Source organism: Lathyrus oleraceus, chromosome 3 (genome assembly GCF_024323335.1).
Source record: "Lathyrus oleraceus cultivar Zhongwan6 chromosome 3, CAAS_Psat_ZW6_1.0, whole genome shotgun sequence".
NCBI classification, from domain to species: Eukaryota; Viridiplantae; Streptophyta; class Magnoliopsida; order Fabales; family Fabaceae; genus Lathyrus; species Lathyrus oleraceus.
In genome coordinates this window covers 356,184,721-356,256,809 of record NC_066581.1, presented here as the reverse complement: position 1 = coordinate 356,256,809, position 72,089 = coordinate 356,184,721, and the positions used below count along the sequence as shown (strand labels likewise).

Genomic DNA, 72,089 nt, shown 5'->3' with positions numbered 1-72,089 from the left:
AGACTGACTGAAACTGAACTCGGCAGGACGTCGCATCCTGGGCCTACTTAGTCTATCAGGCATAGACATCAGAGTCGAAGTAGTTCGGACTGGGGAAACGAAACATGCTCGCTAGGATGTCGCATCCTATGCATACGTATCTTCTCGGACGAGAGAAGAATCAGAGCATTCGTAGCTCGGCTGACACGCAAACAAACAAACAAGACACACACAGGCAAACGTGGAGCCCGACTGCCAATCGCTGGACTTATGTCAGCATCCGAACCTAAACACACGCAAAGAGGCAGACGTGGAGCCCAAATGCCAATCACTGGACTTACATTGACATCCGAACCAAAACAACACAACAGATAGATAGGGAGTCAGGGACTCAGCCTATAACTGTCAAGCACACACAAACAGACAGACAGCAAATGCTAAGGAGTACGGGGACTCGAGCCTAGCAAAGGTCAGACGACACACACAAAAAGAAAAAAGGGCGCCCGGAGAGATCAGCTCAATCTCCTGCCTACATACTTCATCTGGTATGAAGATCAGGGCGATGTAGTTCCCCTACGCAGGGACAAGGATCTAGCCTAACCAGATAACAGAGGGAGACACAACACTAGGGAGACTACGACTCGAGCCTAGATGTTGTCATGCAAAAGTCAACCCTAAGTTAAGGTTTCTAGCTAAATGGCACAAGGGCCAACCTATCCTGAACAGACACAGGAAAAAGCAAAGGGTCTCGATTGCAACTAGGGCAAGAGAAAGGGGATATCTCAATCACAACAGGGGTGAGAGAAAAGAAATTAGATGTTAGTGGTTAGTCAAACTCGGCAAGACATCGCGTCTCGTGCCTACGTATCTCATCTGAACATGAGAATCAGAGTTGCCGTAGTTCGGCCGAACAGCTCTAAGTATGGCTCACACAAGGGTTAAGCCACACAGACTTGACTTGCACAGGAAGCAAGTCAAGCACAAACCTATTGCACAAGGGCAAACCTAAACTAAACCTAGAGAGGCAAAGCAAGCAGGCAAACACAAACACATATAGCATGAAAATAAACACACCAACAAGGGGGCTCAAACATCAAAGGTTAGGCACTAGGGCCAACTGGAATAGGGTAAGTGTGCTCTTAACCTTGCCATTGAGAGGCTAAGGTGAAGCAGATGAATAGGAGATGAGGGGTGTGCCTCATTGCTTCTATCCCTAATCAGGGAGAGCATCACATAATAGAAAGTGGGGGAGTTCAGAAAGATGGAACTCTTTCCCCATTATTGACTCGATAGATCTTGGGTTTTTATCTCGATGCTTCAACCATGTAATGGGAGCAGAGAGAGGACACACTGAATAGTGGGGGATAGATTGCTTATCCCTACCTTCCACCAATTGCCTCAAATGAGGACTTTTCCTGCTTGGGACAATTTTAAACAAACACAGGCATTGCCTCTTAAGGAGGACTTCAGACAGTTTGCCCGGTCAAATAACAGACCGGGTCTCCAGACTACATGAAGAAAGAAAGGTTTATACCTCGAAAGCAAATGCTAAAATAGCAAAGCAAGCAAGTTCAGAGAACTTAAGCAACTAAAGTACCTGAAAAAGTCAAACTTATTAGTAAACAAGTCAAAAGTTTAAATCAAAAGAAATGGCAAACAGTCAACACAGGGGATCAACTGAGCAAAGCATAAGACTCAAGTTATGAGTCAAACCATCTGCAAAACAAAGGTTAGCATGGGATAAACAAATCAAATTCAAACAAGTTTGAGTGATCTTTGAAGCATTGTGCTCAACCTGAAACAGATGAACTCAACATAAGTCCACAGGACCACTAGGACTAGCCTAGGGTCAAACATGAAAGAAAAGGTCAAGGCAGCAATGAAAAGTCAACTCAAAGTCAAAGTCAACCAATTAGAAAGCAATCACAATTGGGCCCACAATCATATCATGCATCATCATCATTTCATGAACATTTGAAGTCAAAATATGGCAAAGGGAAGCATACAAAAGTCAACAGAATGACTTGCATCAAAAGTCAACTCAAACATTTTCAAAAATCATGAAATAAATCACACTCAATCCTAGCATCTAACATGGTATACATGTAAAATTTCATGGCATTTGGATGAGAGGAAGGCAGTCAAATAAAATCATGAAGTCAAACTAATTTCAAGTAAGCACAATGAAAGTCAACAAGCATGGGTCAACTTCAAAAAATCATATCAATTTGAAAACAGAAGAGAAATGAATGAGATTAACACCAATGCAAAGCTCAAAGAGTCTAGTTATCACATATGAAATTTCATGGACATACAATATGATTTGAGAATTTCACAAAAGATTTGGCAATGCATAGCACAAAGAGTCAACAAATGACCAAGCATGGAAGAAAATTCTCAATCAAATGGAAAACAGCAAGATAAATTCCAAGAAAATTCATACATGAAATAGACATACAAAGGATCATTCATGCAAAAATTGGGGGCATTTGGATGCAAGGAGGCATGTGAACAAAATTATGGAAAATGCATGATCATGGTATAGCAACAATTGTAACACATGACTTCAAAAATTCATAACCCTCAATCCACAAATGATAAATGCACAAAGTCTATATGGAAACAAAGGTCAGAGTGTCTAGTTTCATCACAAAAAATCTCAAAGTCATTGGGCACAACATCATTATTTCACAATTGAAATGGCCAAGGGTATCATTTTTTGTCACATAACACAAACCCTAGAGCCATTTAATATCCAGCCAACCAAAAAATTAATAAAAATCAAAATTAAAAACTAGACATCAAGATGAAAACCAAGCAGAAATTCTCGTGAATTTAGGATCAAAAATGATTGAATTAAGAATTTTAGAAGATGGGTAAACAAAATGAAATAAAACATTGCCAAATAAAAATGAATCAAATGATTATTAAATTATTAAAAAGAAAAAAGAAAATGCAATGCGCTTGCTGAACACAAGGTTCCAGCGCTCCACTTGGTGGCCTGTGTACTGGTCATTAAGTAGGACCCACGGTACACGGCAAGACAGCAATAAATGCATGGCAGTGTTTGGCAGTATAACAGACAAGAAAAAAGCGGTTCATGCTGTTGTTTGCTAGTCACCTGGCTACTGTAATAGTTGAGAATGAATTAGGAAAAGTAACCAATGGTTGTTACAGGGCACACCACTTATGACCAATTAAAAAAAAATGCTCTAAACGCCAGCAAGCAACGATGAGGGAACCACCTGATTAAATATTAAAACTTTAAGAAACAAAAAAACAACATGCGCGCAGTGGATTGGTAGTATTCCTACTACATGGGATTTGAGTATCCCAACCAGTGGGCCCACGACCACTTATGATATTCCTTTCAGACAGTGTCAAATAAGTGGGCAAAGGCATAATAAATTAAAACGAGGAATTAAAACCAAAAGTAGCACTAAACAGCAATTGTTCCCTAAAACAAAACCTACAGTACCGCGGTATACTACCCTTCAAACCTGCAACGGCATGGCTACAGTGTGAAATAAATGGTAATTGATGGCCAACTTAAATGAAACAGTGTGCTTTGTGAACAGGTGTGTCGTGTGATGAATGGAGCATGGCGAATGAAATAAGAAGACATGCAAATTGCAGAACAGAACATGGGCAATGCAGCAGCTAGGGTCTGGGATGTTCAACATTTTACTGGGAATTTCTACAGTACCTCCATGCGAACTCAAGAACAAATTTCATGGAAACAAAACAAACAACACATATTCTTAAAGATCTCGCAGCATTTGTTCATAATGCACATGTGTTTTAAACTAATTCTTCACAAACAAAGCAAACCGAAGCAAAAAGAATCACTCGTCAATCTTAAAGACAACATAACTCAGCCAAATCAACATGGAAATTAATGACTTAAAGCTCATTTTCATCACCTTTACAAGACCTACAGCTATCATATAATTAATTTAAGAAAGTAGGAACTCGAGTTTTAACCTCTTGTATCACACAGAGCTGGAATCGCGGGTTTTGATCCTTGCAAAGCATAAGCAAGTATTCTCCCGTGCTTGTATGTGGGAAAGAATGAAGAGATGAAGCTCCAGTGTACACAAAACCGCTCCAATCCGCAGCTGTTATGGAAGTTTGCTGAGCTTGACAGTCACGATTTTGGCTGCAACAGCAGTGAACTCTTGCTTCAAATCACTCTTAGTACGCTCCTAAATGGCGAATCAAAGAAGAAGTCGTTTGGTCTTGGAGAAAAATCCCGAGAAAAAACCAGTTGGAGAATTGAGAGGTTTTTTGAGAGAAGGAAATTTCTGTTTGTATTGATGGCTGCAGCTTCTCTCTAGGGTTGCAAAGTGTCAGAAAAATGACTTATATTATCTGTTTATGCTCACTTAAACATATGCTAATCCCAATTTAACTAAATGAACAAAAATGCCAAAAATGCTAAGCTGCACTCAAGTGGATAGAGAGGTGTGAATGGCATGATTTTGGGCCTTAAACCAGCTGCTTATGACCAACAAATTTGCTGTTTTTGACTTGCTTCAGAATTGCTCACTTTGTTTTTGCTTTATGACTCCATTTACCAAAATATGCCAATTTTGCCTTTGGTCCTAAATGATGATACAATAGTGGCATGAACATGATTTGATGCTTGGAACATGTCACACATATGGTATAAAGTGGATCCCAATTGGCCAAATGGAGAAAAGGTCAAAAAATCAAAAAGTCAAAGTTTGGTCAAACTTTGATTTTAATGGAATAGGTCCAAAAATGCCATTTTGATTGGCAAGGTTTTAGAACATGAAATTTATATTTTTGGAAAGAGGATGAAAAATGTGGTTTGTAGGAAAAAACCCCACCCAATTTGGCCTTATGGTTTGGGAGATATGCTCAGTTGAAGTTCAAAAATTTGTGAAAATGATTGGATCATATCTTGACAACCATACATGGGATTTGAGAGTTCTTGGACTTTTTGAAAATGGGAGAACAAGACCTTCAACTTTCATGTTGGGCAAAAATTCATTTGGAGCTTGTATCATGATGCAAGTTGAGGATCAAGAAGTTTCCATTTTTGGCAGTTGAAATTACAAGTCCAGTTTCTATTTTGGGAAATTTTCTGATTTGCTTCAAATTCTTCCATGATGTTGATTGCCATGACATATAAGGCCCATTAGGACATGAATGAGCTCCTTCAAACCATTTCCATCCATCAGAACCAAAGAATCAAACACAGTTGACCAACTTTGACTTTCTAGGGTTTTGGACTTGACTGTGCACTTCTGATGAATTCCAAACCCTAGTTCCTTGAGACTTTGACTTCAAATGATGTCCCAAGACATATGAACTCTTGATGATTGATCATGGTGCCCAAATTCCACAAGAATGGCCACCATCCACTGCTTAGATTGACTGTTGACTGTTTAGGGTTTTTGCCTGGCTGTGCATTGACTGCTGACCTCTGAGGCTTCAACCCTTGACTTGAACACTTCAAATGGTCCCCCAAGTCATGTGAACTTGTTGGACAAACCCTAGGGCTTTTGCTCCTTGAGAAACAACTTTGCTTGATTGGTTGACTGATCTCCTGATCAGTCTGACCTAGTTCTTTGCTTGCTTGCTCTTGAGGCAACTGGGGACAATGCAAATGCTATGCAATGGATTATGATATGCTATGACCTAATATGAGATGGTATGCACAATGATAGGTGCAAATTTGAGGTGCTACAGTTATTCTCATGGTGATAATGGTGTATACCACCCTTCGACCTGAAACCACTATGGATGCTAGATGTAGAGTCGAGTGCCTTATTGTTGATCAAACGTTGTCCGTAACTGGATGACCATAAAGACAGTTGATGGGTACTCCACAAAGCATGCTAAGGGACATGAGTGACCTAGATGGAATTTGCCCATCTTGCGTAACAGGATAAATGTCTATGGGCCAAATATTGAACTGGACAAGAATGACACGGTCTATGCCTTACATTCAATATAGACATAAGGGAAAAAGGGTAATTGTACACATAAGTATTATCACAAAAGGATTTGTCAGATCACATGACATTTTCGTGTCATGGGTAGCAGTGATGTGTTGCTAGATACCGCTCACTGTTTATTATGTTAAATACGTGATTTAATATAATTGCCAATGTCGCGGAAAACCTACAGGGTCACACACAAAAGGACGGATTGATGAGAGATAGAGTAACTAAGGAATACCGTAATGTACGGTGCACTTAAGTGAATTGTAGAACATCGTAAGGTACGGTGTACTTAAGTAGAATACGAAATATGGTAAGGTACCACGCGCTTAAGTGATTTTGGCATATTATAAGATATGGGCCACATACACTTGAGTTGGCTTTTTTTTTTAGCTTGCAACCCACACAAGTGGTTCTATAAATAGAAAGCTTGTGTAGAAGCATTTGTGCAGTTGCAATTTCGTTTCTCTCTCTCTCTCTCTCCCTCTCTCTCTCTCTCTCTCTCTCTCTCTCTCTCTCACTCAAAGCCTTCATTCGTAGCAACTAGCACTGAGATTGAAGGAATCCGTTCGTGTGGACTGAGTAGAGGCGTTGTCATCATTCAACATTCGTGATCGCTCCGTAGATCTGCATCAAAGGTTACAATCGCCACAAGAGGTAACAATTCTATCACTGATCATGCCCATTCGTAAGGATCACTAAAGGAGAAATTTTAAATTCCGCTGCATTATGGATCGCTCTTCTCCTTCAGTGGTATCAGAGCCACTTACGAAACCATGCATATGATAGCTGTTTATTTTCTGTATTTTCTGTATTAATATGATTAAAAGACAGAATGAATCAAAGAATAAACGAGTAATTAAATTTGGCATCATGTGTGTACGATTTGAATGATTGATGTTGACTATGCTTCGGAATCCAACGTTAGTATGGTGAAGCAGCGATACATCGATCGTCCATAGGTTATGCAATTGAGATCGATCAAGTTATATATATGATATAAGTAATCCTGATGCAAAATACGATATATATGATATATTGTTTCTGTTTCATTCATTCAAACACTTAATGGTTATTTTCCTTTGAGCGATCAATGGTCGTTTGCTTCTTGATCCGACATTAGTATGGTGAAGCAATGACATGTTGATCAATCATACTGAATCAACAATCGAGGTGTGTTTGACGGTCTGAAATTGGTGCATTTAATGACGGCACAAGGGTTGTGTTGTCAAAGAGTTATGCGATAAGGGTTGTGACTGCGCAAGAGTTGTGCTTTAAAGTATCAAGTGCTGATGCGAAAAACGACGTCGATTTCAAATGAATTGTTCATTAAAAATTTCGGCCAGGGGCGCTTCCCCCTTTACCCCCATCCGTTGATCGGTCAGCAGAACCACCATTTGCTGATCGGTCAGCGGAAACCCCGTCCCGCTGATCGGGCAACGGACCCCCGGCTAACTCTGTGTAGTGTGATCGGTCGCCGAAATTTAATTTGGTTTTAATTAATTAAAAGAATTAAAATTAATAATAATAATGTGTTTATTATTATTGTCTTGTGGTGATCGGTTGTGGCCTTAGTTTTCCTTTATTTTGTTTTGGGTTTTTAAAATACGACCTGCGTGTCATGCCTCTCTTTTAATCTCATAATGTAACTTCTTTTCTCATCTCACTCCCTCGTATGTAAAACGAGTTTCTTTTATGTAATGTAATGTTATGAAGAAAGAGAATAATTCAATATCAAAGGAGGACAACCTTGAAGATCTTGCTTGGAGAAGCTTAGATCGTTATTAGGTTAGCTTAAGTTCTCTCATTGGCTTGGGAGAACAATTGCGCCAGGGGCCATAAATGTTTCATTATGTATGTTGATGCATGTGAATCTATGTTGATGCATGTGAGAGACGATTTATATGATAAATAAGCCGGTGAGATCAGAATAATTGCAAATTCCCTCAAATTAAATATTAAGTTTATGCTTTCCAAGTTTTAGTACTCATCAAGACTAGTATCGGATAATGTAGGTTTCGCCTACGCGAGGTGCATGTTCTATATTAGTAAGGTGTGATGGGATAATTGTAATGTCCAATTGCTAAAACAATGGGTCAAACTTAACTAAACAAATTATAATAAGATTATATATGTTTAGAAGCAAGAGTTGGAAATGATCCATGTGATGGATTGGAATAACGAGTTATTCACCCAACTAAAATATTCGAGAGTTGTATTAGATACAATTGGAAGGGGTTCCTACCTAAATAACCTAGTTTTGTGTAATCCGCCTACGCGGACTTAAAACAAAGTGAAATGTGGATCTCTACCCACTAGAAAATCTTCCAACGGGATTTTCCGAATCAAATGGTGAGGGTCATTTGTTTTGAGTAAAATAGTGGGAGCATATTTAATTAAAGGCCTAATTAAATATGTTATTGATACTTATATTTTTCATTATTTTCATGTAGATTACCATGACAACAAACACCTCTAACAATATTTTGCGATCAATCCTTGACAAGGAAAAATTGTCTGGGACAATTTTTCTGGATTGGCACCGAAATCTGAGGATTATCCTCAAACATGATAGAAAGCTGTATGTCTTGGAGAAACCTGTTCCTGAAGAGGAACCTCCTAGTTCTGCACCTAAGGCAGAAAGAGATGCTTATAAGAAGCATGTCGATGATGCCAATGAAACTGCTTGTCTCATGCTAGCTACCATGAACTCAGAGTTGCAAAAGCAACATGAGAACATGGCAGCGTTCGATATGATCGAACACCTGAAGATGCTCTATCAAGAGCAAGCAAGGCATGAAAGGTTTGAAATTTCAAAAGTCCTTTTTCAAGGAAAGTTAGCTGAGGGAGCCCCTGTAGGTCCCCATGTGCTCAAGATGATTGGGTATGTGGAAAACCTTGAGAGGTTGGGTTTTCCCCTCGGAAAGGAACTTGCGACTGATTTGATCTTGCAATCGTTTCTAGATAGATTCAGTCAATTTGTCCTAAATTTCAATATGAATGATATGGACAAATCTCTTCCTGAACTACTAGCCATGTTAAGAACTGCTGAGCAGAATCTGAAGTCAAAAGGGAAGTCCATTCTGATGATCGCAAATGGAAAGAGACAGAACAAAAGAACCACCAAGCAGGGTGATAAAGGGAAAGGAAAGGAAGTTGCCAAACCCAAACCCACTGTTGCTGCTTTGAAGCCTAATGGAGGCATAGCAAAGGAAGACACCTGCTTCCATTGCGGTAAGACCGGACACTGGAATAGAAACTGCCCAAAGTACCTAAAAGATAAGAAGAATGTAGTAGAGACTTCAACTTCAGGTATTTTTGTTATTGAAATTAATTTATCTACTTCTGCATCATGGGTATTAGATACTGGATGCGGTTCTCACATTTGTACCAATGCGCAGGGGCTAAAAAGGAGTAGAGATTTGGCAAAAGGTGAAGTTGACCTACGAGTTGGCAATGGAGCAAAGGTTGCTGCTTTAGCCGTAGGAACTTATGTATTGACTTTACCTAGTGGTTTAATAATTCAGCTAGAGAACCGTTATTATGTACCTGCAATTAGCAGGAATATTATTTCCGTTTCTTGTTTGGACAAGTTTAGTTTTTCATTTATAATAAAGAACAATTGTTGCTCAATTTATTTGAATGATATATTCTATGCTACTGCACAAATGAATAATGGATTATATGTCCTTGATCTTGAAATGCCTATTTATAACATTAATACTAAAAGGATGAAACCTAATGAGTTAAATCCAACATACCTTTGGCATTGTCGATTAGGCCACATAAATGAGAAACGCATTTCCAAACTCCATAAAGATGGACTCTTGGACTTTTTTGATTATGAATCATATGAGACATGCAGGTCTTGTTTAACTGGAAAGATGACAAAGTCTCCATTCACAGGAAAAGGTGAAAGAGCTAATGATCTTTTGGCCCTCATACATACTGATGTATGTAGACCACTGAACATACCAACCAAAGGAGGTTTTCAGTACTTCATCATATTTACTGATGATTTCAATAGATATGGTTATGTTTATTTAATGAAACACAAATCAGAGTCCTTTGAAAAGTTCAAGGAATTCAAGAATGAAGTACAAAACCAACTAGGTAAGAATATTAGAACTCTTCGATCAGATCGAGGTGGTGAGTATTTAAGCCTAGAGTTTGATGACCATCTGAAAGAGTGTGAGATCCTATCCCAACTTACTCCTCCTGGAACACCCCAATGGAATGGTGTATCTAAGAAAAGAAATCGAATCCTGTTAGACATGGTCCGATCCATGATGAGTCACGCCGATCTTCCAAACTCCTTTTGGGGACATGCACTATTGACAGCAGCTTACACACTTAACCGTGTTCCATCCAAAAAGGTTGAGAAGACACCATATGAGATATGGAGTGGTAAGAAACCACATATGTCTTACATGAAGATTTGGGGTTGCGAAGTTTGTGTGAAACGAAAAATTTCAACTAAGCTTGAGCCCAAATCTGACAAATGCTTATTTGTGGGGTATCCTATAGAAACAAGAGGGTATTACTTCTACAATCCTTCTGAGGGCAAAGTGTTTGTCGCTCAAACTGGAGTTTTCCTAGAAAAGGATTTTATTTCCAAAGAAATCAGTGGGAGGAAAGTAGATCTTGAAGAAATTCAAGAATCACAAAGCATTGATACACCTATGGAGGAATTAGAGCAGGAAACACAAGTAGTTGTGGAAGAGCAACCTGCTCAAGTAGAACAAGACAAGTGTAGGTCAAGCAGGATACGTCACCTACCTAAGAGATATGAATATCTCATAACTGATCAAGGTGATGTATTACTCATGGATCAAGATGAGCCTGTGACCTACCAAGAGGCCATAACTGGTCCCGAGTTTGAGAAGTGGCTAGAAGCCATGAAATATGAAATGGATTCCATGTACACAAACCAAGTTTGGACCTTGGTAGAGCCTCATGTAAGAGTTAGCCCTATAGGATGCAAGTGGGTCTTCAAAAAGAAGACTGACATGGATGGTAAGGTACATACCTATAAGGAAATACTGGTTGCAAAAGGATATAAACAAATTCATGGGGTTGACTATGATGAAACCTTTTCACCAGTTACAATGCTTAAATCTGTTCGGATTTTACTTGTTATCGCTGTATATCACGATTATGAAATATGGCAGATGGATGTCAAAACTGCTTCCCTTAATGGAAATCTTCTTAAGGATGTGTACATGACACAGCCTGAAGGATTTGACATACCAGAAAAAGCCTCAAAGATATGTAAGTTACAAAGATCAATCTATGGATTGAAGCAAGCTTCCAGAAGCTGGAATCTTCGTTTTGATGAAACAGTAAGACAATATGGATTCATCAAGAACGAAGATGAGCCTTGTGTCTACAAGAAGGTTAGTGGGAGCATGATCGTTTTCCTGGTATTATATGTAGATGACATATTACTTATTGAAAATGATGTCCCTACCCTGCAATAAGTAAAGTCTTGGTTGGGGAAATGCTTTTCTATGAAGGACCTAGGTGAAGCAGCCTATATATTAGGAATCAGAATCTAAAGAGATAGATCATAAAAACTGTTTGGCCTAAGTCAGAGTACGTACATAGACAAAGTGCTTAGACGCTTTAATATGCATGATTCCAAGAAAGGATTCATACCTATGCAACATGGCATGTGTCTATCAAAAACACAATCCCCTTCAACTAAGGAAGAAAGGGATCACATGAATAAGATTCCATATGCATTTGCAATAGGATCTATCATGTATGCCATGTTATGTACTCGACCAGATGTCTCGTATGCTTTAAGTGCAACAAGTAGGTACCAATTTGATCCTAGTGATGCTCATTGGGTAGTTGTCAATAATATCCTTAAGTATTTGAGAAGGACTAAGGACTCATTCTTGATATATGGAGGTCAGGAAGAGCTGGCTGTAATTGGATACACTAATGCTAGCTTCCAGACAGATAAGGATGACTTTAGATCACAATCTGGTTATGTGTTTTTGCTTAAACGGTGGTGCTGTGAGCTGGAAAAGTTCAAAGCAAGATACAGTTGCTGATTCTACAACCGAGGTCGAGTATATTGCTGCCTCAAGTGCAGCAAAGGAAGTTGTTTGGATCAAAAAGTTCATTAGTGAACTTGGCATAGTTCCTAGCATTGTGGATCCCATTGGTCTCTATTGTGATAACAATGGTGCTATCGCACAAGCTAAGGAACCTAAATCTCACCAACGATCCAAACACATACTTAGGCGTTATCACCTCATTCGAGAGATAATAGATAGAGGAGATGTGAAAATATGCAGAGTACATACACTTGACAATATTGCTGACCCACTAACAAAGCCTCTTGCGCAGCAGAAGCATGATGGCCATACTATATCTATGGGTATTAGGGGTCTGCCTGATTGGCTCTAGTGCTAGTGAGAGATTGTTGGTGTAAGCTCTAGAGGCCAATACTTTTGGTACTTGTATCGAATTATTTATTAATAATAAAAGGCTTTTTCTTTATTATGTTTGTCTAATAAAGTCCCTAGAATAGCTAGTCCGTTTAATGTATCAAGTGTGACTTAATCATGAGATCACATTAAACATAAGGACACTATTCTTAAAGTATCTGTACTCGAGCTTTATTGTGAAGTGGGATAACATTAAAGCATTAAGACTATTATGTATATAGACTGATGATCACATCTCATGGATCATGGATAAGGAGTTATCAAGTCTTAAACATAGGTATGAATATTAAGAGTAATATTTATACTGGATTGACCTACTATGAGAATACTATATAGAATGTTATGCAAAGTGTCACAAGTTATTCTCATGGTGATAATGGTGTATACCACCCTTCGACCTGAAACCACTATGGACCCTAGATGTAGAGTCGAGTGCCTTATTGCTGATCAAACATTGTCCATAACTGGGTGACCATAAAGACAGTTGATGGGTACTCCACGAAGCATGCTAAGGGACATGAGTGACCTAGATAGAATTTGCCCATCTTGCGTAACAGGATAAATGTCTATGGGCCCAATATTGAACTGGACAAGGATGACACGGTCTATGCCTTGTGTTCAATATAGACATAAGGGCAAAAGGGTAATTATACACAAAAGTATTATCACAAAAGGATTTGTCAGATCACATGACATTTTCGTGTCTTGGGTAGCGTAGCGGGAAATTCATGATCATCAAGCTATTGACAAGCTAGAGATCAATTAACAAGAGTCGCCACCGCGCTTTTATTGTTTCCAAGGGAAAAGGGAAAAAGTACGAACAAAACCCAATTAGTAAGAAGTTTTCAAATTAAAACTAATAAAAGTCCTTTATTGAAAAGGCTCTATGGAGATGGTTACTTATTGGGGAAGCCCAATAAGCATTCCTGCTTGGGAATTGTACCTGTATAGCTGGGGAATGAGAATACAATCGTCCTCAGTATAAGAACCAATACTAAATAAATTATCATTGGTGTAAAAGCCAGAGAGTAGTGATAGTGGTATAAGAACTGAAAGAAGTAACAGCAGTAGAAGAACTGTAAACTGCAATGACAAATGGTATAATAAACCGTACAAATAATTGATAAATAGTGTAAAAACCAAAATGACTGGATGAAAGCGACGTAAAACGCAAAGTGAGTAAATGACAACGGTGTAAGAGCCGAAGTGACTGAGTGGCAATAGTGTAAGAACCAAAGTGAACAATGGTGTAAGAACCAAAGTGACAATGGTAATAGAACTTTTATTGAGGAGTTCTCTAAGAAGACGTGAATAAAAGGAGCTTGACAAAAGAACTCGATGTCCCTAATGGGGAAGATTGGTGTCACGTAAGATGACTGTCTACTAGGGAATACACTTCCAAGCGAGGTTCCCTAAGGAGCGAGGGTGTTGGAGAAAGCCCTAAGAAATCCCTGCAAGGATCTGGTGAAGGAATTGTATACCATTAGGGCATACTAGGGACAATGCTGCTAAGTATTTTCTGCTTGGAGAATGAGTTCCAAGGATACTTGCGGGGGAATCGTCCTTAAGACTAACCCACTGAGTGTACAATGAAAAAAGAGCTCGGGAGAAGCTTGGACTGAGATCTATCACCGATTAGCTGGGGATTGATCCAGACTCTCACGATGAGTCTTGAGTCTCAGCCTATGGTATGTTATGCATGTCATGTATGCATGTTTAGAGTTTGTATGGCGTAATGCTCCACATTCATGGATATGCTACGTGTGATATGATGTATTAATGCGATGATTGATGCATGCAATGTATTATTCTTGGTCTGCGCCACTGAAGATTAGGCCATTTGTAGGTACCGAGGGCCAATTAAGGTTGGGCTTTTGTGAGATGCCAATCAAAGTTGGGCTTTTAGGGTGAATGTCAAATAAGGTTGGGCCTTTTGGATATAGGTGCCAAGTAGTATTCTTCATTTGTGTGGTGCCAACTAAAATTGGTCTTGCGTAGATGCTAGATTCATGATATGAGAATGTGTTATACGAATGAGATGATATGCATGGTTTGACGCTAGAGCGTAGCGACCTTATTAATGCATGACAATGATTTGAATGTTTCCACAAGTTCCCCTGTGATGGGTCATGGATTGTTAGGGATTAGAGAGGTTGTTTGTGTAACCAGGTTATTTTTCCAAAAGGTGGTAGGGTGTTACGCTAGCATGGCTTCCCGATACTCGTTTCAAACATGACGATTGTTGATGTATGACAAAGCTTGTACATGCATCTTGAAAGTATTGAGAGGGATTGTCCCTGCAGTATCCTATAATTTGCCCAGCCTGTTGGGTCTTCGAAAAAAAATTCTCCTTAATATGAATTTGAAACGGCTTAGCCATACCATGCACTTGAGACGACATGCCATAGTATTAGCCTTGGAGAGATTCGTCCTTGACTAATCGACCCTTAGAATGATATTGCCCCAGATGAATTGTTCTTTTGAAGTGGTCTCTTTTGATCAATAAGAATAATAATTGATAATAATAATAGCAATGTATTTATAATAACAAAAAAGATTTTGATGTTTTTTTTAGATTTCTTTTTTAGTTTTTGGATTAAAAATATGTTAAAATAATCATATGATAACAATTAAATTAAATAAAAGTTTGAAGAAAAAACAATACAAATTCTGATTTTTAGATAAAAATTTCAAAAATTAAAAAATACAAATTTTATTTATTTTTGATTAACAATAATTAAAAATCGAAATTAAACTAAAATATAATAAAATACAAAAATAGATTTTTAGATTAAAAATAACATAATTAATATAAAAGATAAATTTTGTAATTAAAAAACAGTTCCGCAAAGTGGTGAGTGAGATTTAAAGCGGATGAATAAATAGTGTAATCTGTTTTGGAAAGAATTGGTCTAAGAACCGTGTGATGACTCATAGTTTTTTTTGGATGGGATATTATAACATGTAGTAATAATGGTAATAACATAAGAAGGAATTCTATAATAATTAATAACGATTCATAAATTTTTTATTTTTATAAACTAATTACTAAATAATTAACAAAATTCATTTTTGGATACTAAAAAGGTTTCATGATTGTTATTCACATTAATAATAATACTATTATAACGATAATAATAAACTAATGAAACTTAATATGTTATTACTAGTAAAAAAAAACAAATAAAAAATTAATTATTATTTAAAATATCTGTTAATAAATGATGCCAAAAATATGGAAAAAAAAGTTGGAATCGAACCCGTATCCTTGTGGTTACAAGCCTTACACATGCTCTTTACCAATTGTGCCATTTCATTTATTCAAAATAAAATGGCACTAGAAAGCATATGAAGTGTGGGCAAAATTTGGGGTACGACAACTGCCCCTATTTAATCAGCTTCAAACTGAGAGGATGATGACGTTGAGCCTTCATCTTCTCATGGTGGAAGATGATTAAATATAGAGAGAGACCCTAATTTTGACCACGTAGTCAGTAGATTCTGGGAATACGCAATGATTGAACAATATTTGATGCTCTAATGGGATCAAGACCAACCTTTGATGGAAGCCCAATAATACCCTGACGATTAATTTCAGTCCAATTGAGTGAAATTTGCATACAATTCCTATGATCACCCGATCATGTTATTGAAATTGGGTAGGACTCTGACGATCCTCCGGTCATTATTTGATAAAACCTTGGTAGAACCCCTAATAAAACTCATAATAAAATCCTTTTCAAAACTCTAGATGAAACCACTGATACAATTTCTAATGGAACCTCTGATGATAAAACCCTAATGAAATCCTTTGACAAATCCCTGATGGAACCCCTTGATTAATCCCTGATGATCAGTTTCAACTTCTCCGAGTAATATTTGCCTATAATCATCTGATTATGTCCCTGGAGTCGAGTAGGACTTTAGTGATATCACAATCACTTTGGATGAGACCTCTCTCGTGATAATTTGGTGAAACCCCTTGATAAAGTTCTGGTAGACCCCCTTGATGGAAACTTTTGATGACATTCTAGATAAACCCTTTTTGATAAAATCCCTTGGCAAAACCCTTTTGATAAAACCCTTTGATAAAATTCTGGCGGAACCCTCTGGTAGAAAATTCTGGTAAAACCCTTTTGATAAATCCATGATGAAACCCCTTGATATTAACACTTTGTTGAAACTTCTTGGTAAAACCCTAGTGAACTCTCGGTGGATAATGCTCTGATGAAAACCCCTTGATTAAACCCCTTTGATAAAATTCCTTTGATAAAATTCCTTGGTAAAATCCCTTGATAGAACCCCTTGATGAAAATCCTTTATACTTCTGATGAAACCCCTAATGGAACTCCTGGTAAAAACTCTCTGACGAAACCCTTGGTGGAGCCCCTTAAAAAACCCCGGTGTAACCCTTTGATAAAACCCTGGTGTATTTGATGGAATGCATCCCTTGTGTGGGATGGGTTAATAAGCTTGAGAGGTGAGAGGTGAAGACCCGCTAAATAGTTGATAACAATCATTCAGGATGACCGACTACTGGATAGATTCCTCTGATGATTCACAGTGAGTGAGTTTTCTGGGGAAGTCCTTTATTGAAAAGGCTCTATGGAGATGGTTACTTATTGGGGAAGCCCAATAAGCATTCCTGCTTGGGAATTGTACCTGTATAGCTGGGGACTGAGAATACAATCGTCCTCAGTATAAGAACCAACACTAAATAAATTATCATTGGTGTAAAAGCCAGAGAGTAGTGATAGTGGTATAAGAACTGAAAGAAGTAACAACAGTAGAAGAACTGTAAACTGCAATGACAAATGGTATAATAAACCGTACAAATTAATTGATAAATAGTGTAAAAACCAAAATGACTGGATGAAAACGACGTAAAACCCAAAGTGAGTAAATGACAACGGTGTAAGAGCCGAAGTGACTGAGTGGCAATAGTGTAAGAACCAAAGTGAACAATGGTGTAAGAACCAAAGTGATAATGGTAATAGAACTTTTATTGAGGAGTTCTCTAAGAAGACGTGAATAAAAGGAGCTTGACAAAAGAACTCGATGTCCCTAATGGGGAAGATTGGTGTCACGTAAGATGACTGTCTACTAGGGAATACACTTCCAAGCGAGGTTCCCTAAGGAGCGAGGGTGTTGGAGAAAGCCCTAAGAAATCCTTGCAAGGATCTGGTGAAGGAATTGTATACCATTAGGGCATACTAGGGACAATGCTGCTAAGTATTTTCTGCTTGGAGAATGAGTTCCAAGGATACTTGCGGGGGAGTCGTCCTTAAGACTAACCCACTGAGTGTACAATGAAAAAAGAGCTCGGGAGAAGCTTGGACTAAGATCTATCACCGATTAGCTGGGGATTGATCCAGACTCTCACGATGAGTCTTGAGTCTCAGCCTATGGTATGTTATGCATGTCATGTATGCATGTTTAGAGTTTGTATGGCATAATGCTCCACATTCATGGATATGCTACGTGTGATATGATGTATTAATGCGATGATTGATGCATGCAATGTATTATTCTTGGTCTGCGCCACTGAAGATTAGGCCATTTGTAGGTACCGAGGGCCAATTAAGGTTGGGCTTTTGTGAGATGCCAATCAAAGTTGGGCTTTTAGGGTGAATGTCAAATGAGGTTGGGCCTTTTGGATATAGGTGCCAAGTAATATTCTTCATTTGTGTGGTGCCAACTAAAATTGATCTTGCGTAGATGCTAGATTCATGTTATGAGAATGTGTTTTACGAATGAGATGATATGCATGGTTTGACGCTAGAGCGTAGCGACCTTATTAATGCATGACAATGATTTGAATGTTTCCACAAGTTCCCCTGTGATGGGTCATGGATTGTTAGGGATTAGAGAGGTTGTTTGTGTAACCAGGTTATTTTTCCAAAAGGTGGTAGGGTGTTACGCTAGCATGGCTTCCCGATACTCGTTTCAAACATGATGATTGGTGATGTATGACAAAGCTTGTACATGCATCTTGAAAGTATTGAGAGGGATTGTCCCTGCAGTATCCTATAATTTCCCCAGCATGTTGGGTCTTCGAAAAAAAATTCTCCTTAATATGAATTTGAAGCGGCTTTGCCATACCATGCACTTGAGACGGCATGCCATAGTATTAGCCTTGGAGAGATTCGTCCTTAGAATGATATTGCCCCAGATGAATTGTTCTTTTGAAGTGGTCTCTTTTGATCAATAAGAATAATAATAGATAATAATAATAGCAATGTATTTATAATAACAAAAAAGATTTTGATGTTTTTTTTAGATTTCTTTTTTAGTTTTTGGATTAAAAATATGTTAAAATAAATCATATGATAACAATTAAATTAAATAAAAGTTTGAAGAAAAAAAATACAAATTCTGATTTTTAGATAAAAAATTCAAAAATTAAAAAATACAAATTTTATTTATTTTTTATTAACAATAATTAAAAATCGAAAATTAAAATAAAATATAATAAAATACAAAAATAGATTTTTAGATTAAAAATAACATAATTAATATAAAAGATAAATTTTGTAATTAAAAAACAGTTCCGCAAAGTGGTGAGTGAGATTTAAAGCGGATGAATAAATAGTGTAATCTGTTTTGGAAAGAATTGGTCTAAGAACCGTGTGATGACTCATAGTTTTTTTTGGATGGGATATTATAACATGTAGTAATAATGGTAATAACATAAGAAGGAATTCTATAATAATTAATAATGATTCATAAATTTTTTATTTTTATAAACTAATTACTAAATAATTAACAAAATTCATTTTATCAATTCATTTTTGGATACTAAAAAGGTTTCATGATTGTTATTCACACTAATAATAATACTATTATAACGATAATAATAAACTAATGAAACTTAATATGTTATTACTAGTAAAAATAAACAAATAAAAAATTAATTATTATTTAAAATATCTGTTAATAAATGATGCCAAAAATATGGAAAAAAAAGTTGGAATCGAACCCATGTCCTTGTGCTTACAAGCCTTACACATGCTCTTTACCAATTGTGCCATTTCATTTATTCAAAATAAAATGGCACTAGAAAGCATATGAAGTGTGGGCAAAATTTGGGGTACGACAACTACCCCTATTTAATCAGCTTCAAACTGAGAGGATGATGACGTTGAGCCTTCATCTTCTCATGGTGGAAGATGATTAAATATAGAGAGAGACCCTAATTTTGACCACGTAGTCAGTAGATTCTGGGAATACGCAATGATTGAACAATATTTGATGCTCTAATGGGATCAAGACCAACCTTTGATGGAACCCCAATAATACCCTGACGATTAATTTCAGTCCAATTGAGTGAAATTTGCATACAATTCCTATGATCACCCGATCATGTTATTGAAATTGGGTAGGACTCTTACGATCCTCCGGTCATTATTTGATAAAACCTTGGTAGAACCCCTAATAAAACTCATAATAAAATCCTTTTCAAAACTCTAGATGAAACCACTGATACAACTTCTAATGGAACCTCTGATGATAAAACCCTAATGAAATCCTTTGACAAATCCCTGATGGAACCCCTTGATTAATCCCTGATGATCAGTTTCAACTTCTCCGAGTAATATTTGCCTATAATCATCTGATTATGTCCATGGAGTTGAGTAGGACTTTAGTGATATCACAATCACTTTGGATGAGACCTCTCTAGTGATAATTTGGTGAAACCCCTTGATAAAGTTCTGGTAGACCCCCTTGATGGAAACTTTTGATGACATTCTAGATAAACCCTTTTTGATAAAATCCCTTGGCAAAACCCTTTTGATAAAACCCTTTGATAAAATTCTGGCGGAACCCTCTGGTAGAAAATTCTGGTAAAACCCTTTTGATAAATCCATGATGAAACCCCTTGATATTAACACTTTGTTGAAACTTCTTGGTAAAACCCTAGTGAACTCTCGGTGGATAATGCTCTGATGAAAACCCCTTGATTAAACCCCTTTGATAAAATTCCTTTGATAAAATTCCTTGGTAAAATCCCTTGATAGAACCCCTTGATAAAAATCCTTTATACTTCTGATGAAACCCCTAATGGAACTCCTGGTAAAAACTCTCTGACGAAACCCTTGGTGGAGCCCCTTGAAAAACCCCGGTGTAACCCTTTTATAAAACCCTGGTGTATTTGATGGAATGCATCCCTTGTGTGGGATGGGTTAATAAGCTTGAGAGGTGAGAGGTGAAGACCCGCTAAATAGTTGATAACAATCATTCAGGATGACCGACTACTGGATAGATTCCTCTGATGATTCACAGTGAGTGAGTTTTCTGGGGAAGTCCTTTATTGAAAAGGCTCTATGGAGATGGTTACTTATTGGGGAAGCCCAATAAGCATTCCTGCTTAGGAATTGTACCTGTATAGCTGGGGACTGAGAATACAATCGTCCTCAGTATAAGAACCAATACTAAATAAATTATCATTGGTGTAAAAGCCAGAGAGTAGTGATAGTGGTATAAGAACTGAAAGAAGTAACAGCAGTAGAAGAACTGTAAACTGCAATGACAAATGGTATAATAAACCGTACAAATAATTGATAAATAGTGTAAAAACCAAAATGACTGGATGAAAGCGACGTAAAACGCAAAGTGAGTAAATGACAACGGTGTAAGAGTCGAAGTGACTGAGTGGCAATAGTGTAAGAACCAAAGTGAACAATGGTGTAAGAACCAAAGTGACAATGGTAATAGAACTTTTATTGAGGAGTTCTCTAAGAAGACGTGAATAAAATGAGCTTGACAAAAGAACTCGATGTCCCTAATGGGGAAGATTGGTGTCACGTAAGATGACTGTCTACTAGGGAATACACTTCCAAGCGAGGTTCCCTAAGGAGCGAGGGTGTTGGAGAAAGCCCTAAGAAATCCCTGCAAGGATCTGGTGAAGGAATTGTATACCATTAGGGCATACTAGGGACAATGCTGCTAAGTATTTTCTGCTTGGAGAATGAGTTCCAAGGATACTTGCGGGGGAATCGTCCTTAAGACTAACCCACTGAGTGTACAATGAAAAAAGAGCTCGGGAGAAGCTTGGACTGAGATCTATCACCGATTAGCTGGGGATTGATCCAGACTCTCACGATGAGTCTTGAGTCTCAGCCTATGGTATGTTATGCATGTCATGTATGCATGTTTAGAGTTTGTATGGCATAATGCTCCACATTCATGGATATGCTACGTGTGATATGATGTATTAATGCGATGATTGATGCATGCAATGTATTATTCTTGGTCTGCGCCACTGAAGATTAGGCCATTTGTAGGTACCGAGGGCCAATTAAGGTTGGGCTTTTGTGAGATGCCAATCAAAGTTGGGCTTTTAGGGTGAATGTCAAATGAGGTTGGGCCTTTTGGATATAGGTGCCAAGTAATATTCTTCATTTGTGTGGTGCCAACTAAAATTGGTCTTGCGTAGATGCTAGATTCATGATATGAGAATGTGTTTTACGAATGAGATGATATGCATGGTTTGACGCTAGAGCGTAGCGACCTTATTAATGCATGACAATGATTTGAATGTTTCCACAAGTTCCCCTGTGATGGGTCATGGATTGTTAGGGATTAGAGAGGTTGTTTGTGTAACCAGGTTATTTTTCCAAAAGGTGGTAGGGTGTTACGCTAGCATGGCTTCCCGATACTCGTTTCAAACATGACGATTGTTGATGTATGACAAAGCTTGTACATGCATCTTGAAAGTATTGAGAGGGATTGTCCCTGCAGTATCCTATAATTTCCCCAGCCTGTTGGGTCTTCGAAAAAAAATTCTCCTTAATATGAATTTGAAGCGGCTTAGCCATACCATGCACTTGAGACGGCATGCCATAGTATTAGCCTTGGAGAGATTCGTCCTTGACTAATCGACCCTTAGAATGATATTGCCCCAGATGAATTGTTCTTTTGAAGTGGTCTCTTTTGATCAATAAGAATAATAATTGATAATAATAATAATAGCAATGTATTTATAATAACAAAAAAGATTTTGATGTTTTTTTTAGATTTCTTTTTTAGTTTTTGGATTAAAAATATGTTAAAATAAATCATATGATAATAATTAAATTAAATAAAAGTTTGAAGAAAAAACAATACAAATTCTGAATTTTAGATAAAAAATTCAAAAATTAAAAAATACAAATTTTATTTATTTTTGATTAACAATAATTAAAAATCGAAAATTAAAATAAAATATAATAAAATACAAAAATAGATTTTTAGATTAAAAATAACATAATTAATATAAAAGATAAATTTTGTAATTAAAAAACAGTTCCGCAAAGTGGTGAGTGAGATTTAAAGCGGATGATCTTATTTGATTCTTGCTATTTTAATTTTGGAAAATAACTTAGATATTGATTTTGATGGTGTTGATTATGAGTGAATAAATAGTGTAATCTGTTTTGGAAAGAATTGGTCTAAGAACCGTTTTTTTTTTTGATGGGATATTATAACATGTAGTAATAATAGTAATAACATAAGAAAGAATTCTATAATAATTAATAATGATTCATAAATTTTTTCTTTTTATAAACTAATTACTAAATAATTAACAAAATTCATTTTATCAATTCATTTTTGGATACTAAAAAGGTTTCATGATTGCTATTCACATTAATAATAATACTATTATAACGATAATAATAAACTAATGAAACTTAATATGTTATTACTAGTAAGCCATTAACTAATACTAATAATTCTAAATAATAAATATATTAATTTCAATTAATAATAACAATAACTATTCACATTAATAATAGTAATAATAGGAATTAGAATATTTTGATTGATTTCTTTTATTTATTTATTACTATTTTATTTTTTTAATTTTCTTTTAATCATTTTTCTATTTTTGATAAAAATAAACAAATAAAAAATTAATTATTATTTAAAATATCTGTTAATAAATGATGCCAAAAATATGAAAAAAAAAGTTGGAATTGAACCCGTGTCCTTGTGCTTACAAGCCTTACACATGCTCTCGTACCAATTGTGCCATTTCATTTATTCAAAATAAAGTGGAACTAGAAAGCATATGAAGTGTGGGCAAAATTTGGGGTACGACAACAGGTAAGGGGGTTGGTTACACAGAGGGAAGGTGTTAGCACCCAAAGTGTCCTAGATACTCCTAGGGAGTCCTTTTTGTGTGCATATTTATTTTGTATAAAGTGATGTTTACAAACAAATAGAATGGGGGGATGAGAAAAGAATTCATTAATTATATTTTTGTGTTTGACAAGACCTTCGGTCTTGTGCCTACGTACCAACATATAAATGAGGGATCAAAACCTCGTAGTTCGTGCTATAAATTTCAAAATGAGTGTGTTGATTTTAACAAAATTTAAGTTTGAAAGGCACCAAGGCCTAAAAATGGTTTGAATGAGTTAGTTCTTTTTGGTTTTTTTGAAAGTTTAAGTCAAGTATAGTTAAGTTTATTCACAAGTTTGATTTAAGAAAAATAAGTTTGAAAATGCAATTGCATAAGGCCAAAGTTTCTATCTTTTTGCAAAATGGTCCAAGTTTAGAACAAAAGTAGTTCACACAAAGAAGGTTTTGAAAATGGAGGGAGAGATTTTGAAATTAAAGAAATGGGGAGAAGATGAAGAGACAACCCTATGCACAAAAATTAAAAGTTTAAAGTTGAAAAAATCTGACCAAATGGGAGCAATCCAATAGACAAGTATGTCAATAGAAACCCAGCATTCCCTTGGACTTTTAGAATCAAGCAACACACAAATGCACAATTATATCAATCTTGAAGAGCAAAGGCATCAAATAAAGATGACCTCATCCAAGCTTATCCATTTCATGATCTTCTTCAAAATAGCCTATGTAGCAGATGAATTCCACAAGTCACAGGTTCAACATAACAGCTTAACAATGATCAATGTTACAGATGAACTGGATAGATCTTGAATGATGTATCAGATGAATTTCAAATTGCAAGCACTTGGTTTTCAACAAATTGACATTGGCCAAGTCCATTAGCAAAGGGATGTTGCCTAAGTTCTAAGTCCAATTGGGCAAGATCAAACCAACAGTCCACTCAAAAGTCTTTTAGGGTTTTTGTTATTATTATGTGCATTAATGGTCAAAGACCACACAAACAAGCAAAGCAACAAAGTATATAACACAATATGGTCCAAGTGGACAAAGTGAAAATTACATTAACATAAACAATTAGAATGATATGTATAATGGCAAATGATAATAAAGTACTAAAATTAAATTGCATAAATGTAAAGACTTGAAATTAAAAGTTAATGGTTAGTAAGTTAGTAGTTAGTTTTGTTTTGCTTTTGATTTTAAGACATTCTTTGGAGAACACTCAACCCACTTGCCACAAGCATGGATCCTTGAACCAAAACATCTTCCAAAGGAAGGAAAGAAGGCCAAACATCCACACAATACCATGTAAGAGGGGAGACTTACAATCTCACTAACTAGAATGCTTATGCCTTTTATGTCACAAATTTAGCGCTATGTTAAGCAATCGTAATTGGACTTATATAGAAGTCACAACTATTTGAGGCCGGGAAATAGACTTTTGGTGTTAATGCATGTTGGAGATATAGTATTATGAACTACGCTCATTTAAACATACCACACACAAAAAATATGCAAAGGTGTGGCCTAATCTCATCCATACTCATGTTAATCTTTCAATCAACTAGAATTAGGACTTTGAGATGTCATTGGCCAATTGAAAATGAATGGATGAAGAAAGGGAATTATATGAAGAGGGAAAGGGATGAATGAGATCACAAATTGGTCAAAGGAGGACTTTTTTTACCAAATTAATATTATTCATTCATTTTGGGAGATGGAATGTACATTCCATCAATCCCCTAAATCCAATAATATTAACTTGACAAAGTCAAATCAACCTTGACCAAGGCCCAACAACAAATAAGAAACTCAATTAAGTCAATCCAAATGGTCAACACAATTAAAGTGGCATTTATTCAATTAAAAATAGTAAAATAATGCATTAAATTTAAATATGTTTTGTCCAAATCCTAAAATCTCATCAAAACACCAAATAAATGGCGATGAGATTTATCATAGGTCAAACAAGGTCAAAGGACATTGGAGAAAAAATTTCATAATGTTTGGACACTTAAAAATATTTTTAACCAATTAAAAACAAATGAAAAAATCAATTAATTCGGGAAAAATATTAATAATGATCCAAAAAATAATTTTAATTCAGAATATGAAAGAGAAAAATATTTGAAATTTTTTGGTGAAAGTCTCATATTTTTTTGGATCAATATTAAATTTATTATGAATTATTGAAGAAAATGGAATTAAAATGGAATTAATTGAGGTGGCAGATCTGATGATCCAAAACACACGTTTCATGTGTTCCTTAGTCAAACGCGCTGCAAACGTGGTATTCTCAAGGGACGGCTAAGATTAAAAAGTGGAAGTTGGATCCCATGGCTCAGACTCAAGACACATCATCACCGGAGCCAGAGCTCCGGTTGTCTTCTCCGGTGAGCTTCATCGGACTGGTCAACATGAACCATCACCAAAATTCCAAACAGGGACATGATTTTAAAGAGAAAACATTATTGAGCACGAATATCACCTTCAATTCATCCAATTCCAACTATATTGAGAGATATGTGGAATTGAAAAATGAGGTTCATGATCTGAGTTGCTTCGATTTGGCCTCAAAGCAACTCAATCTTCTTCTTGCCTACATTGGTAGGACTTCAGACAACTCAAGAATCAATGGAATTGAGCAAGAATCAAGGAGAATCGAAGAGTTTAAATTTTCTGCAAATTACCTTCAATGGAGGTCTGAGCTTGCTAGATCTTGATCTGAATCGTGCTTGGTTTCACTTCAATTGCTTGCAGGAGAGGAATAGAAAGGCTTAGAAGCAATGGATTCCTGGAGAATTGAATTCCAAAACAGTGGAGATTCAAGCTCAAATTCAAGTGAATTTATCAGGGTTATCCTCTTAGTGTGAAGGGTTTTCAATGGAGATTTAAAGCTGGCGCCATGTGTCCGTTAATTCTGAGCATAAGGGCCTCAATTTATAGGGAAATCAAATGATATTTGCACACTCTTTCCACTTTCCAAATTTGGTAAAATGATGATGCCATGCTTCATGGGCGCGCATAGGCCCATGGAATGATGGTTTGAAAGTCCAAATGAATGATTAGATGCTTTGAAGATGGATTGGATTGCAAGGTACATGTGCATTGGCATTTGAAGATTGATCCATGCCAAATGATATCAACCTGTTTAAGCCATGCGCAGCCTATGCATTTCACATCCAAAATGCATAAATTTTAGCTCTTTAGAAAGGTGAGATCAAGAGAAACAAATTTGATGTTGAACACTTTTTCATTTGGATCTTGGAACTTGGAGATATTTGAGGTAGAAGTTTGGAAAATTTTGACATATAAAAAAATTTCTAAGTGTCAAGCCATATGTCTCAATATTCCACCTTGCTTAACTTTTTATGGGAGCTTAAAATGAGAACAGTGTCTTCATAAAAGTTGTATCTCTCTCAAATACCTCACAAATGGTCACCAATTTCATGTCATTTGGATTTGAAATGATAGAGTTATGCATTTTTGAAGTTTGGAAAAATCATTTGATCAATGGTATAGGTCAAAAGTGACCTATAATGTAGCCTCATATCACATGTTCAAAGAAGTTGAATTTGCTCCTAATCCAAACATAAAAGTTAAAGTAGACACATTGAATTTGATTGTGCAACTTGGAAATATTTCATCTCATAATAAATGAGCAAGTTATGGCCTTGGGAAGTGGACTTCCAAATTAGGGTTTAGACAAAATGACCTATAACGTTTCAACATAGAAAATGATTTTCCAAGAAAAAATAGCTCTAGGTATCAACATGAAAGTTGTTTATAATGTCATTCAGAGTAAGTTTTCTATTGGAATCATTTTCAAATGGTGAAAATTATAGGAGATAGGGTCTAGGAAGACCCAGTTTTGATCAGATGAATTCATCTGGCCAACCACCATCAACCAACTTGCTAATTTCCAAATCTCTTGACTTTCTTGGCTCATGGTAGATCATATATGCATAAGATGATGAAATTTGAAGTGCCCCTTGATAAATTTGATCAATTGGTGAGATAGCTTGTTGGAGAAATTACTCAAGATACCCAGTCAAACTAGTGTTTCCAAGGCAAATCACCCTCAAACTCTTGAAGCAAACTTGATCAATATAACATATAGAAATCATTGGGACTCATATATGATGTTCATAACTGTCGCACCTCGAAAAAATGGGGATACGACTTCAAAGCGAAGCGCGATCGCACGCTCGCAATGATGGACTGAACAGAGTCGCCACCGAACTTTATTTATTCCTAAAAAGGAAAGGGGAAATATCGATAAAACCCAAGACAAATAAAAGGATAAGATATGGTCATCGCAACCAATATCAGGGTTCGGGAGTCGATTACGCAAGGGGAAGGTATTAGCACCCCTCACGTCCGTTGTACTCAACGGGAACCATTAGGTCAATTGTGTGCGTTAGTGTTAGTTTGAAATGTTAGGCTTTTCAAATTATTAGGTAGGAAAGAAAGAATAGAAGAGAGAAGAAATGTTTTTGGATTTTGACGAAGGACTAAACCTAAGCTTTTTATTAGTGGGCCTGACAAGATTTACGAATCCTGCTCCTACGTATCTCAAAAGAGAAATCAAGGCTTACGTAGTTCTGGGTAGAAAAATGTTTGTTTGTTGGTCGATTTTAGCAAAAGCTATACTGTATTAATCGACGAAAACATTGTTTTACCCAAAACAGAAGAGGAGTGGACGCATACCACACATCGAACGGATTTATAAATCTACATTCGGAAAAGCGTCATTTATCTCTACTCAACAATCGTGGCTGAAACATTGTTTGCATCTCTTAGGACAATATATCTTTCGTTTATGAAAAAGACTTTTGATTAATCGCACGGCGGCGAGAAAAGAGTTTGATTGGTTGGATGTATTTTGAGTGATGGCGAGAACTTGGATGAGCGAGATATACATCTCGAATCCTAGCCTCAGGAGTGCATGGTATACACCATGTTCCATTTCCATCTTATTTGCAAAGATGTTTAATAAAGATTAGGTATTTTAGAATTTGATTGAGAAAGGGTTTGACGAAACCGCATTAACGATTTTAGATGATGGCGAGAGTTAAGATTGGCGAGGCATACGTCTCGAATCTTAACCTCAGGAGTGCATGGTATACACCATGTTCCATTTCCACCTTTGAAAAAGTGTTTAAGTAAGAATTAGTTATTTTGGTTTTTATTGAGAAAGGGTTTGACGAAACCATATTGGCAATTTTAGACGATGGCGAGAGTTAAGATTGGCGAGGCATACGTCTCGAATCTTAACCTCAGGAGTGCGCGGTATACACCACGTTCCATTTCCATCTTTATTGAAAAGGTCTTGAATATGAATTAATGCTTTTGAGTTTTTATTATGAAAAAGGCTTGACGTTGGATCAAGCATTTGATGAAGTTTTGAAGTGGGATGGAAATAGGAGGGAGAAATGAATTGGTTCGTTTATTGAGAAAGTACTCGACGTTGAATCGAGTCATATTTTTGTATTTTTGAAATTTGTTGGTTTTAATCTTGTGTTAGTATCTAATTAAACAACCAAACAATAAAAGAAATAAAAATCACAAAATTATTACACATTGGGGGAGTGGGGTACATTTGTCAAATGGGGGTTACACAATCATGAAATAAATAAAATCGGACCCAAATAAATAATGCATGAGTGTAAGTGCAAGAGAACCGGCTCATTGTAAGAAAGCTCAAGAGTAAGCTATGTGAGGTTGGCGGCGATGCTTAAAAAAGCAATCGACTTACAAGGGTTTGAAAAAGGGGCTCGATATTAAATCGAGAAAATATGATTTTTTTTGTTTTTTAAAAATGGTTTTGCATGTATGATGCAATTAAAAGAAAAAAAACAAATCATATTATTAAACAATAAATAAAAAAAGAAATATAAATAATAAAGCATAAAAAAAAAATTAAAAGAATGAAAAACTACACCTAGGAGTATCGAACCCACTACACTAAAGACCTAAACACCACTCCTCCCCACCAGGCCATTTAACAACTAATTGATATTTTAGTACTAATTTAAATATATAAACTAAGGTAAAGAATAAAAATAGAAAAAACTAATAATAAAAAAGCTAGTGGACTACCCTAATTAAACCTAACAAAATAAAAAAACTAATTAATTAGTATTTTACTCTAAGCCTAAATCTAATTTAAAAATTCTAACTATATCCTACAAGATCTAAACTAATATTATTTTAAAAATCTAAACTAAAATTATTTTAAAAAATCTAAACTAAAATGATTTTAAAAAAATCTAAACTAACATTATTTTAAAAAATCTAAACTAAAATTATTTTTTAAAAAAGGTCTAAACTAAAATGATTTTAAAAAAATCTAAACTAACATTATTTAAAAAAAAAAGTCTAAACTAAAATGATTTTTAAATTTCTAATCTAAATAAATATCCTATCTAAAATAAATTAGGGAAAGAAAATTAAAAAAGAAAAGAAAAAAAACAGACTTCGTCTTCTAGCTCTCGAATCCTCTCCTCCCAATCTCACTCCCTCTGCATCGCTAACCTCACTCTCTCTGTATCGCTCTCCATCTTCTCAATCTCGTTGAAACTCTCTCAACCAAAAGCTCAACTAGCCTAACCCTTCTCCTCTCCGTCTCACTTCGTTCACTCTCTGCGTCTCAATGTCTCTCTCGCTCGCATGCATATTTTTCGTCTCACTCTCTCACGAAGTTTCTCGCGCTCACATCGCTTGCCATCGAACGGATTCAAACTCAATCAGTCATAGATGAAATAAAAAGAGGGAGCTCACCTTTGGCGATATCTCAACGGTTCAGGTAACGGTTCCTCTTCTCTCTTCGCCTCTGATTGATTAGGGTTTCTTTTCAATTTTCGCCGTTAGCTTTTTTTCAATTTTTTTGTTGTCCCTTCTACTGATCTCTGCTTTTCTATTTATTCTTGCACATTAGGGTTTCGAAAGATGCTCAAAGGTCCAATGGAGAATGGTTCAGGATTGCTTTTGCTGCTCAGAAACAAGTGGTCTTTTTAATGCTTATAATCCGGAAAGGTAATCTGAGTTCTTGCTTTTTCTGATCGCTTTTTGTCCCAATTCCAATTTGGGGAATTTCTGGAACTTACTGGCTTGGTAATTATTGTTACTGCAGGTTAATGGCTTGGAACGGGAAAATGGCATTAGCTCCTTCATTTGACAAATCCCTCTTAGCATCTGGAGTCTCGGGACTTATCTCATCATCATCAGCTGTTTCCTCTTGACACTTGCTCGTTTCACAGAAAGTATTATCTTGTAGAGTTAGATCAACAAAGTCTTTTGTTTGAATTTCCAAATGACAGGAATCCACCTCCACACAATTTTTCAGAATCTATATTTCTTCCCATTGTATCCCTAGAGCACGATTCATTGTTATTTTTAGCTTCCTCGAGCTCAGTACTGACAAGTGGCTTACTATTTCCTCAACACCTTCCTTCCTGCAGGGTAGAATTTTTGCTATCTCCTGGACATGCTGTCAGTCCTTGCAAACGTTGCATCATGTCTATAAGCATCAATGTTCCACAGGAATGCTTTACTTTATGAACTCTAGAAGGGAATGTCTGAAAGTGAGGGAAGGCGATAAGAGACAATCTACATCTATTTTCTCCAGTAGAGTGAAAATATTTTTCGAGCAAATCAGTTTCAGCAAGAGTGAGTTTGTCTTTCGATGCAGAAATTTGAAGATGTCTTGTCTCACATTATTTTGACGAGGAATGAATTTCTCAATAGACAGTTCAACATATTGAACTTCAGGTTTAAAAATGTGGGGAATCATCCTTGGACTGGGATGAAAGACAAAGCTATTTATGCCCCATTTCGCATGTGTTTACTTATAGTCTTGCCCTTTGCTTTTTTTTCAAGTAGCCTTATTTACTTCACTCATCTCTGTAATTTACACTGATTTTTGCTGCAGTTCCAACAACAAGTTTTACTAACTCAGTTTCTATCAATCTTCCAGAAAAAAACTTGGCTCGAGGCTCGGTGTATTCTACTTGATACCGTTTGACATTTGTGATGGTGAGTCGAATATGAATCCCTGAAAGATATCATCATAAAGCACAACGGATACCTTTTCAACAGTTTGTACCTTGGTAGCCGAGAAACTCCGTGGTCCACACCAGTCCCTCTTGAAGCACCAGCCCTTCTCCTTGCGGTTATCCCCCAAGGTTGGTGTTTCAAATTTTTTTGCATTTTGAGTCAAAGAAGCAGCTTCTTGTGGTTGACAGGTGCATTGGCCTTTTTACAGGTTTCTTCTGGTTATCTTTCAAAGAGCTGGACCGACCAATGGGTTCCCTCGTTGTTCCGCTATGAATCCGACAATACGACTTCACTGCTGGGATGTGCTTCAGACAAGACCATTTCATCATTGCCATGTGTTTCTGATATCACTACCTCAGTCATGTGTCGTGCTTCAGTAACAAATAATCTCATCAATATGCTGCGTTTCAGATACAGCTCTGTTCTGATTGTTCGTGCTGCTAGCGAAATTCTTCATTGGCTGGGAAATGTTGAGGGATTTATATGGTATTAACATGAGGTAGGTTACAGTGGAATGTTGTAGGCTGATTGGCTTCTTGGTGATTGTTTCATTATCCATTTTCTTTTTAAATTATCATGCATGCAGGATTTAGAAATTGAATGTGATTCTGTTAAGGATTGTTGCAGGTGAACAAACGGCGATTGCTTTGGATTATTACAAAGTTGTGTTAAATCATTATGCACTATGCCTTGTGAAGCAGCTCATGCTTTCATGACATCGGGATCCACCGAGACAACAGCTACCAAAGAAGAATTAAAGCTGCTGCCGTATATAAAGCACTGCGCCACAAAATTGCATTTGACATATACATTTTCTATCTTCTCTGGAGCAATGTACTCGCCTTGTGCCAACTTAAAGATAATCCTCTTCCTATCAATGATTTTGAGACGACCGCCAGCTATCCATGTTCCAATATCTCCGGTATGCAGCCATCCCTCTTCGTCAGTGACTTCTCTCGTCTGAACTTCATCTTTGTAATATCCTTGAAAAAAAAAATGGGACCCCTGATGCAAATTTCACCACAGGGGTTCGGCTGATCATCAGATGTATAGTTCACTTCCGGAACATCTATAAGTTTTATCTCACAGCATGGACTTGGGGAGCCAAACGATTATCCGCGGTTACGGTGAGTTTTTCGATGCTGTCATGTTCTTTCCAATTTTCTGTTGTGGCCTTTGTAACCAAAATATGGATTGCTGTGATATTGCAGGGTCACAGTTGTGCTCGCTATAATGACAATGCCGACATTCACTTACGGTAATTCAAGTGATTCCATTTGGCTTGCTGCTGTTATGCTAACGTTTTTGTTTACGCTTGTTGCAATTTGCCGTTTGGATGCAGGGTGCAGCTGGTGTTGTCGTTTTGGTATTTGAGTTCACATCATTGCCGTTTGGCTTGCTGCTACCTGCGTTTTGCCACAACTTTTGCATTTTGGACTGGTTTTGGAAGCCCGTTTCCACTTTTTGTCCTATCTGTAATAGATAGGTGTAATGTATTACATGGATTAATTGGTTTTGAAATGCTCCAGTAATACTTCTAGCATTTTGGACAATTTGGGGCTTGGTGCATTAGTTGCCTTGCTTTCAAAATATCTTCATTTTTACTCATATATTTTGCAAAAAACCCTTGCTTCAATTTTCTTTCAAGCATCTCATACGCTGGTCTTATTCCATGACTTGAAAGAAGTTTGTGGATGTAATAAAGAGTAATGAGAACTCCAAAATACCATTCAACATCTATGTAGTTGTTATGTGAAGGATCTTGCATTTGTACAGCAGTAGCACCGCCATCTTTATAAATTTTGCTTACATTCTCAATAAAACAACATGCATCAAACTGATAGGAGATTCTATCATACAAGACAAAAGCGAGAGTTGTCTTTCCGATTCCAGCCATCCCCCAAATACCTACAACTCGGAAATCATCATCCTTTGAGCTTAATTTCAAAAGACTTTCTAATGCTTCTACTCGAGGTTGTATCCCAATAAGGTCATCAGTATATGCTGTTACTCTGAATTCTGAGATGAAGAACTACTTATGACATCACTATAATTAATTGTTGAATATTTTAATGTTGAGAAATGCAATTTGGAACATGATTTTGTAATTTATGAAATGTACTTATGGATATAAAATGGATTTTTTAGAAATAACCCAAGACTAATTTAAATATCAATTTAAATAATAATAAAAAATCAGTATAAAACCCAATTAAAATCAAATTAACCCAATAATTTGTTAAGATTACTTTTGACATCAATTCTAACATCTATTTGAAAATTAAAATCAATTAGAGTTTTGAATCATTAGTAAAGGTAACAATTAAAATTAAATTGAAATTTGGCTTTAAACTTGATTTGAAATATTACAAAAGTCAAGTGATTAAAATCCATTTTATACCGATGAATGTATGCAAAAATTGAAAAAATTCAGGATCAAAATCGGGGTATGACAGTTGCCCCTATTTAAGTATCTTCTACTAGAGAATATGAAGGAGGACGTTCTTCATATGATCAAAGTGGGAGATGGTTAAATACTAAAAAAAAACCCGGATTTTGATCCTGAATCCCTATGACATGGGGTGATATGATATGATATGACATGGCATGATATGCATGGATGCAGGATTTTTTTGTAATTTTCATCTGCTAGGGATATGATGGACCCTTGACAGGAGATGCTACTGGGCAGACCAAACTGTGGGGAATACTGATGGTCCACAGGGAGACAAACAAATGGTAAGAAACAACTTGCTGGGGAAAACTGTCCTGCTGGAGAATCAGACACACACTGGGGAGTATTCAAAGTGAGATTTGATAAACGACACTTAGAATACAACCGAATGAAGAAAAAGATGCTATGACAGGTTCAGACACCACAAAACAGGTTCAAATATGACCTGACAATGCTGGGGAATAATCAAGGAGAAAACTCTTCAGAACAGGTTCATGTATGACCTGACACCGGAATAAGGGTTCAACAACAGGTTCATACATGACCTGAATGGTATTGAACAAATAGAGAAAAAACTTCAGTATAGGTTCAAGTATGACCTGACACCGGAATAAAAAGGTTCAATGACAGGTTCATACATGACCTGAATAGGATTGAACAAAGAATCTTCAGAGTAGGTTCAAGTATGACCGGACCCCGGAACAAAAAGGTTCAATGACAGGTTCATACATGACCTGAATAGGATTGAACAAAGAATCTTCAGAGTAGGTTCAAGCATGACCGGACCCCGGAATAAAAAGGTTCAATGACAGGTTCATACATGACCTGAATAGGATTGAACAAAGAATCTTCAGAGTAGGTTCAAGCATGACCGGACCCCGGAATAAAAAGGTTCAATGACAGGTTCGTACATGACCTGAATAGGATTGAACAAAGAATCTTCAGAGTAGGTTCAAGCATGACCGGACCCCGGAATAAAAAGGTTCAATGACAGGTTCGTACATGACCTGAATAGGATTGAACAAAGAATCTTCAGAGTAGGTTCAAGCATGACCGGACCCCGGAATAAAAAGGTTCAATGACAGGTTCATACATGACCTGAATAGGATTGAACAAAGAATCTTCAGAGTAGGTTCAAGCATGACCGGACCCCGGAATAAAAAGGTTCAATGACAGGTTCATACATGACCTGAATAGGATTGAACAAAGAATCTTCAGAGTAGGTTCAAGCATGACCGGACCCCGGAATAAAAAGGTTCAATGACAGGTTCGTACATGACCTGAATAGGATTGAACAAAGAATCTTCAGAGTAGGTTCAAGCATGACCGGACCCCGGAATAAAAAGGTTCAATGACAGGTTCGTACATGACCTGAATAGGATTGAACAAAGAATCTTCAGAGTAGGTTCAAGGATGACCTGACCCCGGAATAACAACAATTGGACTCTGACCGTAAGCAATGGACTACAACCAGCTTTTAACGGATTTTGCCAACAACAATTGGACTTGAAAATGACTGCGAAAACCGGATGTTGGTTTAAGGGCAACAAATACAAACTGGAATTAGAGGTCAAAGGATCTAGGATCGACAACAAGACCTGGGTCAATGGAAAATGAGCACGAAGTACATTTCGGCTATGCATGATTTGAATTTCCTTTTATGCATGATATATGAATGATCATGATTTTGAGGATGCTGACACTTGGCAGACTGGGTGTTTGTAGGGACAGAGATTCTGATTCCTCAACACCAATAACTCATACTCGTACAATCAACAGGCGCATCCATAGGAGCAACTATCATGAGTGACAGTTATAAATAACCAAAGGTCCATCCTCCTAGAGGATTCACAAGTTGTATTCCATGGGGACTTTTGTTGGTGATCCTGGAGCATTTATGCAAACTTTGAGCCTTTCGGGGAAACAAATGATTTTCCCTCGATTTTCACATGTATCAAAGTAAATTTGTTCTAAGTTTCAAATTCTTTTTCAAGTTTCAAAATTTCATTATTAACAAATAAATGACATTTTGCATAACAAAGAAAGTATAGATGAACACAAATTAACAATGATTGGGAAAACTGGTATTTTATTCAAGAATGGTAGCACACCAATGGCGTAGCTCCATAGAGTGTTACAAAATTTTTTTTTTGAAAATGGCAATAAGGAAAGGTTTACATTGAATTCAGTGACCACTAACATCCTTAATAGGTATGATTCCCCCAAAAACCTTGCTTCTAAGGGGAGTGACTGGATTAATCTTCCACCTCAAATTCTTCGGTGTAAATTAGTAACAACTGATGCAGTTTATGCCTTGTGCCCCTAACTTTTGCCTGGATCGCCCTTTCGGGTTTTCAATCCACCGGGACGCTCTTTTTTGCCTAAGTCGCCTTTTCAGGTTTTCAACTTAGCGAGCTACCAATTTTTATTCATCCCTAACTTTTGCCTGGACCGCCCTTTCGGGTTTTCAGTCCACCGGGATACCCTTTTTTGCCTAAATCGCCCTTTCAGGTTTTCGATTTAGCGGGTTTTTGTTAGGCATAGTATTTTTTAACTGCATCAGAGTTCACGGGGTGTGAGAGTTCTTCACCATCCATAGTTGTGAGAATCAAGGCTCCTCCGGAGAAAACTTTCTTTACAACATATGGGCCTTCATAATTGGGAGTCCACTTCCCACGTGAGTCTTTGTGTATTGGCAGGATCTTCTTAAGCACGAGGTCTCCTTCTCTGAATTCCCGAACACGTACTTTCTTGTCAAAAGCCCTTTTAAGCCGTTTCTGGTATAATTGTCCATGGCACAAAGAAGTCAATCGCTTCTCATCTATGAGGTTCAACTGATCAAATCTATTTTGAATCCACTCAGCCTCTTCTAGCTTGGTCTCCATCAAGATTCTCATTGAAGGTATCTCTACTTCAATTGGGAGAACTGCTTCCATCCCATATACCAAAGAGAATGGGGTTGCCCCTGTTGAAGTGCGGACGGAAGTCCGGTATCCATGCAGTGCGAAAGGTAGCATTTCGTGCCAATCCTTATAGGTTTTCACCATTTTCTGCAGGATCTTCTTGATGTTTTTGTTAGCGGCTTCAACAGCGCCATTCATCTTTGGACGATATGGTGAAGAGTTATGGTGCTCAATCTTGAAACTCTCGCATAATTCTTTCATGGTCTTATTGTTCAGATTCGTCCCATTATCTGTGATGATCCGGCTTGGAATTCCATAACGGCAAATGATCTCTTTCTTGAGAAACCGTGCAACCACTTGTTTTGTCACATTAGCATAAGAGGCGGCTTCTACCCATTTGGTAAAGTAATCAATGGCGACCAGGATGAAGCGGTGACCATTGGAAGCTTTAGGCTCGATGGCGCCAATCATGTCGATGCCCCACATTGAGAAGGGCCAAGGCGACGTCAAAACATTGAGTAGGGTTGGAGGCACGTGTACCTTGTCGGCATAGATTTGGCATTTATGACATTTTCTAGCATAATTGAAGCAGTCGGATTCCATGGTCAACCAGTAATAACCAGCTCTCAAAATCTTCTTGGCCATGGCATGCCCATTGGCATGAGTTCCAAAGGATCCTTCATGAATCTCCTTGATCAACATGTCCGCTTCACGTTCATCCACGCATCTGAGCAGAATCATGTCGTGATTTCTCTTGTACAACACACCATTGCTTAAGAAGAATTTGGATGCTAACTTCCTCAATGTTTTCTTGTCAAGGGTTGTGGCATCTGTTGGATATTCTTGATTTTGCAAAAAGCATTTGATGTCGTGAAACCAGGGTTTACCATCGGCTTCCTCTTCAACTGACTGGCAGTAGGCAGGCTCAACTTTCCGCTCGATTTGAATGAGAGGTGCTTCATTATGGAATCTGACTTGGTACATTGAAGCCAACATAGCCAAAGCATCGGCAATTTGATTCTCAGTTCTCGGGATATGACGGAAAGTGATCTCGTCAAAGTATTTTATCAATTCCATGACATGGGCATGATATGGGATCAACTTGGTATCACGGGTTTCCCATTCGCCCTTGACTTGGTATATCACCAAGGCTGAATCTCCACATACTTCAAGGATTTTGATTCGGAGATCAATTGCTGCTTCAATGCCTAGGATGCACGCCTCATATTCTGCTATATTGTTCGTGCAATCAAAACACAACCTTGCCGTGAAAGGAGTATATCCACCATTTGGATTTAACAGGACAGCTCCTACGCCATGCCCCATGTAGTTGGAGGAACCATCAAACATGAGCTTCCACCGAGACCCGGGTTCAGGTCCTTCATCAGGTCCTGGGATTTCACAGTCTTTCACTACCATGATGTCTTCATCCGGGAAGTCAAACTTCAACGACTGGTAATCTTCAACGGGCTGGTTTGCCAAGTAATCAGACAACACACTTCCTTTGATGGCTTTCTGAGACACATATTGGATGTCATACTCAGATAGTAACATCTGCCAACGGGCGAGTCTTCCAGTCAAAGCAGGCTTTTCAAAGATGTACTTTATTGGATCCATTTTGGAGATCAACAAAGTAGTGTGGCAAATCATGTATTGTCTTAGACGACGAGCGGCCCATGCTAAAGCACAACAAGTTTTCTCCAAGAGTGAATATCGGGTTTCACAATCGGTAAATCTCTTACTTAGATAGTAGATAGCATGTTCCTTTCGACCAGTTTCGTCATGTTGTCCCACACACATCCCATTGACTTTTCAAGAACAGTTAAGTACATAAAGAGTGGTCTCCCCTGAACAGGTGGAATTAGAATAGGGGGCTCTTGCAGGTATTGTCCGACCCTCTCAAAAGCCATTTGGCAATCAGAATTCCATTCAACTGCTTGATCTTTTCGAAGCAATTTGAAGATAGGCTCACATGTGGCCGTCATATGTGAGATAAACCTTGAGATATAATTCAAACGTCCCAGGAAGCCTCTAACCTCTCGCTCGGTGCATGGAGCAGGCATCTCTTGTATAGCTCGGACTTTGTCAGGGTCCACCTCGATTCCTCGTTGGCTAACAATGAAACCAAGCAACTTTCCGGATCGGACACCGAAGGTGCATTTAGCAGGATTCAGTCGTAGTCGAAATTTCCGAAGACGCTCAAACAGCTTCTGCAAGTGGTCTATATGATCCTCTTCACTTTGAGATTTTGCAATCATATCATCCACATAGACCTCAATTTCCTTATGCATCATATCATGGAAAAGAGTGACCATTGCTCTTTGGTAAGTTGCCCCAGCATTTTTGAGACCGAATGGCATTACCTTGTAGCAAAATGTTCCCCAAGGGTGATGAATGTGGTCTTTTCCATGTCCTCTGGATCCATCTTGATTTGATTATAACCCGAGAATCCGTCCATAAAGGAGAAGACTGCGAACCTAGCAGTGTTGTCTACCAGCGTGTCAATATGTGGCAGGGGGAAATCGTCCTTTGGACTAGCTTTGTTTAAATCCCTATAATCAACGCACATCCTGACCTTGCCATCCTTTTGGGTACTGGCACAATGTTGGCTACCCATTGAGGGTACTTTGCAACTGCTAGAAAACCGGCATCAAATTGACGTTTCACCTCGTCACAAATCTTTAGAGCCATGTCGGGTCTTGCTCTTCGGAGCTTCTGCTTCACTGGCGGACAATCTGGCTGTAGTGGTATCTTGTGGACAACAATGTCAGTATCTAAACCTGGCATATCCTGATATGACCAAGCAAATACATCTACATATTCATGTAGCAACTTGATCAATCTTTCCTTGATGCTTGCCTCAAGCGTAGTCCCGACTTTGACCTCTTTCTTGTCTTCCTCGGTGCCAAGGTTGATTGTTTCCACTGGTTCTTGATGTGGCTGAAGGGCCTTTGACTCGTGCTCGAGCATCCTTTCCAGTTCTTCAGGGAAATCACAATCTTCCTCACTCTCCTCTTCCGCTTGGTAAATGGGGAGTTCAAAATTATAGGAAGTAGCGGGGTCATCGAATTCAACCGGTTTATTGATTATTCTGCATGTTTTTTAATGATGTTTTTTAGATAAATGGAAATAACATGCAAAAGAAAGTAAAAAAATATTTTTGTAGTTTTTGAAAGGATTGCCATTTTAAGAAAAACAACAGATAAATGAACGACAAGAATTTGAACAAAATGCACTTTATTTGTCATAATGATTTTTTTTGAAATTCAAAAGGGGCCCTACAAATGATCCATTAGCCTTGGGCAGAGCTAAGGATTTTCAAAAACACACAAAGGAAAACAACAATTACTTTGACACAGGAAAAACTTCCGGAATCTCAACCGCTTCCCAGTTTGTTAGGGCTGCTTCACACCGGTATATCAGATTCGATGCTTCCTCATCTTCAGTGTCATCTTCCACTGCACCAACTTGTTCTCCATGGATAAATCCTTTGCTCAGGAAAACTTCTTGAATGCTCCGCACACGGTCCTTTGCAGGGACCAGGGCTCCTCCATTAGCAGAAGGCTTGTACCCCAAACCAAAACGGTCATTCTTCTCGTTGACGTTGATAACCTGCCCCCAACCTGCAGGGCCTCCACTTTCAACTGCTGATTTTGCACTCTTCAAAGAAGCGAATGACAAACTAGCTTTCTCAACAGGATCCTTAACCTCTTCAAGTGTAGCATTGGATATTTCAAGGGCTTGAAAAGAAGTTTCTAAGGCATCCTCATCAGCCTCAATATAACGGAAAGAGGAGAGTTGACTGATGATGAAGTCCTCTTCACCTGAGACAATAACGAGTTTGTTATCGACAACGAACTTCATCTTTTGATGCAGAGTAGAAGTTACTGCCCCAGCAGCATGTATCCATGGACGTCCCAACAGGCAGTTATAAGCTGGATTTATGTCCATGACTTGGAAATTAATGGGGAATACATGCGGTCCAATCTGTATCGGTAATTCTACCTCCCCCACTACTGTCCTCCGTGAACCATCAAATGCTTTCACCACAAGCGCACTAGGTTTCAACTCCGAACCTTGGTAAGACAGTTTAGAAAGTTCCCTCTTTGGTAGAACATTGAGGGATGATCCAGTGTCAACTAAAACTCTGGCCAGAGCATCTTCTTGGCACTTTATGGATACATGCAAGGCGCGGTTGTGATTCTTCCCCTCTTTGGGCAGCTCTTCATTACTGAAGCTTAGAGTGTTGCAGGCTGTGATATTGGCGACCACTCCATCGAATTGGCCGACCGTTATATCCTGGGTAACATGAGCCTGAGCAAGCACTTTTATTAGAGCCTCCAGAAAGTATTATCTTGTAGAGTTAGATCAACAAAGTCTTTTGTTTGAATTTCCAAATGACAGGAATCCACCTCCACACAATTTTTCAGAATCTATATTTCTTCCCATTGTATCCCTAGAGCACGATTCATTGTTATTTTTAGCTTCCTCGAGCTCAGTACTGACAAGTGGCTTACTATTTCCTCAACACCTTCCTTCCTGCAGGGTAGAATTTTTGCTATCTCCTGGACATGCTGTCAGTCCTTGCAAACGTTGCATCATGTCTATAAGCATCAATGTTCCACAGGAATGCTTTACTTTATGAACTCTAGAAGGGAATGTCTGAAAGTGAGGGAAGGCGATAAGAGACAATCTACATCTATTTTCTCCAGTAGAGTGAAAATATTTTTCGAGCAAATCAGTTTCAGCAAGAGTGAGTTTGTCTTTCGATGCAGAAATTTGAAGATGTCTTGTCTCACATTATTTTGACGAGGAATGAATTTCTCAATAGACAGTTCAACATATTGAACTTCAGGTTTAAAAATGTGGGGAATCATCCTTGGACTGGGATGAAAGACAAAGCTATTTATGCCCCATTTCGCATGTGTTTACTTATAGTCTTGCCCTTTGCTTTTTTTTCAAGTAGCCTTATTTACTTCACTCATCTCTGTAATTTACACTGATTTTTGCTGCAGTTCCAACAACAAGTTTTACTAACTCAGTTTCTATCAATCTTCCAGAAAAAAACTTGGCTCGAGGCTCGGTGTATTCTACTTGATACCGTTTGACATTTGTGATGGTGAGTCGAATATGAATCCCTGAAAGATATCATCATAAAGCACAACGGATACCTTTTCAACAGTTTGTACCTTGGTAGCCGAGAAACTCCGTGGTCCACACCAGTCCCTCTTGAAGCACCAGCCCTTCTCCTTGCGGTTATCCCCAAGGTTGGTGTTTCAAATTTTTTTGCATTTTGAGTCAAAGAAGCAGCTTCTTGTGGTTGACAGGTGCATTGGCCTTTTTACAGGTTTCTTCTGGTTATCTTTCAAAGAGCTGGACCGACCAATGGGTTCCCTCGTTGTTCCGCTATGAATCCGACAATACGACTTCACTGCTGGGATGTGCTTCAGACAAGACCATTTCATCATTGCCATGTGTTTCTGATATCACTACCTCAGTCATGTGTCGTGCTTCAGTAACAAATAATCTCATCAATATGCTGCGTTTCAGATACAGCTCTGTTCTGATTGTTCGTGCTGCTAGCGAAATTCTTCATTGGCTGGGAAATGTTGAGGGATTTATATGGTATTAACATGAGGTAGGTTACAGTGGAATGTTGTAGGCTGATTGGCTTCTTGGTGATTGTTTCATTATCCATTTTCTTTTTAAATTATCATGCATGCAGGATTTAGAAATTGAATGTGATTCTGTTAAGGATTGTTGCAGGTGAACAAACGGCGATTGCTTTGGATTATTACAAAGTTGTGTTAAATCATTATGCACTATGCCTTGTGAAGCAGCTCATGCTTTCATGACATCGGGATCCACCGAGACAACAGCTACCAAAGAAGAATTAAAGCTGCTGCCGTATATAAAGCACTGCGCCACAAAATTGCATTTGACATATACATTTTCTATCTTCTCTGGAGCAATGTACTCGCCTTGTGCCAACTTAAAGATAATCCTCTTCCTATCAATGATTTTGAGACGACCGCCAGCTATCCATGTTCCAATATCTCCGGTATGCAGCCATCCCTCTTCGTCAGTGACTTCTCTCGTCTGAACTTCATCTTTGTAATATCCTTGAAAAAAAAATGGGACCCCTGATGCAAATTTCACCACAGGGGTTCGGCTGATCATCAGATGTATAGTTCACTTCCGGAACATCTATAAGTTTTATCTCACAGCATGGACTTGGGGAGCCAAACGATTATCCGCGGTTACGGTGAGTTTTTCGATGCTGTCATGTTCTTTCCAATTTTCTGTTGTGGCCTTTGTAACCAAAATATGGATTGCTGTGATATTGCAGGGTCACAGTTGTGCTCGCTATAATGACAATGCCGACATTCACTTACGGTAATTCAAGTGATTCCATTTGGCTTGCTGCTGTTATGCTAACGTTTTTGTTTACGCTTGTTGCAATTTGCCGTTTGGATGCAGGGTGCAGCTGGTGTTGTCGTTTTGGTATTTGAGTTCACATCATTGCCGTTTGGCTTGCTGCTACCTGCGTTTTGCCACAACTTTTGCATTTTGGACTGGTTTTGGAAGCCCGTTTCCACTTTTTGTCCTATCTGTAATAGATAGGTGTAATGTATTACATGGATTAATTGGTTTTGAAATGCTCCAGTAATACTTCTAGCATTTTGGACAATTTGGGGCTTGGTGCATTAGTTGCCTTGCTTTCAAAATATCTTCATTTTTACTCATATATTTTGCAAAAAACCCTTGCTTCAATTTTCTTTCAAGCATCTCATACGCTGGTCTTATTCCATGACTTGAAAGAAGTTTGTGGATGTAATAAAGAGTAATGAGAACTCCAAAATACCATTCAACATCTATGTAGTTGTTATGTGAAGGATCTTGCATTTGTACAGCAGTAGCACCGCCATCTTTATAAATTTTGCTTACATTCTCAATAAAACAACATGCATCAAACTGATAGGAGATTCTATCATACAAGACAAAAGCGAGAGTTGTCTTTCCGATTCCAGCCATCCCCCAAATACCTACAACTCGGAAATCATCATCCTTTGAGCTTAATTTCAAAAGACTTTCTAATGCTTCTACTCGAGGTTGTATCCCAATAAGGTCATCAGTATATGCTGTTACTCTGAATTCTGAGATGAAGAACTACTTATGACATCACTATAATTAATTGTTGAATATTTTAATGTTGAGAAATGCAATTTGGAACATGATTTTGTAATTTATGAAATGTACTTATGGATATAAAATGGATTTTTTAGAAATAACCCAAGACTAATTTAAATATCAATTTAAATAATAATAAAAAATCAGTATAAAACCCAATTAAAATCAAATTAACCCAATAATTTGTTAAGATTACTTTTGACATCAATTCTAACATCTATTTGAAAATTAAAATCAATTAGAGTTTTGAATCATTAGTAAAGGTAACAATTAAAATTAAATTGAAATTTGGCTTTAAACTTGATTTGAAATATTACAAAAGTCAAGTGATTAAAATCCATTTTATACCGATGAATGTATGCAAAAATTGAAAAAATTCAGGATCAAAATCGGGGTATGACAGTTGCCCCTATTTAAGTATCTTCTACTAGAGAATATGAAGGAGGACGTTCTTCATATGATCAAAGTGGGAGATGGTTAAATACTAAAAAAAAACCCGGATTTTGATCCTGAATCCCTATGACATGGGGTGATATGATATGATATGACATGGCATGATATGCATGGATGCAGGATTTTTTTGTAATTTTCATCTGCTAGGGATATGATGGACCCTTGACAGGAGATGCTACTGGGCAGACCAAACTGTGGGGAATACTGATGGTCCACAGGGAGACAAACAAATGGTAAGAAACAACTTGCTGGGGAAAACTGTCCTGCTGGAGAATCAGACACACACTGGGGAGTATTCAAAGTGAGATTTGATAAACGACACTTAGAATACAACCGAATGAAGAAAAAGATGCTATGACAGGTTCAGACACCACAAAACAGGTTCAAATATGACCTGACAATGCTGGGGAATAATCAAGGAGAAAACTCTTCAGAACAGGTTCATGTATGACCTGACACCGGAATAAGGGTTCAACAACAGGTTCATACATGACCTGAATGGTATTGAACAAATAGAGAAAAAACTTCAGTATAGGTTCAAGTATGACCTGACACCGGAATAAAAAGGTTCAATGACAGGTTCATACATGACCTGAATAGGATTGAACAAAGAATCTTCAGAGTAGGTTCAAGTATGACCGGACCCCGGAACAAAAAGGTTCAATGACAGGTTCATACATGACCTGAATAGGATTGAACAAAGAATCTTCAGAGTAGGTTCAAGCATGACCGGACCCCGGAATAAAAAGGTTCAATGACAGGTTCATACATGACCTGAATAGGATTGAACAAAGAATCTTCAGAGTAGGTTCAAGCATGACCGGACCCCGGAATAAAAAGGTTCAATGACAGGTTCGTACATGACCTGAATAGGATTGAACAAAGAATCTTCAGAGTAGGTTCAAGCATGACCGGACCCCGGAATAAAAAGGTTCAATGACAGGTTCGTACATGACCTGAATAGGATTGAACAAAGAATCTTCAGAGTAGGTTCAAGCATGACCGGACCCCGGAATAAAAAGGTTCAATGACAGGTTCATACATGACCTGAATAGGATTGAACAAAGAATCTTCAGAGTAGGTTCAAGCATGACCGGACCCCGGAATAAAAAGGTTCAATGACAGGTTCATACATGACCTGAATAGGATTGAACAAAGAATCTTCAGAGTAGGTTCAAGCATGACCGGACCCCGGAATAAAAAGGTTCAATGACAGGTTCGTACATGACCTGAATAGGATTGAACAAAGAATCTTCAGAGTAGGTTCAAGCATGACCGGACCCCGGAATAAAAAGGTTCAATGACAGGTTCGTACATGACCTGAATAGGATTGAACAAAGAATCTTCAGAGTAGGTTCAAGGATGACCTGACCCCGGAATAACAACAATTGGACTCTGACCGTAAGCAATGGACTACAACCAGCTTTTAACGGATTTTGCCAACAACAATTGGACTTGAAAATGACTGCGAAAACCGGATGTTGGTTTAAGGGCAACAAATACAAACTGGAATTAGAGGTCAAAGGATCTAGGATCGACAACAAGACCTGGGTCAATGGAAAATGAGCACGAAGTACATTTCGGCTATGCATGATTTGAATTTCCTTTTATGCATGATATATGAATGATCATGATTTTGAGGATGCTGACACTTGGCAGACTGGGTGTTTGTAGGGACAGAGATTCTGATTCCTCAACACCAATAACTCATACTCGTACAATCAACAGGCGCATCCATAGGAGCAACTATCATGAGTGACAGTTATAAATAACCAAAGGTCCATCCTCCTAGAGGATTCACAAGTTGTATTCCATGGGGACTTTTGTTGGTGATCCTGGAGCATTTATGCAAACTTTGAGCCTTTCGGGGAAACAAATGATTTTCCCTCGATTTTCACATGTATCAAAGTAAATTTGTTCTAAGTTTCAAATTCTTTTTCAAGTTTCAAAATTTCATTATTAACAAATAAATGACATTTTGCATAACAAAGAAAGTATAGATGAACACAAATTAACAATGATTGGGAAAACTGGTATTTTATTCAAGAATGGTAGCACACCAATGGCGTAGCTCCATAGAGTGTTACAAAATTTTTTTTTGAAAATGGCAATAAGGAAAGGTTTACATTGAATTCAGTGACCACTAACATCCTTAATAGGTATGATTCCCCCAAAAACCTTGCTTCTAAGGGGAGTGACTGGATTAATCTTCCACCTCAAATTCTTCGGTGTAAATTAGTAACAACTGATGCAGTTTATGCCTTGTGCCCCTAACTTTTGCCTGGATCGCCCTTTCGGGTTTTCAATCCACCGGGACGCTCTTTTTTGCCTAAGTCGCCTTTTCAGGTTTTCAACTTAGCGAGCTACCAATTTTTATTCATCCCTAACTTTTGCCTGGACCGCCCTTTCGGGTTTTCAGTCCACCGGGATACCCTTTTTTGCCTAAATCGCCCTTTCAGGTTTTCGATTTAGCGGGTTTTTGTTAGGCATAGTATTTTTTAACTGCATCAGAGTTCACGGGGTGTGAGAGTTCTTCACCATCCATAGTTGTGAGAATCAAGGCTCCTCCGGAGAAAACTTTCTTTACAACATATGGGCCTTCATAATTGGGAGTCCACTTCCCACGTGAGTCTTTGTGTATTGGCAGGATCTTCTTAAGCACGAGGTCTCCTTCTCTGAATTCCCGAACACGTACTTTCTTGTCAAAAGCCCTTTTAAGCCGTTTCTGGTATAATTGTCCATGGCACAAAGAAGTCAATCGCTTCTCATCTATGAGGTTCAACTGATCAAATCTATTTTGAATCCACTCAGCCTCTTCTAGCTTGGTCTCCATCAAGATTCTCATTGAAGGTATCTCTACTTCAATTGGGAGAACTGCTTCCATCCCATATACCAAAGAGAATGGGGTTGCCCCTGTTGAAGTGCGGACGGAAGTCCGGTATCCATGCAGTGCGAAAGGTAGCATTTCGTGCCAATCCTTATAGGTTTTCACCATTTTCTGCAGGATCTTCTTGATGTTTTTGTTAGCGGCTTCAACAGCGCCATTCATCTTTGGACGATATGGTGAAGAGTTATGGTGCTCAATCTTGAAACTCTCGCATAATTCTTTCATGGTCTTATTGTTCAGATTCGTCCCATTATCTGTGATGATCCGGCTTGGAATTCCATAACGGCAAATGATCTCTTTCTTGAGAAACCGTGCAACCACTTGTTTTGTCACATTAGCATAAGAGGCGGCTTCTACCCATTTGGTAAAGTAATCAATGGCGACCAGGATGAAGCGGTGACCATTGGAAGCTTTAGGCTCGATGGCGCCAATCATGTCGATGCCCCACATTGAGAAGGGCCAAGGCGACGTCAAAACATTGAGTAGGGTTGGAGGCACGTGTACCTTGTCGGCATAGATTTGGCATTTATGACATTTTCTAGCATAATTGAAGCAGTCGGATTCCATGGTCAACCAGTAATAACCAGCTCTCAAAATCTTCTTGGCCATGGCATGCCCATTGGCATGAGTTCCAAAGGATCCTTCATGAATCTCCTTGATCAACATGTCCGCTTCACGTTCATCCACGCATCTGAGCAGAATCATGTCGTGATTTCTCTTGTACAACACACCATTGCTTAAGAAGAATTTGGATGCTAACTTCCTCAATGTTTTCTTGTCAAGGGTTGTGGCATCTGTTGGATATTCTTGATTTTGCAAAAAGCATTTGATGTCGTGAAACCAGGGTTTACCATCGGCTTCCTCTTCAACTGACTGGCAGTAGGCAGGCTCAACTTTCCGCTCGATTTGAATGAGAGGTGCTTCATTATGGAATCTGACTTGGTACATTGAAGCCAACATAGCCAAAGCATCGGCAATTTGATTCTCAGTTCTCGGGATATGACGGAAAGTGATCTCGTCAAAGTATTTTATCAATTCCATGACATGGGCACGATATGGGATCAACTTGGTATCACGGGTTTCCCATTCGCCCTTGACTTGGTATATCACCAAGGCTGAATCTCCACATACTTCAAGGATTTTGATTCGGAGATCAATTGCTGCTTCAATGCCTAGGATGCACGCCTCATATTCTGCTATATTGTTCGTGCAATCAAAACACAACCTTGCCGTGAAAGGAGTATATCCACCATTTGGATTTAACAGGACAGCTCCTACGCCATGCCCCATGTAGTTGGAGGAACCATCAAACATGAGCTTCCACCGAGACCCGGGTTCAGGTCCTTCATCAGGTCCTGGGATTTCACAGTCTTTCACTACCATGATGTCTTCATCCGGGAAGTCAAACTTCAACGACTGGTAATCTTCAACGGGCTGGTTTGCCAAGTAATCAGACAACACACTTCCTTTGATGGCTTTCTGAGACACATATTGGATGTCATACTCAGATAGTAACATCTGCCAACGGGCGAGTCTTCCAGTCAAAGCAGGCTTTTCAAAGATGTACTTTATTGGATCCATTTTGGAGATCAACAAAGTAGTGTGGCAAATCATGTATTGTCTTAGACGACGAGCGGCCCATGCTAAAGCACAACAAGTTTTCTCCAAGAGTGAATATCGGGTTTCACAATCGGTAAATCTCTTACTTAGATAGTAGATAGCATGTTCCTTTCGACCAGTTTCGTCATGTTGTCCCAACACACATCCCATTGACTTTTCAAGAACAGTTAAGTACATAAAGAGTGGTCTCCCCTGAACAGGTGGAATTAGAATAGGGGGCTCTTGCAGGTATTGTCCGACCCTCTCAAAAGCCATTTGGCAATCAGAATTCCATTCAACTGCTTGATCTTTTCGAAGCAATTTGAAGATAGGCTCACATGTGGCCGTCATATGTGAGATAAACCTTGAGATATAATTCAAACGTCCCAGGAAGCCTCTAACCTCTCGCTCGGTGCATGGAGCAGGCATCTCTTGTATAGCTCGGACTTTGTCAGGGTCCACCTCGATTCCTCGTTGGCTAACAATGAAACCAAGCAACTTTCCGGATCGGACACCGAAGGTGCATTTAGCAGGATTCAGTCGTAGTCGAAATTTCCGAAGACGCTCAAACAGCTTCTGCAAGTGGTCTATATGATCCTCTTCACTTTGAGATTTTGCAATCATATCATCCACATAGACCTCAATTTCCTTATGCATCATATCATGGAAAAGAGTGACCATTGCTCTTTGGTAAGTTGCCCCAGCATTTTTGAGACCGAATGGCATTACCTTGTAGCAAAATGTTCCCCAAGGGGTGATGAATGTGGTCTTTTCCATGTCCTCTGGATCCATCTTGATTTGATTATAACCCGAGAATCCGTCCATAAAGGAGAAGACTGCGAACCTAGCAGTGTTGTCTACCAGCGTGTCAATATGTGGCAGGGGGAAATCGTCCTTTGGACTAGCTTTGTTTAAATCCCTATAATCAACGCACATCCTGACCTTGCCATCCTTTTTGGGTACTGGCACAATGTTGGCTACCCATTGAGGGTACTTTGCAACTGCTAGAAAACCGGCATCAAATTGACGTTTCACCTCGTCACAAATCTTTAGAGCCATGTCGGGTCTTGCTCTTCGGAGCTTCTGCTTCACTGGCGGACAATCTGGCTGTAGTGGTATCTTGTGGACAACAATGTCAGTATCTAAACCTGGCATATCCTGATATGACCAAGCAAATACATCTACATATTCATGTAGCAACTTGATCAATCTTTCCTTGATGCTTGCCTCAAGCGTAGTCCCGACTTTGACCTCTTTCTTGTCTTCCTCGGTGCCAAGGTTGATTGTTTCCACTGGTTCTTGATGTGGCTGAAGGGCCTTTGACTCGTGCTCGAGCATCCTTTCCAGTTCTTCAGGGAAATCACAATCTTCCTCACTCTCCTCTTCCGCTTGGTAAATGGGGAGTTCAAAATTATAGGAAGTAGCGGGGTCATCGAATTCAACCGGTTTATTGATTATTCTGCATGTTTTTTAATGATGTTTTTTAGATAAATGGAAATAACATGCAAAAGAAAGTAAAAAAATATTTTTGTAGTTTTTGAAAGGATTGCCATTTTAAGAAAAACAACAGATAAATGAACGACAAGAATTTGAACAAAATGCACTTTATTTGTCATAATGATTTTTTTTGAAATTCAAAAGGGGCCCTACAAATGATCCATTAGCCTTGGGCAGAGCTAAGGATTTTCAAAAACACACAAAGGAAAACAACAATTACTTTGACACAGGAAAAACTTCCGGAATCTCAACCGCTTCCCAGTTTGTTAGGGCTGCTTCACACCGGTATATCAGATTCGATGCTTCCTCATCTTCAGTGTCATCTTCCACTGCACCAACTTGTTCTCCATGGATAAATCCTTTGCTCAGGAAAACTTCTTGAATGCTCCGCACACGGTCCTTTGCAGGGACCAGGGCTCCTCCATTAGCAGAAGGCTTGTACCCCAAACCAAAACGGTCATTCTTCTCGTTGACGTTGATAACCTGCCCCCAACCTGCAGGGCCTCCACTTTCAACTGCTGATTTTGCACTCTTCAAAGAAGCGAATGACAAACTAGCTTTCTCAACAGGATCCTTAACCTCTTCAAGTGTAGCATTGGATATTTCAAGGGCTTGAAAAGAAGTTTCTAAGGCATCCTCATCAGCCTCAATATAACGGAAAGAGGAGAGTTGACTGATGATGAAGTCCTCTTCACCTGAGACAATAACGAGTTTGTTATCGACAACGAACTTCATCTTTTGATGCAGAGTAGAAGTTACTGCCCCAGCAGCATGTATCCATGGACGTCCCAACAGGCAGTTATAAGCTGGATTTATGTCCATGACTTGGAAATTAATGGGGAATACATGCGGTCCAATCTGTATCGGTAATTCTACCTCCCCCACTACTGTCCTCCGTGAACCATCAAATGCTTTCACCACAAGCGCACTAGGTTTCAACTCCGAACCTTGGTAAGACAGTTTAGAAAGTGCCCTCTTTGGTAGAACATTGAGGGATGATCCAGTGTCAACTAAAACTCTGGCCAGAGCATCTTCTTGGCACTTTATGGATACATGCAAGGCGCGGTTGTGATTCTTCCCCTCTTTGGGCAGCTCTTCATTACTGAAGCTTAGAGTGTTGCAGGCTGTGATATTGGCGACCACTCCATCGAATTGGCCGACCGTTATATCCTGGGTAACATGAGCCTGAGCAAGCACTTTTAGTAGAGCCTCCCTATGAGCTTCGGAATTCAGAAGCAAGGACAAGATAGATATTTTTGATGGCGTTTGATGCAATTGATCAACTATCTTGTAATCAGATTTCTTTATTATCCTTAAGAACTCACTTGCTTCATCTGTTTGTACAGCCGGCTGTGCCCCTCCACGTTCTGGGGTAGGATTTACATTTGTAGTTCCCCTTGCTGGCTCTTGAGGGTTCACATCAAAATTGGGAGTATAAATCCGACCACTACGGGTCATTCTGCTTGTTCCTGCTATATTGGTGATGTCGGTGTCAACATTCTCCACACCTTTCTTACTTTCAGTGGCCTCAGGTTTTCCATCTACCACTCCATCTACCATTGTTATGCCGTACTTCCACGGTACTGCCTTGGTACTTTCAAAAGGAAATGGGGTAGGCATGCAAACCACTACAGGTGATGGGTGAACAACATCTCTCCTGTGATAAGTTACTTCAAATGGTTCTGGTATGTTAAAAACAGGTTCAATGACCGAAATCTCCTCATTCGTTGTCGGACCACAAATTTGCAAAATGCCTTGATTCATCAAATTCTGAATGTCATTTCGTACCACTTTACATCCTTTCGGCTGAATGGCACATTCCTCACAACTATCGTGACAAGTATCAATCAATCTAGCCCTCACCAATCCTGCATGAAGCGCTAGCAGCGGAGTTTTAACATCTTCCACATTCTTGATTACACACACATCAGAAGCATCTTCAACGGCATTGACATCACCATGTGCTGGCAAAGGGTTGTTCTTGACATTGGGTCCGACGTCTCGAAACGACAGAATCTTCTTTTCAACCAGGTCTCGCACAATATGCTTTAAAGCATAACATCCTTCTAAATCATGTCCAGGGGCACCCCCATGGAAAGGACAATGAGCATCTGGATTGTACCACGGAGGTAAAGGATTTGGTGGAGGACCCAAAGATCTGGGCGTCACTAAACCTTTTTGTAGCAATGATGGGTACAATTCAGTGTATGTCATAGGGATTGAAGCAAACGAAACTCTATTTCTTGGCACCCTATTTTGATTTGGAGGATTTTGTGGTCGAGGAGCCTGTGCCCTTGGCTGTTGATAAGCAGGTGGCGCGGGCGCTTGCTGATATATCGGCGCTTGTTGAGCAGGAACAGGTTGATAAACTGAAGCTTGTGGTTGGTTAAAATTTGGCGTGACAGCTGCCACATAAGGTTGTTGGACATATTGTACTGGATAAGCTGGTTGTTGTTGAGAAAATTGGTGTTGTTTCTTCCATGAATGACTTCTTCTTTGGCTGGTCGACACTGCATTCGTATCCCCCTCCTTCTTTCTTTGAAATCCTCCAGGAAACTTTTTGGCATTACCACCAGATGTTTCAGAGGTAGTCGTCATCTTTCCATTCTTTAATCCAAGTTCGACCTTTATGCCTACAGCGACCAGGTCAGAGAAACTTGCAGATACGCTACTTACCATTCTTTCATAGAACACAGGTTTAACTGTATCCATGAACCAATCCGCTAATTCCTTCTCAGCCAGAGGTGGTTCGACTTGCGAGGCCACTTCCCTCCATCTTTGCGCGTATTCCTTAAAAGACTCCTTGTCTTTCTGGGACATACTGAGTAGTTGTCTCCTATCCGGGGCCATATCCATGTTATACTTGTAGTGTTGGATGAAGGCATCAGATAAGTCCTGGAAACACCGAATCCTACTCTGATCCAGGCTTAGGTACCACTTGGAGGGAGCACCCCTCAGGCTATCCTGGAAGCAATGTATCATGAGCTTGTCATCCTCTACATGCGCAGCCATTTTTCGATAGTACATAATGAGGTGACTCTTAGGACACGAGTGGCCCTCATACTTATCGAAATCTGGGGTCCTGAACTTTGCTGGGATCACAAGACCGGACACCAGGCACATCTCCTTAGCTGTAGCACCAAAAACTTGGTCACCTTCCATAGCCCTCAATCTCTTCTCAAGCAGCTGGTAGTTCTCCTTCATCCCTCTTAGGTCCTCCTGCCTTTCCTCATCTTCATCTGAAAAGTCTGGGGCGTGTTGTTGGTCCTCAAAGTAGGGTTGCACGTGTGCACGAACGAGAGGAGGTGCGAACGTGTGAACCACCGGATGGTTTTCATTGATGGTCGGTAAAGGAGCTGTCTGCTGAGCAGATGGTGCAAAACCAGGGGCACCTTCAACTGCAGGAGTGAAACCAGGAGGTAAACCATAGGTGGGCCAGGTTGTTGGTACCGCCCGCGCAGGTTGGGGTTCAATCGTTGGACCTGCGATTTCAGAAACAACCGTGGTTTGGGTGTCTAGCTTTGCCCTGATGACCTGTAATATCTCCATGACCTGCCCCATGTTTCCACGCAGGTCTTCGAGCTCTGAGCTCACTCGCTCCAATTCATGCTCTTGATCTGCCATCCTTTGACGAGCTCGGGCACGAGTATTGTATTGGTGTTGAAAATTCAGCGTGAAACTGGAGGAAGAAAGGACAGAATGAGACTCTGTTTTGAAAAATGCATGAATGCATGTATGGATGCATTTTGTTTGCAAAACTCTTGGTTAGTTTCAATCATTCATTTCAAAATGTCACAACACTTGTTTGCAAATATTTAAAATAATAAGGCAATGAAACACAATAAAACGAATCTCAAAAGCGATTTTTCATTAATCTCATATTCAAGTTCAAATACAAACAACGTGCTCATGGTTTATGGGCTTTCCGAACCGTAGCAAGGTCGGTAGTTAACCCTTCTAACATTGCCTTACAAAACTTAATGAAATTATAGACTTGATGCGGTGTGTTCTCTGGACACATGCACCAATCAGCTTCTTGCAGCTTCTCAGGTAGCTCACGCATGATGGAACTCGCAAATCCGGACAACTTCAAAAATTTGCCCTTCCACTCAGTGTAGAGCCCTTGGAGATCTTGGATAATGCGCACATCTTCAGCCTTAGTCGCCTCTATGTCCCTATAGAGGTTCCTCCAATATCTGCATTCATTCAGCAACACCATATAGGCAGCATCCTGATCCCCACCTTCAAGTGCTTGGATTCTAGCATCGGCTCGATCCAAATGATGCTTCAACCGTGTGCACACTCTCTCTGACTCTTCGGTCTTCAGCTTCTCACGTTCTAGAGCATCCTTGTACTTCTGAATTGTATTCTCCAATTCACGAGTACGAATCTCAGAAATCAACCGTGCTTCCCTTTTCATCTCAAGGGTCAGCTCCAAAGTCTTGTTGAGCTTTTGAATCCGGAGTAAAGCTCTATCCAACTCCTCTTCCTTTGATTTGAACACAGACTTAGTGCTAAAGAGTGCTTGTCCAAACTTTTCTCTCCTGGCTTCAGACTCTCTAGCTCTTTTGTTGGAGACTTCAAGCTCTTTGTCCTTCTTTTGTTGATCGTCTTTCAAGTTCCCATTCTCCACCGAGACTCGGCCAAGCCTGATTCTCAAATCAGCATTTTCCAATTCCAACTCCTTGATACGATTGTTGAGCTTCTCCACATCTTCAGGTAATATGGGCTCTGGCTCAGGAATCACTGGATAGATAGAAGGATCAAATGGATACGGGAGTTTAATTATCTGAACCCTCTCTCTAACCCAACAAATGTAAGGCTCTTGGGCAATGACATTTCTCCTACCCAACTCCTTACCTTTTCTGATAACTGCCTGCCAAGACCTCTTGATCTTTTTCACCATGGGATGATCCATTTCAACACCATGTAGGATGAAAGGCTCTAGAGCTTCAACTTTTGGAGGGCCATTCATAGGATACCCATGCTGCCTCAGAGATAACATGGGGTTATAGTTAATGCAACCCTTGGTTCCTATTAACGACACATTAGGGAAGTCTCCAATGCTGACAATCACATTCTCGGTTTCCCAATCTCGGATATACCACTTAACGTGACTGGAGGTGAGGGAAGCCAACTTCTGGAAAGGCTTAAGTTCTTTGGAGACAAAAGGACCTTCTTCAGGCATGTGGGATCTGAACCAAGCATGTAACAACTGTGCACAACACAAGATGATTCCTCCCTTCCTCTCATGAAGATCATGGAGAGTGTAGTAGAGATCTGCCAAGAGGAACGGTACAGGGTTACCAGAGAAGAAAATTCTCACCGCCAGGTGGTCCACAAAATGGTCAATATTTGGGAAGAGGACTATCCCATATACCAACACGGCTAACACAGCATAAAAGGCTTCCCAATTCCCTTCTTTTTCCATCTTCTTGGCCTGATCTTCCAAGAACTTCCTAGAGAAACCACTGAAAGGTCCTTTCACATCCCAATTATCCACTACTTCGGAAACTTTCAGACCCAACGCTGAAGCTATTCTCTCGGGAGGGATATCTTCATCGAGCTTAGGAAATGGGTTATGGTCCTTCAAGTTCCGGCCTATGATCCTCTCAACTTCCTCCAAGGTAGGAGCCAACTGGAAGTCAGAAAATGTGAAACAACGGAGAGGTGGATCATAGAACTGAGCGATAGTCACTGCGGTCATCATGTCCATCTTCTCATTTAGGATGTCAAGAATTCTTCCATAGTTTTGTACGAAGCTGTTGAGTTTGAGGGGTGTTACTTTAGCACTCAACTTCTGTAGGCTGGTAAGGTCCACGTTCTTGTATTTGAACTGAAAAGTAACCCTTCTCTCAGGATTCATCTTGCTAACAAGTCTTGGATTCCTGAAATAATGCGAAACAACTAAGAGTTTTGCTTTTTATGCATATGCAATGAATGAATGGATGCAATGCCTTTTTTTATTTTTTTATTTTTTTTGGATAGGTTCAACGGTTCGAGGTATGGATAAATTTGATTGCTTTCCAAAACGGGGTTCTCACCGGGTATGATCTAGGGCTTTGTTACAAAGGATCCCCAGAGTCATTGATTCACAAGACTGTTTGACGCTTACGGGAAATACTTCCCGGTCGTCAACTCCATCAAGGGAATCTATTCTGGGTGAGGTTCTCGTACCGACTCTTACGAAGCATACACCTCGCGAGTCCGTACTACGTAACCATCGACTGGGTTCTAGACAGGGTACTCAGAGTCCTGGATTCAAAAGACTGTTTGACGCTTACGGAAAATACTTTCCGGTCATCAACTCCATCTAGGGAATCTATTCTGAGCGAGGTTCTCGTATCGATTCTTACGAAGCATACACCTCGGGAATCCATACTACGCAACCATCATTTCTAGTTGGCCAAAGGTTTAATGTTCTAAAAGGTCCTTAGAGTCATGGACCCCTTTGAAACATCGGCGCTTACGAGGTATACACCTCGGGCGACAATATTTGCAAAAGGATCTACTCTAAGTGAGGTTCTCGTACCGACTCTTACGAAGTATACACCTCGGGAGTCCGTACTACTCAACCATCGTCCTATCTTATGTTTTTTCACTCTAGACTCGGGTGTAGAGTCTTTCCCACATGGTTTGCAATCAAATACCCAAGTACCAACAATCACAATAGAACCAATATACAACAGATATCAATATAACAATAAAGATATTAAAAGCAATAAATAAGGAAAAGCCACACAATTAAACAAACAAAGGCACACAAACGTCCTAACTAGGCTTGACTCACTTAGGGAATGGTATCCCCAGCAGAGTCGCCATCTGTCGCACCTCGAAAAAATGGGGATACGACTTCAAAGCGAAGCGCGATCGCACGCTCGCAATGATGGACTGAACAGAGTCGCCACCGAACTTTATTTATTCCTAAAAAGGAAAGGGGAAATATCGATAAAACCCAAGACAAATAAAAGGATAAGATATGGTCATCGCAACCAATATCAGGGTTCGGGAGTCGATTACGCAAGGGGAAGGTATTAGCACCCCTCACGTCCGTTGTACTCAACGGGAACCATTAGGTCAATTGTGTGCGTTAGTGTTAGTTTGAAATGTTAGGCTTTTCAAATTATTAGGTAGGAAAGAAAGAATAGAAGAGAGAAGAAATGTTTTTGGATTTTGACGAAGGACTAAACCTAAGCTTTTTATTAGTGGGCCTGACAAGATTTACGAATCCTGCTCCTACGTATCTCAAAAGAGAAATCAAGGCTTACGTAGTTCTGGGTAGAAAAATGTTTGTTTGTTGGTCGATTTTAGCAAAAGCTATACTGTATTAATCGACGAAAACATTGTTTTACCCAAAACAGAAGAGGAGTGGACGCATACCACACATCGAACGGATTTATAAATCTACATTCGGAAAAGCGTCATTTATCTCTACTCAACAATCGTGGCTGAAACATTGTTTGCATCTCTTAGGACAATATATCTTTCGTTTATGAAAAAGACTTTTGATTAATCGCACGGCGGCGAGAAAAGAGTTTGATTGGTTGGATGTATTTTGAGTGATGGCGAGAACTTGGATGAGCGAGATATACATCTCGAATCCTAGCCTCAGGAGTGCATGGTATACACCATGTTCCATTTCCATCTTATTTGCAAAGATGTTTAATAAAGATTAGGTATTTTAGAATTTGATTGAGAAAGGGTTTGACGAAACCGCATTAACGATTTTAGATGATGGCGAGAGTTAAGATTGGCGAGGCATACGTCTCGAATCTTAACCTCAGGAGTGCATGGTATACACCATGTTCCATTTCCACCTTTGAAAAAGTGTTTAAGTAAGAATTAGTTATTTTGGTTTTTATTGAGAAAGGGTTTGACGAAACCATATTGGCAATTTTAGACGATGGCGAGAGTTAAGATTGGCGAGGCATACGTCTCGAATCTTAACCTCAGGAGTGCGCGGTATACACCACGTTCCATTTCCATCTTTATTGAAAAGGTCTTGAATATGAATTAATGCTTTTGAGTTTTTATTATGAAAAAGGCTTGACGTTGGATCAAGCATTTGATGAAGTTTTGAAGTGGGATGGAAATAGGAGGGAGAAATGAATTGGTTCGTTTATTGAGAAAGTACTCGACGTTGAATCGAGTCATATTTTTGTATTTTTGAAATTTGTTGGTTTTAATCTTGTGTTAGTATCTAATTAAACAACCAAACAATAAAAGAAATAAAAATCACAAAATTATTACACATTGGGGGAGTGGGGTACATTTGTCAAATGGGGGTTACACAATCATGAAATAAATAAAATCGGACCCAAATAAATAATGCATGAGTGTAAGTGCAAGAGAACCGGCTCATTGTAAGAAAGCTCAAGAGTAAGCTATGTGAGGTTGGCGGCGATGCTTAAAAAAGCAATCGACTTACAAGGGTTTGAAAAAGGGGCTCGATATTAAATCGAGAAAATATGATTTTTTTTGTTTTTTAAAAATGGTTTTGCATGTATGATGCAATTAAAAGAAAAAAAACAAATCATATTATTAAACAATAAATAAAAAAAGAAATATAAATAATAAAGCATAAAAAAAAAATTAAAAGAATGAAAAACTACACCTAGGAGTATCGAACCCACTACACTAAAGACCTAAACACCACTCCTCCCCACCAGGCCACTTAACAACTAATTGATATTTTAGTACTAATTTAAATATATAAACTAAGGTAAAGAATAAAAATAGAAAAAACTAATAATAAAAAAGCTAGTGGACTACCCTAATTAAACCTAACAAAATAAAAAAACTAATTAATTAGTATTTTACTCTAAGCCTAAATCTAATTTAAAAATTCTAACTATATCCTACAAGATCTAAACTAATATTATTTTAAAAATCTAAACTAAAATTATTTTAAAAAATCTAAACTAAAATGATTTTAAAAAAATCTAAACTAACATTATTTTAAAAAATCTAAACTAAAATTATTTTTTAAAAAAGGTCTAAACTAAAATGATTTTAAAAAAATCTAAACTAACATTATTTAAAAAAAAAAAGTCTAAACTAAAATGATTTTTAAATTTCTAATCTAAATAAATATCCTATCTAAAATAAATTAGGGAAAGAAAATTAAAAAAGAAAAGAAAAAAAAACAGACTTCGTCTTCTAGCTCTCGAATCCTCTCCTCCCAATCTCACTCCCTCTGCATCGCTAACCTCACTCTCTCTGTATCGCTCTCCATCTTCTCAATCTCGTTGAAACTCTCTCAACCAAAAGCTCAACTAGCCTAACCCTTCTCCTCTCCGTCTCACTTCGTTCACTCTCTGCGTCTCAATGTCTCTCTCGCTCGCATGCATATTTTTCGTCTCACTCTCTCACGAAGTTTCTCGCGCTCACATCGCTTGCCATCGAACGGATTCAAACTCAATCAGTCATAGATGAAATAAAAAGAGGGAGCTCACCTTTGGCGATATCTCAACGGTTCAGGTAACGGTTCCTCTTCTCTCTTCGCCTCTGATTGATTAGGGTTTCTTTTCAATTTTCGCCGTTAGCTTTTTTTCAATTTTTTTGTTGTCCCTTCTACTGATCTCTGCTTTTCTATTTATTCTTGCACATTAGGGTTTCGAAAGATGCTCAAAGGTCCAATGGAGAATGGTTCAGGATTGCTTTTGCTGCTCAGAAACAAGTGGTCTTTTTAATGCTTATAATCCGGAAAGGTAATCTGAGTTCTTGCTTTTTCTGATCGCTTTTTGTCCCAATTCCAATTTGGGGAATTTCTGGAACTTACTGGCTTGGTAATTATTGTTACTGCAGGTTAATGGCTTGGAACGGGAAAATGGCATTAGCTCCTTCATTTGACAAATCCCTCTTAGCATCTGGAGTCTCGGGACTTATCTCATCATCATCAGCTGTTTCCTCTTGACACTTGCTCGTTTCACAGAAAGTATTATCTTGTAGAGTTAGATCAACAAAGTCTTTTGTTTGAATTTCCAAATGACAGGAATCCACCTCCACACAATTTTTCAGAATCTATATTTCTTCCCATTGTATCCCTAGAGCACGATTCATTGTTATTTTTAGCTTCCTCGAGCTCAGTACTGACAAGTGGCTTACTATTTCCTCAACACCTTCCTTCCTGCAGGGTAGAATTTTTGCTATCTCCTGGACATGCTGCCAGTCCTTGCAAACGTTGCATCATGTCTATAAGCATCAATGTTCCACAGGAATGCTTTACTTTATGAACTCTAGAAGGGAATGTCTGAAAGTGAGGGAAGGCGATAAGAGACAATCTACATCTATTTTCTCCAGTAGAGTGAAAATATTTTTCGAGCAAATCAGTTTCAGCAAGAGTGAGTTTGTCTTTCGATGCAGAAATTTGAAGATGTCTTGTCTCACATTATTTTGACGAGGAATGAATTTCTCAATAGACAGTTCAACATATTGAACTTCAGGTTTAAAAATGTGGGGAATCATCCTTGGACTGGGATGAAAGACAAAGCTATTTATGCCCCATTTCGCATGTGTTTACTTATAGTCTTGCCCTTTGCTTTTTTTTCAAGTAGCCTTATTTACTTCACTCATCTCTGTAATTTACACTGATTTTTGCTGCAGTTCCAACAACAAGTTTTACTAACTCAGTTTCTATCAATCTTCCAGAAAAAAACTTGGCTCGAGGCTCGGTGTATTCTACTTGATACCGTTTGACATTTGTGATGGTGAGTCGAATATGAATCCCTGAAAGATATCATCACAAAGCACAACGGATACCTTTTCAACAGTTTGTACCTTGGTAGCCGAGAAACTCCGTGGTCCACACCAGTCCCTCTTGAAGCACCAGCCCTTCTCCTTGCGGTTATCCCCCAAGGTTGGTGTTTCAAATTTTTTTGCATTTTGAGTCAAAGAAGCAGCTTCTTGTGGTTGACAGGTGCATTGGCCTTTTTACAGGTTTCTTCTGGTTATCTTTCAAAGAGCTGGACCGACCAATGGGTTCCCTCGTTGTTCCGCTATGAATCCGACAATACGACTTCACTGCTGGGATGTGCTTCAGACAAGACCATTTCATCATTGCCATGTGTTTCTGATATCACTACCTCAGTCATGTGTCGTGCTTCAGTAACAAATAATCTCATCAATATGCTGCGTTTCAGATACAGCTCTGTTCTGATTGTTCGTGCTGCTAGCGAAATTCTTCATTGGCTGGGAAATGTTGAGGGATTTATATGGTATTAACATGAGGTAGGTTACAGTGGAATGTTGTAGGCTGATTGGCTTCTTGGTGATTGTTTCATTATCCATTTTCTTTTTAAATTATCATGCATGCAGGATTTAGAAATTGAATGTGATTCTGTTAAGGATTGTTGCAGGTGAACAAACGGCGATTGCTTTGGATTATTACAAAGTTGTGTTAAATCATTATGCACTATGCCTTGTGAAGCAGCTCATGCTTTCATGATATCGGGATCCACCGAGACAACAGCTACCAAAGAAGAATTAAAGCTGCTGCCGTATATAAATCACTGCGCCACAAAATTGCATTTGACATATACATTTTCTATCTTCTCTGGAGCAATGTACTCGCCTTGTGCCAACTTAAAGATAATCCTCTTCCTATCAATGATTTTGAGACGACCGCCAGCTATCCATGTTCCAATATCTCCGGTATGCAGCCATCCCTCTTCGTCAGTGACTTCTCTCGTCTGAACTTCATCTTTGTAATATCCTTGAAAAAAAAAATGGGACCCCTGATGCAAATTTCACCACAGGGGTTCGGCTGATCATCAGATGTATAGTTCACTTCCGGAACATCTATAAGTTTTATCTCACAGCATGGACTTGGGGAGCCAAACGATTATCCGCGGTTACGGTGAGTTTTTCGATGCTGTCATGTTCTTTCCAATTTTCTGTTGTGGCCTTTGTAACCAAAATATGGATTGCTGTGATATTGCAGGGTCACAGTTGTGCTCGCTATAATGACAATGCCGACATTCACTTACGGTAATTCAAGTGATTCCATTTGGCTTGCTGCTGTTATGCTAACGTTTTTGTTTACGCTTGTTGCAATTTGCCGTTTGGATGCAGGGTGCAGCTGGTGTTGTCGTTTTGGTATTTGAGTTCACATCATTGCCGTTTGGCTTGCTGCTACCTGCGTTTTGCCACAACTTTTGCATTTTGGACTGGTTTTGGAAGCCCGTTTCCACTCTTTGTCCTATCTGTAATAGATAGGTGTAATGTATTACATGGATTAATTGGTTTTGAAATGCTCCAGTAATACTTCTAGCATTTTGGACAATTTGGGGCTTGGTGCATTAGTTGCCTTGCTTTCAAAATATCTTCATTTTTACTCATATATTTTGCAAAAAACCCTTGCTTCAATTTTCTTTCAAGCATCTCATACGCTGGTCTTATTCCATGACTTGAAAGAAGTTTGTGGATGTAATAAAGAGTAATGAGAACTCCAAAATACCATTCAACATCTATGTAGTTGTTATGTGAAGGATCTTGCATTTGTACAGCAGTAGCACCGCCATCTTTATAAATTTTGCTTACATTCTCAATAAAACAACATGCATCAAACTGATAGGAGATTCTATCATACAAGACAAAAGCGAGAGTTGTCTTTCCGATTCCAGCCATCCCCCAAATACCTACAACTCGGAAATCATCATCCTTTGAGCTTAATTTCAAAAGACTTTCTAATGCTTCTACTCGAGGTTGTATCCCAATAAGGTCATCAGTATATGCTGTTACTCTGAATTCTGAGATGAAGAACTACTTATGACATCACTATAATTAATTGTTGAATATTTTAATGTTGAGAAATGCAATTTGGAACATGATTTTGTAATTTATGAAATGTACTTATGGATATAAAATGGATTTTTTAGAAATAACCCAAGACTAATTTAAATATCAATTTAAATAATAATAAAAAATCAGTATAAAACCCAATTAAAATCAAATTAACCCAATAATTTGTTAAGATTACTTTTGACATCAATTCTAACATCTATTTGAAAATTAAAATCAATTAGAGTTTTGAATCATTAGTAAAGGTAACAATTAAAATTAAATTGAAATTTGGCTTTAAACTTGATTTGAAATATTACAAAAGTCAAGTGATTAAAATCCATTTTATACCGATGAATGTATGCAAAAATTGAAAAAATTCAGGATCAAAATCGGGGTATGACAATAACCATCCTTGAATCAATTCTTGGTTGTGCTCTTTGTTCATGAGGGTCTTAAACCCTAGATGTGATCAATAAATCAAGAAGATCATGCCCTACCTACAAAAGAGTTAGATGGATACAAAGACATATTTTTGGTATTTTGGTTAGTAAAATGATAATATACAAGTATGATATAATCACAAAGTGCTTGGTGATCTCTCCCAAAACAAGCCCAATGAAAAGGGGTAAGGAGGATGCCAAGGTATGATCCCAATGCTTATGCTTATGCTTATGATGGAATTGCATGAGGGATCTTATGGTCAAAATTGGGGTCTTACGGGTAGCAGTGATGTGTTGCTAGATACCGTTCACTGTTTATTATGTTAAATACGTGATTTAATATAATTGTCAATGCCGCGAAAAACCTACAGGGTCACACACAAAAGGACGGATTAATGAGAGATAGAGTAACTATGGAATACCGTAATGTACGGTGCACTTAAGTGATTTGTAGAACATCGTAAGGTATGGTGTACTTAAGTAGAATACGAAATATGGTAAGGCACCACGCACTTAAGTGATTTTGGCATATTATAAGATATGGGCCACATACACTTGAGTGGGATTTTTTTTAGCTTGCAGCCCACACAAGTGGTTCTATAAATAGAACCCTTGTGTAGAAGCATTTGTGCAGTTGCAATTTCGTTTCTCTCTCTCTCACTCAAAGCCTTCATTCATAGCAGCTAGCACTGAGATTGAAGGAATTCGTTCGTGTGGACTGAGTAGAGGCATTGTCATCGTTCAACATTCGTGATAGCTCCGTAGATCTGCATCAAAGGTTACAATCTCCATAAAAGATAACGATTCTATCACTGATCATGCCCATTCGTAAGGATCACTAAAGGAGAAATTTTAAATTTCGCTGCGTTATGGATCGCTCTTCTCCTTCAGTCACATGCCAAAGGCAAATACAATCTTTTTCCTCTATCTTTTAGAGACAACTGTTGTCGTAAACCCATTTCCACCATATCTAAAAGGGACTTATATTATCTTTAGTCTTTCCTGAAATGTTTAAAAGTGTTCCTATCAAACTATCACGCATATTTTTCTCCACATGTATCACATCAAGACAATGTCTTACATCGAATCTAGACCAATATGAAAGATCAAAGAACACCAATCTCTTTTTCCAAATATTTATCTCAATGAGACCGTCTTTTTTCTTTATAAAGACAACATTAAGGTGTTCTTGTTGTTGATAAACGTCATTTCCAGGTAAAGGTTTAAGAGCACTTTCAAACTCATGCTCTCCGTTAAAAGCCTTTTGCAATCTACAATAAGGATAATTGTGTTTTAGAAATATTCAATGCCCAAGGTAAATAATCTTTTTTCCAAACTTAAGCTGGTTAAAACAGGTATCAGATTCACATATAGGACACACTTTATGTCCTTTGACACTATATCCAGGAAAATTACCATATACAGGAAATTTGTTGATTGTGCAAAATAACATTGCACACATCTTAAGCTTCACCATAATATGCATCATCAACGTCAACACCTTTATCGAACAAAAATTTTAAATCCTCAATTAATGCACTTAGATAAAAATCTATGTCGTTTCTAGGTTATCTTGGTCCATAAATCATCATACTTAACATCATATACTTGCGCTTCATGCATAATCAAGGAGATATGTTATAAATCCTGAGAATAATAGGCCATGGAGAATGGTTAGTGCTCACGTTACCAAAGGGGTTCATTCCATCCGTGGAAAGCCCAAGCCTAAGGTTTCTTGGCTCAAGGCCAAAATCCGAAAACAATGAATCAATTTTCTTTCATTGCAAATAGTCAACTCCACTGTGAATGTTTCCATCATAATTTCTTTCATTTGCATGTCATCTAATATTCTTTGTGTCATTCGCATTACAAAAAAGTCTCTTTAACCTCGAAATTATTGGCAAGTACCATAACACTTTAGTAGGATGACGCTTCTTACTAACACCGTCATTGTCATCGTCATTGTTGTTCTTCAACTTGTAGCGTGAGTCACCATATTCTATACATTGATCCAAATTTTCCTACTCTTTCTTGTATAATATTCTACCATTAGGACATGCATGTATTTTGACATACTCCAAACCCATTGGACACAATATCTTCTTGGTCTCGCAATAATGATCCGACAAATTGTTATCTTCTATTTGTTTCAAAAAATCAAGCAAATCTATGAAACTTTTATTCAATAGCCCACTTTTTCCCTTTAGATTAAAGAATTTTAAAACCACAGACAATCATGTAAAATTGGTGCACCCCTTATATAAATGCGTATCTTTGTCGATACATAAAGTATCATAAATACGAGCTTTCATATAAGGAGATTCTCCAATATCACGAATCATATATTCTAGTCGATCATCCATATCATCATCTTCTTCATCCCATTGTGACGTCACATTTTGATTATTATCCATTTCTCCATACCACGTCCATGTTGTATAATTTTGACATTTTCCATCACAACATAGGTGATGTAATATTTCTTTCTTTGACCGTTTTCTGATATTCCCACAAATAACATAAGGAAAATAAAAGATATCATTATTGTCAAGAACATTTTTTTGGCAAATTCAAGGAATTTAAGAACTCCTTTCTCATACACCACACCTAATCTACCGGATTTCATCCAACCATGATCCATAATAAATTCTGAAATTTATATCAAAAGAATAATGTGAATGACAACCTAATGTTACACACGTAATATCCTAATATGATTATATGCATATGACAATGTCTCAATAAAACATGAACATGGCAACACAAAAACATAAACATATTCAAAAGCATTACAATGTCTGAATAAAACATAAACATATCCAACACCAAAACCTAAAGCATATTCACAAAATTTGAATAAAACATGAACAATATACATGACAATGTCATTACACAGAACATCCTAGCGACAAACAAATACATTCAGAAGCGCCAGAGAGAGATAATGGTAAATAACCCTTACAAAGAACATAAACATTTTCAAAAGCATCACACAGAGAGAATGCTAACATACCGTAATTCGAAGAGGATGACGATTTCCTTTCCATAAATGATATTTTTTTCCAGAAATGAATGAAGATGGTGAAGGTTTCACTATCGACGTTATCTCGTTCACTTGGGAACCCTTATGTGTTACAAACGAAATGAAGTACCTGTCATATTCTAATTTTGTGGGAGAGAATTTCACAACGGTTGCAAGCTTCAACCGTAGTGAAATATAGAACATATAACCACATTTGAACGAAACAACCGTAGTTGTTATACTTTCAATTTTTAAATAACAATAAATATGAATGGAGACACGCTTATTTTTATTGAAAAAAAGGAAAAATGTTTAAGATAGCATATAAGATAATTATGATGCCTTCAGTTACTAGTGATCAATATCCCATGTAAACTATTCCTGCAACGTTCAAGTCTGCTTTGTAAGCCTCTTTAGATATCTTGATCGAGAGACGGTTACCTATGAGGTAAAATTTGACAAAATTAGAAGTTGACATGCCACACACATTTTGAAGAGCTTGTGTAAATAACTTCTTTATATGCTTGGGGTTGGGATGAAGTTAAACGAGTCATTCAAGGAAGAAGAGTTGACCATGGAAGATCTCCAATCCAGTGACCGACATCGGAGAAGCCCATGCCGATTAAATTTTCTTTTAACCCCAAACATAGCATCTAAAAAAACAAATTTTTGTCCGAATCCAATATCTCCCTCCTCATAATATATTTTGACGATCCAAACGATAAAAGTGTAACACTATAAACCTTTGAATAATAAATCTCCAAAATAAAACAATGATGATGGGTATGTATTTTTTTATGAATTGTGTTATACCTTCGATTTTGATCTTAGTTGGATTATACTCTTTTCAAAATTTCTCGGGAATGATTGTAAAATAATTATGTAGCACTAAATAATGCATGTGAATGTTTAAATTATGAGAAATAATTGAATATAGATCTAACCAATCACCTAACTAACACCATATTTAAGCAAACTAACAAGTACACATGACCCCTTAACCATGTACATAATTTAAATCATCATATATTGTTTTTCTTTTAACATAATCATTATGTCTAGCTAGGTGAAGAATGTCGATTCATTTGCATTTGAATTCTCTATTTCATTCAAAAATATGGTACTAATATAAATTGAAGTGACATATTAATTAGATAGATCCCTCTTACTTTTGCCACAAGAAGAACAGTGGTTGAGAGAGTTACATTTGACCAATGATGTACTCTCAATCTTCCCTAGAGTTCCAATTAGATGAAACCTTTCATACACAACAAGTATAAGAAACATACAATGAAAGAGATTTGCAGCTATAATAACCACAATAATTAAAAAATTGTTAAGCAATTTTAACTTGCACAAGAAGGAGTTAAAATGAAATTGGATGTCTTTGACACCACTCTAAAGTAGTTCTAACTACTATTACAGTTCAATGACAACAATGTTGAGTTCATCTTATATTTCAATATTACATTATATTTTATTCACCTAATCATGCAACTATTTATAGACCAACATTTTTTCAACATAGCATCAACAAACATTCAAACTCAAAGTCTCAAAAAGTTTCAATATCAAAATGGGTGTTTCCATTTTTTCATCACTTAAAATCAAAGTGATATTTTTATCATTGATTAGTATTTGTTTATTTGAAGTTGCACTTGCTAGCACAACCAGACACTATCATTTTGATGTACTCCCTCAAAAACACTCTCTACCATTAATTTTCTATTAATTTCCTTTTATGTTTTGATTTTACTTTTGTCATATATTAATTATTGCAGATAAGGCATCAAAATGTGACAAGATTGTGTCACAAAAAAAGCATGGTGACCGTGAATGGCAAGTTTCCGGGGCCTCGCATTGTCGCAAGAGAAGGCGACCGTCTTGTTATAACAGTTGTTAACCATGTTCAAAACAACATCTCCATTCATTGGTAAACAACATTACACCATAGATGATTAAGTAATTTTACACAAATAATGAAAAATAAAGTTTGGTATTATTGAAATAGGCATGGAATTAGACAGCTTCAATCAGGATGGGCTGATGGGCCAGCATATGTGACACAATGTCCTATCCAAACAGGTCAAAGATATGTTTACAATTACACAATCAAAGGCCAAAGAGGAACACTCTTTTGGCATGCTCATATATCTTGGCTAAGATCAACACTCTATGGTCCTCTCATTATTCTTCCCAAGAAAAATGTTCAATATCCTTTTGCAAAACCTCACAAGGAAGTTCCAATCATATTTGGTAATGAAATGAAATTACTTAATGAACTGTATATAAATATCTTAATTTATATATGCTAATTAAAAATTAATTATGGTTTAACTTAAGGGGAATGGTTTAATGGAGATACTGAAGCAATCATTGCACAAGCCCTTCAAACTGGTGGAGGACCAAATGTTTCTGATGCATACACCATTAACGGACTTCCCGGACCACTTATAATTGTTCGGCTAAAGGTAAGAAATACTTACGCGTTAACTGCTTATTCGTCGGTTTAACCAAACATGCTAGCTAATATCAGATGTAATTCTCTGCAGATACATTTAAGTTGAAGGTGAAACCTGGAAAGACTTACCTTCTACGGTTCATCAACGCTGCACTAAATGATGAACTATTCTTCAGCATTGCAAATCACACTCTCACTGTTGTTGAAGCAGATGCAGTATATGTAAAACCATTTGAAACCGACACGATCCTTATTGCACCTGGCCAAACCACAAATGTTCTTCTCAAAACAAAACCATATTTTCCAAATGCAACATTCTTAATGCTTGCAAGACCTTATGCAACCGGCTTAGGAACTTTTGATAATTCCACCGTAGCTGGAATCGTCGAATATGAAACAACAATTATCACTCAAAGTTCAAATTCTTCGCTAAAAAATCTCCCACTTTTCAAACCTGTTCTTCCACAACTTAATGACACTTCTTTTGCAACTAATTTCTCCAACAAACTTCATAGCTTAGCAAATTCTCAGTTTCCAGCTAATGTTCCACAGAAAGTCGATAAGCACTTCTTCTTCACGGTAGGCGTAGGTACTAATCCTTGTAACACAAACCAAACATGTCAAGGTCCCAATGGAACAATGTTTGCAGCATCAGTGAACAATGTTTCTTACACAATGCCAACCACTGCACTTCTTCAAGCTCATTACTTTGGACAATCTAATGGAGTTTACACTCCTGATTTCCCAACTACACCTTTGAATCCATTTAACTATACCGGAACGCCACCGAATAACACTATGGTTGGGAATGGAACAAAGGTTGTGGTTCTTCCTTTTAACACAAGTGTGGAGCTTGTGTTGCAAGATACTAGTATTCTTGGTGTGGAAAGTCACCCTCTACATTTGCACGGATTTAACTTCTTTGTTGTCGGACAAGGATTCGGTAACTATGATTCGAATAAAGATCCACAAAATTTTAATCTTGTTGATCCTGTTGAAAGGAATACAGTTGGTGTTCCATCTGGTGGTTGGGTTGCTATCAGATTCCTAGCAGATAATCCAGGTTAGATCATAATGTATTCATACAATTTAATACTTCGCATCAACAAAAAATCCGAGTTCGATCTTTTATTGAAATAATCATTGATCAGACTTTACTTACTTTTAAGCCGAACATAAGAAACTCGAGGGTTACTATAAAAAAATCTTTTGCATTATTTTCATAAATGGTGATATATAAAGAATCATTGAATAATTTGATTTGTGTGTATAGGGGCATGGTTTATGCATTGTCACTTGGAAGTCCATACAAGTTGGGGTCTTAAGATGGCATGGATTGTTTTGGATGGAAAGCTTCCAAATCAGAAGGTGCTTCCACCTCCAGCTGATCTTCCCAAGTGTTAACTTCAATTCTATTTGTTTATATTTGTTTCAACATTTTTTTTCCTTTTTGTAATCCATGATTGAGAGGTTGTTTTTCATTGGTTGCTTTCTTTTTAAATTGAGAGTTGAGGCTACTTAACTTTAGGTAGAGGGTGAACCTTTTTCTTTCTTTTTTGGATGGAAAATTTATTTAAACATGATGGATTCTTGACATTGAGATTGTAATTCATTGATTTGTGTGAGTATTCTTTGTTGAAATTTATTAGTACTGTAAAACTTTTATTTAACCAGCAAATGAGTAATTGATTAAGGCACAAGGTAAAATAAAATGGAGCAAACAAACAAGATCTAGCATTACATAAACAAATCCAAACTCATTCAGAAAATTTTGAATATTTGGACAATCACTGAATCACTCAATTGAGGAAACTTCTCATACTGAAAAGTAAATTTTGTACATATGAAAAGTCAAAAAAAAGTACCTATGAGTGAAATAAATATATAAGACGTCTTTTCGTCCCTTTAAATTGAACAGTTTTTGTTTTTAACTCCTAAGTTTTTTTAAAATAATCCTTGAATGATAAATTTTATTTGTGTTAATCTTTAAAATTAAAATATATAAGGAAAATTTATAGGTTTTCTGCGGATTTTTCTTCGAATATTTTTGGGAATTTAAAATCTATCGATTTTTTATGGACTAAATCAAAAATGATTTTAACATTCAAGAACTATTTAAAAAAAAAAATTTAAGATTAAAAACAAAAATACATCAACTTATGAGTACGAAAACCTATCGAAGACAATATATAATTATGTACAGTCACATTAAGTGATTAAAATTAATCACAATTAACTAACTAATAGTCTAATAGAAATAAAAAACTGCTAACTATATTATAATGTTGCTAGTACCCCTCAAATTGGGGTACTGATCTCACATAAATGTAACTTGGACAGTAGAGCACATAAAAGAGGAGAATAAAGGGGTTTTGTAATAACCTTATTAGTTGATCGCTTGAAGGAAAATGTAACTAACGTATCAATTTTGATCGAAGCTTTTCTCTTGTGACATGGCAGTGCAATTCAATGTGTTTGTTATATGAAAATCTTCAAACAAGTAATTGAGTTGAGCCATTAGAGTTCACAAGTTAAAGACTTTAAACCCTGTATTCAGCCTCTGTTGATGACATGGAGATTGTTTAATGTTTCTTTGACTTTCAAGAAATGAGTAGTCTTATATCGTTAAGTATTGAGTCACCGAGCATAGTCAAATTCAGGAATCCATCATGATCAAATTCGGTAAATCCATGTTATTTGTGAGGACTAGAATTGGAGAAAAAAATTATTTTGTAGGAAAGACTTTCAGATATCTAAAAATTTCTATAGTAGTTTGACAATATGAAACAAAAGGATTAGAGACATAT

General features: G+C 37.9%; 1 protein-coding gene, 2 long non-coding RNA genes and 1 pseudogene across 6 annotated transcripts; 3 read left to right on the top strand and 1 right to left on the bottom strand.

The window, feature by feature from the left end:
* The first annotated feature begins 32,203 nt into the window (after positions 1-32,203).
* Positions 32,204-43,394, top strand: LOC127127650 (uncharacterized). 4 transcript variants are annotated; one of them, XR_007805393.1, is made up of 3 exons: positions 32,204-32,513; positions 32,618-32,718; positions 43,299-43,394. It is a non-coding gene; the product is annotated as an uncharacterized LOC127127650 (long non-coding RNA). The 4 variants fall into 4 exon arrangements; XR_007805396.1 differs by lacking the exon at positions 43,299-43,394 and adding an exon at positions 32,803-32,898; XR_007805395.1 differs by lacking the exon at positions 32,618-32,718 and adding an exon at positions 43,114-43,214 and having other exon boundaries at positions 32,205-32,513.
* A 3,693-nt stretch (positions 43,395-47,087) lies between these two features.
* Positions 47,088-55,764, bottom strand: LOC127131270 (uncharacterized; the record flags this gene model as incomplete). Its single annotated transcript, XM_051060199.1, has 8 exons — positions 54,549-55,764; positions 53,399-54,058; positions 51,902-52,609; positions 51,060-51,202; positions 48,786-50,345; positions 48,065-48,710; positions 47,599-47,962; positions 47,088-47,490 (listed from the first exon to the last, which is right to left on the bottom strand). Coding segments are annotated over exons 1-8 (5,700 nt in total), but the record flags the coding sequence as incomplete, so codon positions are not given.
* A 6,320-nt stretch (positions 55,765-62,084) lies between these two features.
* LOC127127649 (uncharacterized) lies at positions 62,085-62,613 on the top strand. The gene is made up of 3 exons (XR_007805392.1): positions 62,085-62,228; positions 62,333-62,433; positions 62,518-62,613. It is a non-coding gene; the product is annotated as an uncharacterized LOC127127649 (long non-coding RNA).
* A 5,741-nt stretch (positions 62,614-68,354) lies between these two features.
* LOC127127648 (laccase-17-like) lies at positions 68,355-70,907 on the top strand (annotated as a pseudogene).
* Positions 70,908-72,089: the final 1,182 nt, after the last annotated feature.